This window comes from Lemur catta, chromosome 22 (assembly GCF_020740605.2).
Source record: "Lemur catta isolate mLemCat1 chromosome 22, mLemCat1.pri, whole genome shotgun sequence".
NCBI classification, from domain to species: Eukaryota; Metazoa; Chordata; class Mammalia; order Primates; family Lemuridae; genus Lemur; species Lemur catta.
In genome coordinates this window covers 23,780,472-23,836,847 of record NC_059149.1, presented here as the reverse complement: position 1 = coordinate 23,836,847, position 56,376 = coordinate 23,780,472, and the positions used below count along the sequence as shown (strand labels likewise).

The 56,376-nt window shown below is 39.2% G+C and overlaps 1 long non-coding RNA gene across 1 annotated transcript; it reads right to left on the bottom strand.

Annotated features, from left to right (window-relative positions):
* Positions 1–22,452: 22,452 nt before the first annotated feature.
* On the bottom strand, positions 22,453–34,159 carry LOC123626520. The gene is made up of 3 exons (XR_006730890.1): positions 34,133–34,159; positions 30,003–30,049; positions 22,453–22,500 (listed from the first exon to the last, which is right to left on the bottom strand). It is a non-coding gene; the product is annotated as an uncharacterized LOC123626520 (long non-coding RNA).
* Positions 34,160–56,376: the final 22,217 nt, after the last annotated feature.

The window sequence follows — 56,376 nt, the reverse complement described above, 5'->3', positions numbered from 1 at the left end:
TGGCAATTTCCATCACCTGCCGTTCTTTTTAATAAAGGCACTAAAGCTCCTGGAAGATGAAAATACTTTTGGAAGAGGCATTTAAAAGAGGAAGAGGTAACACAAGATGCCTTGGTCAGCTACCAGCGCTCCCCTCCAGCCCAGCTTAACACATTTTGGCTACTTCCCACCTTGGGAGGCAGCAGGGTAAACGCAAAGCACCTTGAGTTTGGAATGGTACAGCTCTGCCCCCACATCCCAGCTCCTCCCCCGCTTACATTGTGAGCCTGACTCAGTTACTCAACATCTCTGAACTTCAGTTCCTTACCCATCATATGATGGAAATAATGTTTACCTGGTAGGGTTGCTGTGAGAATTGAATAAGATAATTCTTTCTTTCTTTCTTTGAGACAGAATCTTGCTGCTCTGTCACCCAGGCTGGAGTTCAGTGGTGTCATTGTAGCTCACAGCAAACCCAAACTCCTGGGCTCAAGTGATCCTCCCACCTCAGCCTCCTGAGTAGCTGGGACTACAGGCGCTCACCACCATGCCTGGCTAATTTTTCTAGTTTTTGTAGAGACAGGGTCTCTCTCTTTCTCAGGCTGGTCTTGAACTCCTGAGCTCAAGCGATCCACCCGCCTCGGCCTCCCAGAGTGCTGGGATTACAGGCGTGAGCCACCGCACGGGGCCTGATTGAGATAATTGACAGGTTCTTCTTGCTGTTCCTTTTCTGCAGCAGGTGCTTGATATATGTCAGCTTTCTTGCCCCCTCCCTACCTTGGTAATGGGGTCTGGAAGAAATTTACCTGGGAAATGAAAGAAGTATGCCAGCAAAGGAGATGCTATTGATGATGGTACTAAGCACACCGTTTGGGTGGTTTTGTTCAGTAAAACATCATCAGACCTTCACATGTCAGAGCTGGGAGGCAATTTAGCTAGTCCATTTTGGCAGATGTTAGACCAGGCCCTGAAATTGACCTCCTATGGTGTGTCAGTGGTTTACTTCCATTGTTCCAATGACACAGAATGAATACAACAGGCTTTGCCATTAGCAAGGGACCCTCTTGTATTTTTTTCATAACATCTTAGCTGCTGGCATCTGCAATCAGATTTTCTCGGTGCTGAGAGTCAATGTGTGTTGTTGGAATGAGCACTGGGTTTGGGATCAGAAGATCTGGGTTAGTATCTTGCTCCTGTCACTTAGTTGCTGTGTGTATTTGGACGAGTCACCAAACCTCTCTGAATGGATTTTTATCATCTATAAAATAGTATCCTAATAATGGTCCCTAAACACTTATTTCAACAAAGTTTTGTGAGGACCAAAAGAAATGAGAAACTAGGGGAAGGTTTAGCTCTAAACTGTTCCAGAAACAGTGCTTTCTAGATGGGATCTGAATGAACAGCTTCTCCTTTGTGTAGGGCGGCTTTCTTAGATTCTATTTTATTCCTCATGCTTATTCTAAACTACTGTTTCTGGCTGTAGCATTTAGAGATTTTCCTGTTTAACATATCTTGCTCATTATCCCTTGAGTTGTTCCTGCATATTTTACCTCTTGTAAATTGTAAGACATTCCTGCCTTCTGGGTCCTCAGTTACCTGCAGGGAATGGGATTAGTGAGAAAGTCCTGGGCTTCTTTCAACTGGATTTTTAGTTTACCTAATCAACCTCTGAGCACAGGTTTCAGGAAGGGTAGGTAGGTAGCTTATTAGGAAGAGCACTAACTACGATCTTAAGTTAACTACTTAATATCCCAGAGCCCAGTTTACTTGTTAATAAAATACATAACAAAATAAAATAAAATACACAATAAAATAAAATACATAGCATGTGGAGGACTTGAGTGAGGATGAGAGGGAACATGAACCACACCTGCTACACAGCAGCACTCCATAAATAATAGCTAGTACCATTATGGACAAAAACCATATTTGGCCTTCCATAATATGACTAAATCCCATCCATCTGCAGAATGATGCATTTCTTGACAAAATACAGAAAATACAATACCTGAGTCATTTTTTCTCGCCCACTCTGCTGATGGCGTTTCTTTCTGTGATTGTCTCTCTCGGCTTCTAGGGGAAGGCCTATTATTACCGTGGGAGGTGGTGATTTGTTCCTGCCTCAAAAAACAGCACATTTTTTCTCCCCTCAAATTGTCAAGTACGTCAAACTTTAATAACTTTACCTCCGAGAAGATCCTAGTTGTGAGGAAGGAGACCCTCTGCGACTAATCTCTATGGTTTCTCCAGCTCCCAGGGCTGTGACAGGGGTAGCTTGAGACTCACAGTCTGGACTGACTCGCGAGACTCCACCGTAGAGTTAACCACCCCTGATTGGAAAAGGACGGCAGCAAAGATGTCAATAATATAACACAACGACTGAGCAACAACAGCTGCTGTTCTCTTAGTGCAGGTGGGGCAGGAATTCTTTGATAATCTCGGTTAATGCCCTTTTGTAGATAGAAAATCACTTGAAACATGCAAGGAGCAATTCTCCCATTTCACACATGCTCTTGTATTTCTTTACCAAAAAAGACTTTGTTTTTTTAAAGGGCAGTTTTAGGTTCATGGCAAAATTGAGAGGAAGGTAGAGAATTCCCATATATACCTTTAGTTCCCACACATGCACGGCCTCCCTCATGGTCACTAGAGTGGAGCATTTGGTGAACCTACATGGACACATCATTATCACCCAGAGTCCGTGGTTTACACTGGGGTTCACTCTGGGTGTTGGACGTTACATGGGTTTGGACAAATGTATAATGACATGTGTCCACCACCATAGTATCACACAGGGTAGTTTCACTGCCCTAAACATCCTCTGTGCTCCACCTGTTCGTCCCTCCCTAGCCCCAACCCTCAGCAAACCTTTGATCTTATTGTTGTCTCTATAGTTTTGCCATTTCCAGAATGTTATAAAGTTGGAATCATACGGTATGTAGTCTTTTCAGATTGACTTCTTTCACTTAGTAATATGCATTTAAGGTTTTTCCATGGCTTGACAGCTCATTTCTTTTTAGCGCTGAATAATATTCTATTGCTCCTCTGACCACACCACATTTTATTTATCCATTCACCCTACTAAAGGGCATTGCTTCGAAGTTTTGGCAATGAAGAAGAAAGCTATTGTAAATATTGTGTGCAGGTTTTTGTGTGGATATAAGTTTTCAATCCTTTGGGATAATACCAAGGAGCACAATATCTGGGTCCTAGGGTAAGAATATGTTTAGTTTTTTTGTAAGAAAACCTCCAAACTATCTTCTAAAGTGGCTATACCATTTTGCATTTTCACAAGCAATGAGTGAAAGTTTCTGTTGCTCTATATGTTTGTCAGCATTTGGTGTTGTCAGTATTCTGTATGTTGGCCACTCTAATAGATACACAGTGGTATTTGATGGTTGTTTTAATTTGCATTTCTCTGATGACACATAATGTGGAGCATCTTTTCATACGTGCTATGGTCTAAACGTCTGTGCCTCCCCCAAATTCAAATGTTGAAACCTAATTACCAGGGCGATGGGATTAGGAGGTTGGGCCTTTTGGAAGGTGATTAGGTCATGAAGGCAGAGTCTTCAAGGGATTAATGCTTTTATAAAATAGACCCCAGGGAGCTTATTCACCCCTTCCACTAAGTGAAGACATGGTGTGCCATTTGTATATCTTTTTTGGTGAGCTATCATCTTTTTTTTTTTTTTCCTATCTCACTCTTCCTTTTCCCTTGTTGAATTTGTAATCTTTGTTATATGCAAGGTATCCAGAATGCCAGGTACAAGTTCAAGACTCACCTTACTCCTCTTTGGGGACAGGCCCCTCTCTCCATTGGTGACCTTCTCCAAGAGGAACCTCACCTGCCACCCACAGAGTGTGGCCTTATCCCTAGTAAAGATACCATGTTAATAACATAGAACACCTCTGAAATAGGAAAAAAACCTCACTCACAGTTACAGGCATGTCACTTGTTCACAGAGCCACAACATGATGTTAATGTCCTGCCTCTTTGTTCAGGCTGTTGTTAACTCCAGTTTCTGTTCCCTCAGCACGTGGGAATAGGGAATCGTGCAGGGGTTAGGGTGGGGAACAGCTTGTAAGGAGGCTGCTTGGCAGTGAATTAACCTGCACCAAGACCAAGGAAACAGAAAATCCAGACAGGAGAAAACCCACAGGCAGGTAATTCGCACATCAACTCTATAGGAAATTCACAGAGGATTATTCCCAGGCAGAGTTCTTAAGGTTCATAAGTTCCTTAATAAACCCATCCTCCAGCTTCCTGAGAAGAGACTTTGGGTTTTATCCAGCTCTGAAACTTGCTGACCACGGGAAAACATAGGAATGCACACAAGTTGGTTGCCTTGCCTTTTTAATGTGCCAATTGTAGTCATTAAGTGCCGCCAGAAGAAGATGAACATGCAATTTAGAAAGAAACTTGCATTTAACTATCAGCTTAATTAATATGGAGGGATTACAGCAGTAAAAATTTATTTCTTCCTTAATTTGCTAATGTGCATTGTTGCTTTCTCTTCTCCAAGCTCAGGGGCCTGGGCGTCAAGGGTAAGCAAGTGATCCCGAGCGGGTGGGAGGGCGGTGGGTATTACTGTCACATGGGAGTTACAATGTTGTACCCTCAGCATTCGGAGGACCCAGGCTGTCCCGTCTCTCACTCCTGGATGTCTGTGTGTGTTTCTCTCCTTTTGTGGCATGTGGGCCTGACACCACTCATTTGTGTGTTTTCTGACCTGATTCTGTCTCCCAGCTTCCTGGATTCACTCCCTCGTTTCTCGATTCCTGTGTCTCTCTCCTGCCTATATGTCCACCTTGGTGCTGTGACCATCAGCTCCAGATTCTGGCCTGATGGGACCTTCAAAGAACCTGGAGGTTCCTTCTAGATCAGGAGAGGATGTCAGTGGATGTCATCACACGACTGCCATTGAAAACGTGCAGGTGATCTTGGCAGATGAATGCACGTTCTTGTAGGCGTGACCTTGAGCGCAGGTGTAAGCAGGGGACGGCCACCTCTGTGCTTTGTGGCGCTTCCTTTTGTTCTCTTACAACTTAGGCTTCCTCACTGTGCTTCCCCGTCGCACTTCTGGGCCTTTTCTAGTTCCTGTTTCTTTCTCTGTCGTGTTTGCCATTTGGTAAGGATTTTATTAAGTGATTGAAAGTCCACATTTTGCTCATTCATCAAAGTCAACCTTAGGTTTAATTCTTCGATGGAACATTTTCTGACCATCACAGACCTTGGTGATTTTATCTTTTTGTAGCTGAAATGAGATTAGCAGTTTAGCAGCTCTGAGATATTTTATTTTAGTATTTTATATTTCTGAGGGACTATCAAAACCCTTAGGATAAAAAGTCCGTTTTAGACAATTAGGCTCCTGGTTTGTTGTTTTTTTCCTGAAGATAATTTTGTTATTTAATGTAGTCCTGTACTACATTAGTCTTTTGTAAGAATTTTGTATCTCATAATGATGATAAAATCTAGGTATTAAGATACATTTCCAGGGTCATCTGCTATCACAAATGTATTCAGTGCTCCCTGAAGTTCTAGTCAGTTTAGTAACCCAAGTAACAGAAATGAGAACTATAAAATTTTCAGAGAAAGAGATAAAAGTATTACTTGCAGATGATATAATTATCCTTTTAGAGCTAATGTAATTCCATTAATGCACTGAAGAAAGTTGACAATGACTTAAAAAACCTAACATGTACTTCTCAAGGTCATCTAATAGACTGAACAGAGAAGAAAGTAGAATTAATGCATGTGTGTGTGGGGATGTGCCTTATCAGATATTAAAATGTATTATAAACCCATAATATGTTAAAATAATGTGATACTGGTATAAGGACAGGCAGATATACCTTAAACAAAACAAGGTCAAGACATAGATAGTGCATATCGTATTAAGTATATCATCAAAGTAGAATTACAAACCAGTGGAGAAAAGAAAGTTCCACTCATTCCAACCAACATTTTTGGGTAAATTCCTTGTATCTGGCACGGTGATAAGTTTAGAAGACATAACTCTGAAAATGACAAATCCTATGATTTCAAGAGGCTCAAGTCTTTTCGGGAGACAGACAAGGAAAGATAAACTTGGAAAATATGAATCACATAAGTGATGGAATGGCATAATTACAGGGAACACACGGAAATACTCTTAGTCTAGCCTCAAGGCTTAAGGAAGTTTTCTTTATAGAAGTGACATCTAAGTTGGATTTAGAAGGGCAAGGGAGACGTAAGCAGATGCAGAGGTTCTGAAGGGCATTTAAAAATGAGCACGCAGAAGGTTAGAGGCCAAGGGTCTGGGGAGGACACGGGACAGTTTCGAAGCCAGAAGTAGTTCAATCTGGTCCGCGTTGGTATTGGGCCGAGAGTGGGAAGAGTATGGAATGACAGGGTGGGAAACTGAGGAAAGGCCACAGTTAGTTTTCTTTTGCTTGCTAAAGAGATCGTAAAGAAGACCCGGAGACCTACTGAATGTAGCAAAAGCTCTGGAAAATGTGAGGGTGACTTCTAGGATTCTGACTTGGGTCGCTGGGAGAATGGTGATGAGTGAGGAGTATGTCCGCAGAGGTAGAGGGAGGTGACGAATGAACTTGGGTACGTGTTAAGCACTTAAGGAATATTTGTGTCTGTTACTATTCACTAAACGTTGCTGGTTCACTAGTTGAAAGAATGTATTGAAGCCTTAATTCGCAACAAATAAAAAAGTGGATTCCTGATGGAAAACAGAACTAAAAGAAACCAGAAAATATAGAACCTAGATTGATAATACTTCTTAGTCTTGGACAATAACCTATGAAGTGACCTTTGTATTTTCTTTTAGATGTTTGGCAAATTATAGAACACGTAGCACTCCTACCTTTAGAGAAAAGCTAAGTAATGAAAAACCTTGTTTGTAGTTTCCTATTAATAACAACACACTTTGGTATCTGTATATAGTGGCGCATCTTCCAAACTTCTCTTAAAGTGTTTGCAAATATAAAAAGGGATCAGCTTGATGTTGTGAGCCAGACGTCTGGATTCTCAGGAGACAGATTCACTTGTGCATGCTTTAAATGTGTATGTGTTGTGTGCTGGACACTCCCTAGATTCTGGTGACTCAGGGGCACAAAACCTCCAAAGTCCCTGCTCTTTTGGGCTCCATACCAGATCAGAGGCACATTTCAGCTGCAGAATGGAAAAATGGGTTGAATTGATGGGCCAAGATAATATGCAAGCTTAAATCTCAGATCTGGCAAGAGACTCAGAATCTATGTTACTTCACAGATGAGGAAACAAAGACTCAGTTCGAGGGGCTTCTTCCCCACGCAGTTGCCACAAGGGTGGGGACCAGAATTCAGAGTTCCTGTTTTTTTGATCTAACATTCTTTCAATGTATATATCTTGCCTCCTCCATTCATGTCTTTGCATTTGCTAAGAGAGCAAAAAATATTCATAGAATGGGGTTTGTGTGTCACAGAAAAATCCATATAGTTCTTGCTTTGCAGTAAAAAGTCATAAGGGAATGTGTCCTTGCTACTGGAAGATGCTGTTTATTTGCATTCATTCAATGAACAAATAGTTATCAAGCTTCTGCTATATACAAGGACCCTGTGTTGAGAATACAGCTGCAATTAAGGCAGATTGTTCCTGCTCTTTTGGAATTTACATTCCACAGGGGAGAGAGATAATAAAAACCCAATGGTGGTAGATTCTTGTTTTTCGATGTAGTAATGTTCTATAAAATCACCTGGAACACTGAATTAGCACATACTTAAACATTGCTCCTAGGGGAAACTCTTGTTTTCTGTGTGTTTCTGTTTAAAGACACGTTATTTAATACATGTTGTTGATGCATTAACATTCAATATGGCTAACAGCACTATCACTCAAGCCTGAACAAAGCTCATCTAACACAGATTTTCTCTATAAAGCGTATCACAGCCTTTCTGCACTTAGGAACAGTAGACGGCACTTCGATGCTTAGGGGCTATTTTAAACTGTGAAATCACCAGAAAAAAAAAAGCACAAAAATATGAACAAGGTGGCAGTAAATAGACCACAGAAAGAATACTTGTTTACAGAGCTGAAACAAGAAGGCAGAATGTCACTGTGTTTGACCTCAGCTGGGAACACGTGCATCCGGACAGTCATTTTTTTTTTTTTTTTTTTGGCCTCTCTTTGCATATCCATGAATGGTCACAAAAGCACCATGAGTATTGATTTTGGTGGGGGCGGGGGGAGGTCACAACTAAATTTTAGTGAGTCAGCAAATTTGCAAACATGAAATAATCCCCTAACAAAGAATATTGGCCACAATTAGCTGTTTCATTACCACGGCAATTGTGCTGATGGCTATGGCGATACAATATCGTTTCACAGGGAGTTTGGAAGTCAGAGAAGGTTCTCTGAGAAAATGACATTAGAGCTGAGGTCTGAAGATGAGCAGGTGTTAGCTGGCCTGAGTCGGGAGGAGCAAATGGCATGTAGGAGGGCCTGGGATGGGAAGGAACATTGCATATTTCTAGGGCCCAGATGAAGTTCCTCGTAGCTGGGTTACCTGGACAGGTGGGGAAGGAGGGGCCTGATTATGCAGGACCTTGTGACTCCATTAAGGGATTTTAGTTTTATTCTAAGAGCAATGGGAAGCCAAGCTAAGAGGTGTTAAAGATTTGCGTTTTAAAAAAAATCACTCCCACTGGCTGAGTATAAAGAAAGGGCTAGAAGGGGCTGAGGGCAATGAGGAGAGGCCAGTTAGAAGCTTATTACAGCAGTTGAGGAGAGACAGTACCAGTGCTAGGGTAAGGACAGAGGTTGAAGGGAAGGTGGTGGTAGGATCAGTGCTGGGTTTCTGGTGTGTGCAATTGCATAGATTTGGGCTCACTTTTACTGATAAGTTTAATTTGTCAGGAATAAATCATTTAATTTCTTTTTTATTTTGTTTCATTTATTTAACATTTTCCTCCAAGTTTGAGTTTGGGATCCATTATGATAAACTGTGTTTCCTTCATATCCCTAGCAATGGCAGGCTTACAATAATAACGGGAGCGATTGATTTTAAATAGTGAATGATAAGCCCCTTTTCTATGAAGCAATTCTTGTCTGTGCTTTGCCTGAGTTATGGCCACGGTAATGTGGTAACTGGCACAACTTCAACAGCTATAATATCTCTTCAATTACAGCTGCCTGAAAATTACTTAAAGTTTCAAATGCTTAATGCATCAAGATAAGGCTGTGGGGAAGAGAGATCAGTCATGTGAACGCTTGCCTTTGCAGCAAAGAAACATTCCCTTGTGCCACCGAAGCTTCAAGAATAGTTGAGATTACTCTCCAGGCAACAAAGAAAGATCAATAGAATGAGTTGAAACTGGTGACTTGGAACAAAGTAGACATTTCAGAAAGAGTTTTTTAAGTTATTAAATTGAAGTTGATGGTTTTAAAACACACTGAATCACTTTAATAGAATAATTAATTCATTCATTGAGTCAACACACATTTATTGAGCATATATTATGTGCCAACTACTGTGCTTGACATTGGAGATGAAAGGGAAATAAGGCATATTCCTATCAAGGCAAGGGTCTTCTAGTGGACAAGGTAGACCAATGCACAGCTAATTATAACATTAGCGGGAAGATGAGATGCAGTAGTTAATAAGAGTATCTGCTACACCATATCCCTCTGTGTGTATGTATTAAAAGAAAACACTTAAAATTTGTTTCTTCTGGGGTGTGATTGGGGGAAACCTTTACTTTTACTCTATTTCACAGAAATATTTACTTAATGATATATTTCAATCATACAAAAAAATATAATGAAGAGAATGAATACTGTATGACTCTACTTCTATGAGATAACCAGAGTAGTCAAACTCACAAAGAAAGTAGCATGGTGGCTTTCAAGTGGTTGGAAGGAGGAAGTGCAGGAGGACCAAAAGGGACTTCTGGAAGCTCCTGCCCAACATTTTTGCTTATATCTAATTGGGAAACTCTACCTCCCATAGAGGCTGGGAAGTGGAGTTTTTCAGCTGGGTATGTTGTCACTCTGGATAAAATCATAGTTTTCCTGCTAAGAAAAAAAACAAAAAATAAACATGGAGGTGCAACTAGCAGTTGCTGCTGTAGTATCTTCTAATTTTTGTTAATTTAAATATCTTCTAAAAATTAAAAATTCCAGTTGTTGATTGCTCTTCATAACAATACCAATCCTTTTTTGTTGTTATTTTTATTATTATTTTGAGACAGGGTCTCCCTCTGTTGCCAGGCTGGAGTGCAGTGGCACAGTCATAGCTCACTGCAACCTCAAACTCCTGGGCTCAAGCAATTCTCTTGCCTCAGCCTTCCACGTAGTTGGGACTACAGTTACATGCCACCACACCCAGCTAATTTAATTTTTTTTTTTTTAGAGATAGGGTCTTGCTATGTTGCCGAGGCTGGTCTCGAACTTTTGGGCTCAAGTGATCCTCCCTCTTCAGCCTCCTAGAGCACTGGTATTACAGGCATGAGCTACTGCACCCAGCCTCCTTTTTTTCATTTAAAAAATTAACGTATAATTTACATGCAGAAAAATTTACCCTCTCTGGTGTACATTTCTGTGAGTTTTGAAAAATGTATGCATTTGTTAATCTGAGAAACACATCACACAGAGTGATACAGAAAGAAAATTATGGGTGTGGGAAGAGAAGTAGGTAGGCTCCCACTCCTAAGGGGCATTTTAGGTGATGATTAGGACTCTGGATTTTAGTCTAAGTGCAGCAGAAAGCCACTGGAGAGTTGTAAGGAGAGTGATGTGATGTAATTTATGTTGGAAAATTTATTCTGAGGTTTCTCTGGAGAACAGATTGTAGGAAACGGAGGGAAGAAAGCAGTCTGAGTACAAGGCTATTGTGTAGTCCAGGCAAGTGTTCACAGTCATTGAACAAGGGTGGTTGCAGTGGAGACGGATTCAGACAGATGCAGTGTGTGCGCTGCAGTCAACAGGATTTGCTCTTAGATTTTCATCTTCAGCTATTTCTATTGCTTCAATGTGATTCCCTCTGGAATCAGATGTTCAGAATAATCACTGTAATTTGTGAATTTCTTTGCATACATACTCTGCTAATTTGGTAAAGCTGTTATTTTTTTCTCATTTCCCATCCATGTGTGATCCACAGGCTGCATGATGTAATTACTTTTCTGGATTACAGAAAAGAATGGAGAAAATATTCTATTTAATAAAAGAGTTTTAAATATGCTTATATGAACTGGATTTTACATGAGGATTTAAAAGCAGGTTAAGAAAACTACTGGATGGAAGACTTAACTCAGGAATTTTGGGAAGGTTTCAGTAGCCTCTTCAATCTTTTCCTTAAATTGTTTAACTTCCATTAATGATGTTCATCAACATTTTTTTTTAATGTTAGCCTTCCTGAGAGAAGTGGCATATTAAATCCCCTGTACTGTATTATACATTCCATTATTAATTTACTTTTCCTTTTAAATCATTTCTGATCACATATAGGAGAAGTGGGTATTTGTAACAATCAGTTTCATTTATTTAATCAAAGTCTTTCATAGATGAAGGACTGATTCTAATTTGGAATAAAATGATGAACGAACAAATAGATGAATAATCATAATTACTGCAAGAAGTCTTCTAGTCCCGGGGACCCCTGGTCACCTGCTCCACAAAAGTTTTGGCAGAACTGCAATAAAAACACATGCCATAAAGCAGTGAAAGACTATGCAAAGAAATAGGGAAATAATACCAAGAAAATATAAATAAAAAATGGAAAGTCATGATCACATCAAAAAAAAAAAAAAAAAAAAAGAACATAACTTTGAACGACAAAGGGCAGCATACATGCTACATTTGAGCTATAAATTTCAGTCTGGACTTCCTGGAACCAATATAAAAAGAGAGTCACAACCAAAGAGTCATCTCCCAATTCTTAGTGTAGCAGGAATCCCAGTTTGGGCTTAGAACTGAAGTTTTTCTGGGTCCACAGTGTTCCTGCTGTGTGTCTCCTAGGCACCTCCTGCAGAAAAAGACATTCCCCAAAGAAGAGAGAGCTGGAGTGTCATTTACGGTCAATGTACTCAGGGGCAGGGATTGGGCATATCCACATGTGTAGGCTCATCATAGTCTTCTGGGCAAGCACTTGTGCTGGTGTGCTAGTGTGTAAATAAAAGTGATTCCAACTGGAAACGTCATAGTTAAAAGTCAAGCCCCATAGCAGAATTTCCCAAAATGTTATATATTGGGACATTTTCCCTCAGGATGTTAATATGTATTTTGAAAAACAAATGTTCCGCGATTACTTGTGAACTATCATGTTAAATGTATCTAAATAGGAGCCTTTCCAGTGTCTGAGTCCTATTACTAAGGTCACATGAACAGGTTTAAGGCAGATTTTAGTGACTGTTACTCCCGACTGCTCATGCAGGTCAACCTTGCAAAGTCTCTATTCTCCCACATAATTCTAGGTATCCTCAAAGGGTTTCTGAACAGTTCTGGGGGGCTTTTCTGAGTACAGCTGCAAATTCTTTTGACTGTCACTGCTTCTGGGGTGTACCCCTGACAGATTCTGTTTCCACCTCCCCCATGGCATGACAATCTCTTGCCAGGTAATACAGTCTCATATCGGGCCACACATTTCTGTTACCTTTATCAGAACTTGCAGTACATTCAGGACCTCACTGGACACTGCTTCTGCTGCTCCTATTTCCTACTTGGGACAAGGTCTTCTGCTAGAGCAGCTACTGTTCCACTGTCTCCTCTGGGACCGGCTGTCCTCCTGGGCATTGCCACCAATGCAGTGGAAATTTTAATATGCTAAGCTGCTTGCTTACCAGTGATGCAGTGGAGACAGATGACAAGCAAAATAATGGTACTTCAGTGTTCTACAGAATTTGTGGTGCAACGATTCTTTATTATACTACCTGAAATGTGAAGCCACTGGGTCTTAAAAGTCTGGCATCTTGGCTAGACTTCCTGCACCAAAGAAAGCAGACCACAGGGCTTGATGGCTCAGGGCAGGTATAGGGTCTTTATCCATTGGTTGGTTGGGTAAATGGACTCAACCTGCAGTTTGGGAATTTTAGATGAAGGGAAGAAGCCTCGTTTAGGTCTCCAGCTAAGCCATATGCTTCAGAGAAGCTCACCAGAAAAGCTCTACATTTTGTGAGGTGGAATACAGATTGTTTTTTCAGCTATTTTTTTTTTTTTTTTTAGAGAGAGAGTGTTGCTTTGTTGCCCAGGCTGGAGTACAGTAGCACGATCATAGCTCACTGCAGCCTCGAATTCCTGGGCTCAAGCAATTCTCCTGCCTCAGCCTCCCAAGAGCACTGGGATTACAGGTATGAGCCACCACATCTGGCCTGCTTGCTCAGCTATTAATAAAGCGGTCCTTTGTTTTCCATTGGTTGATTGTCCTTTGCCTATTGTTCCTCCCCTTATAGGAAGCCCATGGAACCAGAACCCCACATCAAATCACTAATATTAATACTAATTACTAGTTACTAATAATACTAACATAAATATTAACAATCATTAATATCAATCATCCCTAATATTAATATTAAGCATCACTAATATTAATGTTAAGTATAATAAAATGCAAACCAATAAGGAAAGAATACATTTTTCAAGGTGTGTGACTGAGAAAACTGACTGCAAAAAACTCTACTGACTCAGATTAAATTTACATTAAACACATCAGTGTAGGTTACAGATCAATGTAAAAGATAAAACCATAAAAATGTTAAAAGGAAATGTCAGTGAATGTTTATTTTTTTATCAGGTTGGGGAAGAATGTTGTCTGCCTAAACACAGTAAAGAAAATCAAAAAATTTGACCACATAAAAAAAACACCTCTTTTTGTAAGTCAAAATGTACCAAACACAGACACAAAGTTTCAATGTTACTAAAAGGGAGGTTGAACAGTAATTCAGATCACAGACTCTGTGGACTCTTATAATCTGTTTCTGGAAATAAGAGCTTATGAGATCAATGTTAAGGGTATCAACTCTGTGGCCCATCGATCCCACTGTTACGAATGGATTGTACATTAATTGATTTGTAAAGTATAGCGATGATATTAATTGCTGTATTTATGACAACAGGAACTAGAAAAACCCTAATTTTTCATCAGTAGTGACCTTGTATATTTTATAACATCCATACAATAGAATAAGATGCAGCCACTAAAAAAAAAATGAAGTAGCTCTTTTTATGCACGTGGAAAGATTTCAAAAACTGCTAGATGGAAAAATGATCTACAGAAAAGTATGCTCACCTTTTTATTTATAAAACATATGTGTTGGTATTTGTATAGCCTTTCCTTTTTCCGGAATAGTGTAAGAAACTATTGACAGGGCTATTTTGGGGAATAGGACTGGAGTTTGGTAGGAGGAAGACTTTCATAACTTTCTGTATGTTTATTTTTTTTCACATCTGTTTCATTATCTTGAAAATAAATGACAAATTTTCTTTTGTTTTATAAATGAGCATACACTTATAAAAACACTGTGCATGACAAATACATACAGTTTTATCTGTCAATAAAAACAAAGCATATACTATAGTCTGACAGCTCTGGAATTAAACCCAAATAAGGCTGGGAAAATTACTTTATTTCTCAGAGTCTTATTTTAGTCATTTGTAAAATTTTAGTAACATTGAAAAATAATAATGTCTGCCTCATAGGACTTTTTGAAGATTAAATCAGACAATGGCATATAGAAAGCAGTAAATAAATGTTTGCTATTCTTATTATTGGTGATCTAAGTGTAACTTGAAATTGTTCACTGGCTTTTAAACTATTCCTATTTGCATAATATTATTATAAGTGGTTGCTCTAGGGATTAAAATGCAATTCTAGTTTTCCATAGTCTTCTTAGCATTAATATTGTACCAATTCATACAAAATATATAAACCTTGCAATTGTAAGGTCTAGTTATCTGTTTTTCCAAGTCCTTTATGCAATTTTTGTCGTATCTATTAAATCTACATACATTAGCAAACCAACAAGATGGTAGTATAATCTTGCTTTAAAGAGCCATATGTATTTTAAAGAAACTAACAGGAAAAAGTCTTTCCTGTTTCGTCAGAAATTTAAAACTTCTGACGCTCTTCGTTTTTTTTTTTTTTTTTTTTTTGGAAAGATGCATATTTCCATCTGTTTTCATTTGCTCTAAGACTGAAAACATTCCTTAGCATTTCTTTTTGTGCATTTCTGCTTTATAGATCTTTATACATCCCACTTATTGTGTATATTCTTATGTTTTCTTGCAGAAATATTAATGTGTTTAATTATGGGGCCCTATAGCAGATTCTGCTGGGGGTATTATATTGTGTTACTTGGATAAATTATACATAAACTCAAGAGCTGAATCAACAAGTCTTGGTGATCATGTATGGCAGTGGAATTAGTGAAAGAGAAAGAAAAGAGGCAATGATGATCCTCAGTTTTATTACTTGCTGATAAGGATGAGTATGGTGCCGTTTAATGAGAGTAGAAGCAAAATAGCCAGTCTGATGGGGAATGGGGGGTGGGGTGGGAGAAGTCGCTGAGTTTAGTTTCATACATGTAAGCAGTGGTGCATCCATGTCCAGGAGGCAGAAGGATGCACACGGGCCAGGAGCTCAGGAAGGAGGTCTGCATTAGCCAAGTGCAGACTTGTGTGCCGTCCAAGCAGGGGAGAATTGAAGCAAGGACATGGCTTGAGGTCATTCAAGGGGCATGTACAGGATGAAAGGAGAATCAGACCTAGGGCAATCAGCACCCCCAATTTCAGTTGGGTCGTTGGGGAGAAAGAGAATTTCTGTCAGATGAGGCGTGGATGAAAGGAGAAGATGAAACGGTGAGTGTAGCAAGCTCTTTCAAGAAGCTTGGCTGAGCAAAGAGAGGACCAAAGAGGTCTTTCTTTAATTTATTTACTTTTTCAACATGTACGAGACCTGAGTGTTTTTCTCACGTTCATAGGAAGAGGCCAACAGAGGAACAGATTTAAGGATATTTGATGAAGCACATTCTCCAAAGGCAGGTGAGGCCTGGAGGACAGGGGGAGGACTGAGAGTTAGGGAACAGAGCCGGTATTGTGACAAGAATAGGAAGAAGAGGGTCAGAATGGATGCCGGTGGCTGGCCACATGCAGGTGAGGGCATTCCTGCCTCCTGGCTCCTGTTTTCTCAGTGAAGTGGAGGAGCGGTCCTGCGAATGAAGGGATGCATGAGCTGGTTAGATGACTTCAAGAGAGCAGATAGTTTTTGAAATAGACACTGTGGAGACCCTAAAAGAGAGTCAGTTAGGGAAACAGAAGGGCTTGCTGGTGGACACGAGGATCCAGTAAATCTGTAGTCACTCCAGGCAGCAACTCCTTTTTCACACTGTGAAAACCAGGAGAGAAACCCGCCTGACACTGTAAACTCTCCCTGAATCCATATGTATTTGTCATAGTAGGTTGCTCTCTTTTTCGCCTTGTGAGTTCTCAGCTTCTGGTGACATTCTGCAGCCACCTGTAACCACTGAAGTATTGACATTTTTTGGCCATCTTGGCACTAAAATTTTCCCCTGGAGTCTTCCCTCATCAACGGTCACGTGAACACAGCATTACATAGATTATAGCATAAGCCTGTCCAAGAGAAGACAACTTAGATGTTAGCTTCAGCAGAGGATTTAAGCAAAGCCACTGCCTGCAAGAAAAATACTTTTCCACTTTGGGGACCGTTCCCATGAGATTTGCCAGCTAAAGCCCCGTGAGCTCTGCAAAGACTTCTCCTGAGACTGGAAGTGCCTCATTCAGGGTATTTCATGTGGGATATTTTTAGTAGCCATTGATTTCTTATAGAAACTATGCATCCTGTGCCCCTGTCCCTTTCATTCATGTGTTCTTGAAAGCACTTTTAGCTGAACCTTAAAAGGAAAAAAGGTACCACAGGAGGCTGTGAAAAGACATGAATATAGAGACCTATTTGAGTTTTCTGGGAATCCCAAAACATCGCCTGGAGAGGTCTGAATGCAGAGCCTGCTGCTAGCAGGCGGGGGCCATCAGCTGGCAGATGATCTTGGGGCAAATGGTTTTCACTTTGGGGGACAGGAAGGTAGAAGAGCAGAGGCCGACAGCTGATAGGCTGAGGCTCATAAGGGCATCACAGAACCAAATTAGCCTCCCAGGCTAGTGGAGGAACAGGGAATGTCACCTTCTCTTAAGAGGCAAAGGGCAATATCAAAGACAAAGCACTATTCATTGGTGAAAGTCTAAGTGAATGACAAGAGCAGAGCAGGAGAGATACCAGAGTTGCTTTTGTTCCTTCATGCATTTGTTCACTTATTCGTGGAGCAGGTGTCTGTGGAGCTAGCCCTAGAAAAGAGGTAGGCTTCAGACACTGGCTAGGAGAGGATGGGGATCTTAAATGGAGGGAGTGAGAGGAGCAATGGTGTAGAAGTGGAGAAGTGAAAGTGCAGCATAAAGAAAGGTGAATGGTTTCATTTGCTCAGAATAAGATGCATTTAGAAGAGAAGTTTGGATTTGATTGGGTGGAATCTTGAATGCTGGGATAAAGCCTTTCCACCCACATTCAACATGGGCTTTGCAAAGATCAGTAGGAATGGACAAGGTGTACTGAAGGCAGAAACACCAGCTGGGCAGGTTTTGGAGAGTCCACTTGATAGAGGTTATGGGCTTGAGTCAGGAGAAGAGACACATGTAAAGGACACCCAGGAACTATAAATATGCCGATAGGATTTGGAACGACAACAGATAGGATGTGATTGATAAGGGAGGAAGGGCTTGAGGTCCCAAACCTGGGGATCTAAAGATGCCGAGACACTGATCACCTATGTTGAAACAGTCCCTAGTCACTTGCCAACACATCACCCTTGGCAGAACAATTAGTATGATCTTATCTTTTCCTGGCTTATTTATTTACTTTGTTTAATCTTTATTTTCCCACTAGAAAGTACGCTTCATGTGAGTGGAGAAAGTATGTCTTTACTAACATAGCTCTGCCTCCTAAATCTTCACCTGTTAAATAATAGGTGCTCAACAAATATTTGTTGCATGAATGCTGAATGGTATCTTTTTCTAGAAATAGAAAAAAAAGACAGAAATGATAAGTAATCTGAGAGAGAAAATAATTTCAGAAGTTACAATAAATTATCCAGCTTAGCTCTGCTAATAACCGGCCATGTGAACTTCAGGACATCCCATAGTATGCCTTGTCTCATTTTTCTGATCTGTAAAATAGAGTAATATTAATTTTCCCCCTATTTTATGGTTTCAAACATAAAATTGTATAATGGGCATGAAAGCATTTTGGAAAATTAAAAGTGGTGATTCAAATATAAGATCTTATCAAGAGGCGGTATTCTTTGTAATGTCTTCTCTAAAAGATATAAAATTGTTTTGAATTTACTTATCTGTAGAAATTATTAAATTCTTGTTTGCTTTCCTTTTTCCTTCATTTAACATGATATTGTGACTAAGGGCATTTGTGGGATCCAGCTGTGATCTATGAGTCTGAAGAAGCATGCAGTAGCCTTTCACCAATTAAATTTCCTTTACTTGAGGTCTGGGTAATTTTAAAATGAGAAAATGATAATAATGAGAGGTATGGCTTCCTGGAAAATGCATCTTACTTTTGTCAGAAAAAAGGCTGGGCAGTAACATGCCTCAGGATTTTCATGGAGGGAGATGGGTTCACTATACAGTTCAAACTGAATACATGATTGGATTTCAGTAGTCACAAGGTGACTGCGTCTTTAGCATGTCATTAATCAACATTTATGAATTTTGACAAAGGGAAAACATCCTTTACCCTCCTGAGGCTTTTGCATTGCTTTTTTAACTGAAGGTTAATCTCCTTTGGAAAAGTTGCCCTCCTTCTTTCTGCAGCTTTTGAAAAGTTATCTTTCAGTCCGGGCTGTTGGCTTGTAAGTCAGAGTTGAGTGGTCACATGGAACAGTCGGGAAAGAAAGGGTTTGCAGTAAGAATGCCAAGTCCATAGGCCTTGACCAGCCTGGGTGTGGGGGAAAAGAGAAGGAGATATTTCAAGTCCTTAGTGCTGAGGTTCTCCCCCATAGAGGGGACCAGGGCCACAGCAGCTCAGTGACCCCAGTGGCTGAGGTCAGGGAGGAAGAACAAGGGATGACAGTACTGGGTGGAATGTATAATATGCAACAGAAAGACCACGTGACAGAAGACAAAAAAGCTCATACAAAAGAGTTATTTACCTTACATTCACTTAAATTTTTCATTCACACCCATCTTTGAGGCTGCTGGTTGTTTTTCTATGAAACTGTCCAAAATGACTGTTTCTTTTCTCTCGATGTAGTGGAAATCACTTGGGCTTTGGAGTCAGACAGACATGGGTCCAAATCCTGGCTCTGCATCCTCACAGGTGTGCAACCTTACACACATTATCTAGCCCCTGTGTGCAATGGCTTCTTCATCTGCAAGGATGGGTTTAAGGATTCAAATTATATAGCATAGCTTGTGGCTCAAGCTACTTGGTATACTCAGTGCAACCATCATCACTCTCCCCATCTCTCCTGCCCTTGTTGCTTCTGAGATCATTCAGTCTGTTCCACTGATCATGTCAATATTTGATGCTTGCTTCTATTGTATTTCCTCTGTATGATATATTGAAATGGAAGAAAGAAGTTGGAGAGCTTCATAGTGGGAACTATCTCAAATCCAGCATCTCTTCTCTCTGGGAGGTGAGAACTTATTTGTTGAAAACATTAATAAGAAATCAGCAACAACCTCTATGCTAGGAACAAATGAAATAATCTTTATTCTTGTTAGAATGCTGTCTTAGTTTGTTTGGGTTGCTATAACAAACTACCACTACTTTGGTCACCTATAAACAGCAGAAATTTATTTCCTACTGTTCTGGAGGCTGGGAAGTCCAGGATCAAGGTGCTGACAGATTCGTTGTCTGCTGAGTTTGTAGATGACATATTCTCCCTGTGTTCTCACATGGTAGAAGGAGTGAGCTCTCTGGGATCTCTTTGGTAAGGACACTAATCCCATTCATGAGGACTCCACCCTTATGACCTAATCACCTTCCAAAAGGCCCCACCCCCTAATAGCTTGAGGGTTAGGATTTTAACATATGAATTTTGAGGGAATGTAAATATTCAGACGATAGCAATTATGGATTTCCCAACCAAGAGAATATCAGGGGGGGGGTTTCTATGATTTACTTTAGCCTACCAGCTGCTAAAGAAACATTCCTTCATCACATAATATTCTAGCCAAATGACTCAATATTACCTACAACTTGATAGTGTCTTTTTACTCCAGAGAATATGTTACAAAATATCATTAGCCATCATAGGGTATTGACATTTTATGTACAGGTTCTCTACAAATTAGCTCATTTAATTCTCACAACAAACACATAAGGTTTTATTTTCTTTGTAACTGAGACAGTCAAGGAAGTGGATCAAGTGTGTGGCTCATGGACACATAGAGATGAGCTAGCATTCACATTTGTATCAGTTTGACTCTGAAATCTATGCTCCGTTTAACAAATTAAATAAGTCTAATTTAAATAGGGCTGCTTTTGCTTTTGAGAAGTTTTGCTTGTCTAGTTCAATTATAGCGCTTATACAGAATCATTTATTTTTTTTAATGCTACTGGATAAATTGAGCCTTTGCAGTGTTTTGCCTCTATCCCGTTCTCCTTTCATTAGGATGAACTTACCGGTAGCTTTTTACTTTTAATGCTGTTGACCTGGCATACAAACCTAGGGCATGATGTCCTAGTTTCAGAGGCAAGAAAAAAAGAATCTGCTTTCTTTAAAACCCTGCGATGTCTGGAGTTTTTCTAGTGAGCTTTCAGCGCTCATGAAAGGCCACTCACTCCATGGAATTTCAAGTGATGACTCAGACAAAGACATTTACCAAATAAACGCATAAAGATTCCATAGGCTTTAAAGCCATCTTTTTCCAGCAAGATACAGAACAGACATTCAAAAGGCATGGATGACTAAGTCAATATTAAAGCCTTATTCTCTTTGCCAGTTGTGTCAAGTCCTAACTTCAACTCAATCAGTCCACACCATCTCTGTTACTATCACCCTAGTTCAAACCACCACCTGGGCTGGCACCTTTTATACTGATAAGTCTCCAGTTTCCTCATAACCAATATGATGTAGGACACTGCAATTTTTTAGTTATTTGACCAGAGTAAGCTTATTTTTCTTGCTTTAAGATCTTTGAGCAAATGATATCCTCTGCCCAGAATGCTCTTCCCTTGAGCATTATATGCCTAGCTGGTTAAGTCTTAGTTTAATTGCTGTTTCTTCAGAGTGACTTTCCCCAACCTTCCCCTGTAGAGCAGCCATTGAATCACTCTCTGCTCATATGCCTCTTTTATTCTTCCACACTTTACTTATTACGATCTATTGTTATTGTTTACTTACTGATTTATTATTTCTTGATTTTTCTCTATGAGAAAGGCAACCTTTGCAGACTTGTTGCCCCAGCATCTTCAGCATGACGGACAGTGCCACACACCCAGTGGATAGTCATTAAATATTTGTTGAGTTAATAATAGAGCTCTTTTCATTTATATTAAATAGGGAATGTTACTCTAAAAGACAAGGAAACAAATAATCAATAGTGTCTTTTTATAAAATAGATATATACATGTCTGCCTAACATGTATACTATATATAAATATATTATAAATGCATAAAAATACAGATTATATAAAATATATATTAATAGAAATAGATATTTCTATAATTAACTGATCAATCAGACTGGATCTTTAACCACATAATCCAAATCATATCACTGTTATTCTCAAAACCTTTCAAGACGTAAAAGATCCTACACAATTTGTTTTCCCCACATTCCAGGTATATTATCTCCTATTATTTTCTCTCTTACACGTTCTCTTTGAGCCATTCTGGCCTCCATGTTATTTCTCAAACATGCCAGGTACATTGTATTTTAGGGTATTTGCAATAGTTCTTCATTCCACCAGGAATGTTCTTCCTTTAGATCTATCCCTTACCTTCTTCAAGACTTGGCTCAAATTCTACCTTTTCAATGAGGTAATCCTATTCTCCGTATTTGCAATTCCAATCCATTCCATTGCAGTTCTTTTGTACTCCCAATTTCCCTTATTCTACCTATTATTCCCTGAGAGCATTTATCAACTTCTAATACCCTCTATATTTACTCATTTTAATAGGTTAATACATTTTATATACTAACTCACTTAAAAATTACATGTATTGTGTATTATTTCTCTCCACTAAAATAAAAACCTGGGGATGGCAAGGGCAGAGATTTTTGACTTTTTATTTCACTCTTATATGGCCCAGCTTCCTCAAATAGTTGCTGGGATGTAACAGGTTTTAAATACTATTAATAGTTGTTGAAATAAACAAATAAGTGTTACCGTGTTAAAAGCTCCATGTTCTGAGAACCTTGAAGTCTGACGGAGTCTGTGGCTGGTAGTGCTTAGCTTTCTAAATCTGTTTGCCATAACCTTAAATTTGTAATTAAAACCCACATGTAGATACATTATAGTGACATACCTGAAAACCAAAAATAGTAAGAAAAATTGAAAAGCAACAAGAGGGAAAAAAAGACCTATTTCTTATAGGGGGACAGTGTTAAAGATACCACTGACTTCTCATCAGAAACAATGCAAGCCAAAAAGCCACGGAATGGCACTTTAAAGTGCTGAAAGGGGAAAAAAAGAAAGTCAACCTATGTTCTATATTAATAAAAGACTTTTTTAATTGAAGGTAAAATAAAGATATTTTTGGATAAACAAAAGCTGAGAGAGTTTGTCTCTAGAGGCGACACTGCCAGAAATGGCAAAAGAAGCTCTTCAAACGGAAGGAAAATGATACCAGAGGACATTTGAACCCACAGGAAGGGAGGAAGAGCCATCAGAATAGTAGAGATGTGGGTACATATAACGGAATGTTCTTATTTCTTCATTTAAAAGACACTTGACTGTTTACAGAAGAAAATGGTAACAATGCATTGTGGAGTCTCTAACTTAGGGAGAAGTAAAATGTATGGCAATAATACTGCAAAGTGGGTAATGAGAAGTCACCGTGCAAAGATTGTCACATTATACATGAGGTGGTATAGTATTAATCCATGACAGGATGTGCTTAATTTAAGGGTGAATATTACAATCCCCAGAGCAACCACTAAATAATTATAAAAAATATGGCTAAAAAAAATCCAGCAATAAAAGATTTAAAAAAAAGTCTTAAAAAATAGTTAAAAAAAGAAGAGAGACAGCAGATGAGGAAATCATTTGATTTTTGTTCACGATGACATAGGAGGTCTTGGAGTAATCTGAGCATTTTCATTACCATTTATTGCTTCTTACTTTTTAGCTTTCAGGCTTTAGGAAAATCACTTTAATTCTCTGGGCTTCAATTTCTTCAGTGGAAAAACATGTGGTTAGACTACATGATTTCTAAGAGCCTAGTGATTCTACATTTTTCTAGTTTATAGCCTTTTGCCATCTAATTCAGATTGTTATCTAAGCAGGATTTCAACCTGTCCTTTCTCCACTGGGCAGCAGGGAGTCTGGTCCTACCCATGTTGCCTGCATGCAATTCGATTACGTGGGTCCAAGAAAATACGGATGCTTGAGGTCTCACTGGCAGCCTCAGACTGATGGGAATCCACTTTCACCTGACTTAATGGTGTCCCTAATTGAGCCACAGATTGCAGAAATGATAGTTTCTCTTTTCTGAGAGCATCTGATGATCTCAGTGGCATTTGCGGCTTCCTGAATAATTAAGCTGGGACTAGGATAAAATTTCTTACTGTAGCCCATAAGTCCTCTGTGCTACAAGCCTGTGGCCACAAAATAGATTAGACTTTCTTTGTTATACCTTTTCTTTTCCATATAACTCCCCCTCCCAACTTGCTGGAAATTAGCCTCTCTAAATCTGGTGGTTTCTGCAACTCAGTGTGTGCCCTGAAACAAATTTCCCAAGTGTCTCTTTCTTGTTCCTTCAACATATCAACATGCTGCTTTGGAAGTTTATACTACGGCCAATCTTCTGACTCATTCTCTCTCTCTCTCTCTCTCACTTGCTCATTCTTTTTTAGCCATGCAGAGGGCATAATGCGATTCCTAATTTCCCTCAGCATAACTGAGACCACGCCTATGATTTTTAACAAGGCTTTACTGAAGTCTGAGTTGACAGAAATATGATTCAGAGGTGCCATAAATGGACACGAAGGGCACAGGTGACAGCAAAGCTCCTCAGCAGGTTAGTTTCCTACTTAGCCTCAGGCTTGGTTTTGCCTGGAAAGGGCACATTTACCTTCACGCTTGGGAAGGCCACTTTTATAATACACTAATGTTTCGTATACATATAGGCTTGTTTCTGGACTCTTTATTCTATTTCAAAGATTTGTCTAGTCTCATGCATTAATTGCCATAATATTATAATCCATCTTAATATTTGGTAGGGCAAATTGTCCCTCCTTGTTTTCCATTTTCATAATTGTCTTGGCTGTTCTTACACATTTACTTTTTAATATTAATTTTAGAATTAGCTTGTCAAGTTTTATTAAAAAAACCTTGAGACTTTTATTATAATTGAATTAACTTTATAGATTAATTTGGAAAGTTTGATATCTTTACAAGATTGAGTCTTCCTATCTAATAGCATCAAACATCTCTCCATTTATTCTGGTCTCCTTTATATGTCCTTTGATAAAATTTTATAGTATTTTCCAAAAAGGCCTTGCATATTTCTTATAAAGTTCATTCCTTTATAGTGTTTGCTTCTTTTATGAGAAATAGGATCTTTTTATAGGAAATATATTGATTGTGGTATGTTGCTCTTGTCTGCTTGCAGAAATCTTTCTTACAAGCTTAATAGTTAAAGTTTATAGGATATTTAGTGCAAAAAGGCTTCTACTAGGACAGTAAAGCAAAAATCATACATGAAAATGTTACTGGTTTTATCTGTAGAAAAATAAATAACTAAAGATTATTAAACGCTATAAACACAAGTGAAAAAATAGCACTCACACAATACTTGAAAATACTTAATACAGATCTTAATATTACTTAGAGGCAAAGGGCTTTATAATAAACAAAGGAAAAGATGATCATCATAATAGAAAAATAAATGAAGGTCATGAATAAACAGTTTGCACAAATAAAAAGAAATATATATCTTTAATAAATGTGGAACAAAGGTCAAGCCTATTAATAAATAGGAAATGCCCATCAAAAGGTTACAATTAGCCACCTGTGAAATTGGGAAAGGCAAACAAATGATCATCCTCATTGCTATCATTAGTATGGAGAAAGACAGTCTTTCACACTGCAGATCCTTTTTGAAGATTCTTTCTTAATAGATACCACGAGCTTTAAAGTGCTTCTACACTTTGATCCAGCAATTTCACTTTCAGGAATTCTAAGATACGTACTTCCGAGGCATTGTAATGAGTATACACGACTTTGAGGCATTTTCTGTGATTTAAACAATTTGGCAAAATGCTAACTTAAATGAAGCTTTTAAGCGGCAGAACTCAGGATTTTAAATGTGCAAATGTGTATTGTGAACTTCAAGAGAATATAAAGAAAAAGTTCTTGTACAAACTTATTTGATCGTAGAACCATTTTTTTTTTTGGGTGGGGGAATATTAGACCACCACACAATATGATTTGAGAGCTTTGGGGTTAATGACATTATTAAGAAAACATGTAAATGAGCTCTAAGTATGCTCCTAATAGCATTGTATATAACAGCAAATATAGTTAAGACTCTAAATGTTTAAGAATGGGTGGTATTTAAGTAAGACATGCTACATCAATTTAATTGAATACTGTAGTCATAAAAACACACTTTAGAAAAAACAATGCGGGAAAAATGTTCATGATGTTTTATAATGTGAAAAATCAGGCTATAAAACTTTAAGTATAGTATGTAAGATACTTTGGGGATACATCTATGCATAGAAATATGTATGGAAGAAGAATTATCAAAATGTTAATAGGTGTAATTGCTACCCCATGTGATTATTTGTGACTCTAATTTCCTACCTTTACTCATTTGTTTTTGCTTTGATAAATATAAATTACCGCCATTCTAAGAAATGTCATTTTTTCAAGTTATTGCAAATGAGTTGTCTTTTGTATTTCCATAAATTAATGTTGAATGTGTCTCCTCTCACCCTCCCATTTGTGTTTTGTTTTTTTGTATTTTGTCTCCATCGAGTTCTGTTCATCCTGCAAATTGTCTTTAATTTTGACTGCATTTAATAATCTACACAGCTGTTCTTACTATTTCAAGGTGACATTTAATACATGAATTGTTAAGTCAGACTTTATCTTTGGTGCAGAATATAATACCCTTTTAAAGCATCTGTTGCAGTTTAAAATGCATATTCAGATAACATCTCTCCCATTCACTATTAACCTTATAACTGAATAGGTTACATGAAATTTGAACCCTTCTTGTTCTGAGAACATTATGTCATATGAATGGCTGGCCAACCAGGCTTTGACTCTTGGGTACAGTATATATTTTGCAGTTCTTCCTGCTTTTCAATACCGTGCACAGAAACATGGGCACTTCTGTGCAGCTCTCTGAAGGAATCATGGCCCACTTCATTTCCTTTTTGAAGACTTTCTCTTGTAAAAAGCCTTCCTTCCTTCACTGTCTTTGCACTTCCGATTGTACATCCTTGACCTCCTTCTCACCCTACTTGCTTTTATTGCCTCCACCTCGTGTCCTTATCAGTAGCAACTTGTGTTACAGACTCTTCCCACTATACTTATTTCTCACAGGCTGAATGTTCAACATCAGAGAGAGCGTATCACACACCTGAAAATATAGATCCAGAATGACCGACAGCAAGACATAACCTAGCAAAATTACTGGACTTTAAAGAGAATCAAAAGTCCTTTGGGCATATAAGCAAAAAAAGCATGTGATATTTAGGAGGAAAGTTAGATTATTATCAGACTTTTCAACAGCAATCCTTTACAGGAGCAGAAAATGGTGTAACATATTTAAGATATTCGAGAAAGAAAATGTGAGCTAAGGATTTTATATCCAGTCAAACTGAATTTCAATTGTAAAGGACACAGACTGTAATTAATATGCAAGAAATAAAGAACTATTGTTTTCATAAATTTTTCCTGGGAATCTACTAGAGCATATTCCAGATAAAAATGACCAGAGAGACATCAACATTAGGACTGGTGATGTGCATAAAACATACATTAATAGTCACCTTTAGAAATAAGAATAAATGAGGGTTAAAAAAGAGACTATAGCATGTGATGTCTATATGTTCTGATGATGTTGATTAAATATAATGTTAAAAAATAAGAGGAGATTGAGGAAAGCATATGCAAAAATTTTTAATTGGTTTCAGTAATCAGAATTGGTTATATTAATATCATCTTTCTGAAACTGTATAATGTGGGATAGAGCATGGAGGAATTGTGGGGTATTCTGATTCTGTCACCTTCTGTGCCTTGTGAACCAGGATTCTCAGTGTGGAAGAAGGAAAACAAAGAAGGAATACAGGATGGGGTGGGAAAGTTCCTGTAATATTAATTTGAACAGGAAATATCCGTATGAACTCATAGGGCATCTTATCTTAAAAGATCTCTTTCTCTCTCTCTCTCTACCTATCTATATCCTAGCTCTGTCCTCTGAAAAGCCTACAAAACAATGACCAGCCCAGTCACAATGAGTATCCCTAGTACCAAGGTTGTTGTCTGGAAATACTGTTGCCTACTGAACTGTCTGTTTCTAATTTAAGACAGGAAATACATAAGATGAGCCTGCAACATCTTGTCATCATAAATAGCAGGCAAGCTGTTGGAGACTGCTAGATTCATGTCAAAAGGACTCAAGAGGAAAACTGAGGTTTCCATTGACCCAATTTGGGCCAATATGCCCGCAGTTTTTTCAACATTTTATTAGGAAAGGTTTCATACATAGAGCAAAGTATATACACTTCCTCCCTTTCCCTCGATTAATATGTTAACATTGTAATACTGTTAATATTTTATTACACTGTGATGTGTTTATCACACATCCATTCAGCTACTCATTAATCTATCTGATTTTTGAATGCAATTAAAAGTAAATTGCAGCCATGTGTAGTACCCTTTTTCCTAAATACTCCAGCATGCAGATGTCTACTTTTAAAACACAAAACTAGAAATGAAACCCAAAATGACCCTAGTGACAGGCTGAGAGCTCTGAGGAGTGGGGGAAGCAAAGGAAAAGAAATTCTAACGAAGGCAGAGATTCAGGGCGGCTGGAAGCAAAGTTCATGATCTTGACAGTTTTGCCTGGGGCTGGCTCCCCCATTCCCTAGTCTAAGCCATTTATCTTCATATGCACACGTTTTCCACTGTCATCTCTAACTTTATTGCTACTGGACCTTTGTATAATTGAGCAGGAAATTCTAGATATTGCATTTTTCACCTAGGATACAGTAGCTGCTTTTATGTGAGGCTTCCAGCTTATGACAATGGAAGGAAAGATAATCAAGTTATTCATCGAGATCCATCATGTTCACTGCACAATCCAGACACTCAGTAGCCCATAGAGCATCCTCCATTGAGGGGGCTTGCTGCTTTTTCACCTAAGGAACTTGAACCATGCTGCTACCTTGGCCTGGAAAGCCCACTCTCTCAGAATCCCCTAGCCTGGCTAACTCCTATTACAAACTGTGTGTGCTTATGCAGAACTATGTGCAAGTCACACACTTTATACAATCCACACACACAGTATTCTATTATCTGATATCTAATGTCTAAATACACACACACACATATTTACATATACACACACTCAACACACGAATAAACTGTCAGTCTGCCTAAGCCATTGTCCACAGCAGCCTGAGTTGAAGGGGGATAGCAGTAAACTCTTCCCTTCATTTCTCCTTTTAGGTTTCTCTGGTTTTGTTGATGCTTGTCAATAACTCAGTGTAAAGCCAGGGGCGAATGCAGACACACAGCCTACTTACCTTATAAATTAACCACCATTTAAGGAAACAATGTTTCAGTTTATAAGGGCCACATAAGATTCATAAAACCAAGTTACACACTGCCATTCGTGGACCTGCCCGTGTACCTTAGTCACAGCGTAACTCTTTCATTCATAAGTGAGCATAATATGTTTGTGATACTACAAAGTTTACATATCCTTTCTATTGAAGATAACATTATCTGCCTCATGATAGAACCTGCGGAGTTATTCTTAGACAAGTCTTAAACGTCTCACTGACATTCGCTCATGGGGTACAGAGTATTTTGACTAAGCTATTTTAATGCAAACATCTTAGTCACAATGGTGCCACAGATAATTTTTTAAGACATTAGTTTCCAGAACACATTGCATTAAATCAATTTAACCACTAATTTTTTTTAAAAGAGCAGCTAAACCATTTCCAATTTTTCCATTTTCATTTTTATTTCATAAAATTAATTTTGTCAGGATCAATCCTTTCAAATTTAAATTTTAAAACTAATACTTGATTCATCAATCAAATGTTCCTCACCCCTGGCTTTCTGTCACTGGGGACTTTCTTTAGTGGTCATTATTTCGTCTCAGTCCAATACTCTTCAACCAATTTTGGGGGCATATAAATTTATCAAGAAAATATGATTCATGGGTCGATTTTTACTCAGTTTTCAAAGTTCAAGTTTTAACAGTTAATACATTTATTTCTCTAGTAATGTTCAACATGAGTTAAATATGATATTGACTTATAGGTATATATATTAGCTGATATAAGACAAAATTTGAACCAATTTTGCAAGAAAAGGGAAAACATACACACCAAGAGAGATAGGGGTGACTAGGAGAGGCAGAAATGTGGGGAGAGAGAGGAGGAGGTGGTATCAGAGAAGAGAGGGAGAAAGAGAGGCATATTTTGGGATACTGAGTGCTAAGCAGTAGATATAAGGGTGAGTTATTCAACACATCCTCAGAGGTAATTGTTTTCCACGGTTAACTTAATGCAAACCATTTTTGCAAAGATCATCTTTGGACAAAGGTCCTTTACTCACAGTGGCTTGGAGTCAGGAAAGGAAGAACTGGGCTTGCCCATCTTGGTCTAGGAGACACATGAAAAAGAACAATAACCCACAGTGCTTATAACAAGTAATTCAGAGAAAAAAAATTAAACATTCATTCCTTGAAAACCATTGCAAATAAATCTTCATTTGAAGTTGCTTATAATTCTCCTTACTTTTTTTGGGGGGGATAGAAGAAATACATCCTTAAGATCCATGGCGTATTTTATAGGGGGTGCACTTTCCAGTGAACTCCACACTGGGCCCAGCTGCATGTTTGCATTTCATCTGAAATGGCATGGTGTGTGGGAAGATCATGCCATCTGGACTTGCCCCAAACCCACCGGGTAACCTAAGGTAAGTGGTCCCTCCTCACTAGACTGCAGCTTCCTCATGTGTGCAAAAGAGAGTTGAACTTTGAGATTTTCTTGTATTATAGGTTTGCTATCTTTGGGACATTCTGCAGATGACAGAGAGAGCACTGTGGACAGAGCTCTGCCTTTCTGCGTACAATCTGATGACTGTGATGCTTTCATTATGGGGCAGCTGCCATCCCTCCTACCATTATAGATCCCAGCCCGTCGTGGGCCAGGGGGCAGGGGCTCGGCCTGGACTGACCGCTGGTTAATGGGAACTGAGTGTAATCACATTAGCTCAGTTGGGAGTTTTGAAAATTACATTAGCTCATCCATCAAAAGCTAATCTGCCAATAATTTATGTGATGGCTTTGCAATTAGTATATAGAGATTTTTTTCCCCCTCTTTGTGTCTTTCTGGTAAAGAAACAAAAACAAAAAAAACACCCCAAAGATATTAAAATGTCAAACAGATCTTACATAGTTTATGTTTTAATAGAATTTCATCCTCTAGCTATTGGTTTGGTCCCCTAAATGAAAAATATTTTAGGGAATGATTTTTGTTCATAATTTTGTAATCTAGTAAGGGTTCTCAGTAAAGATTATAGATAAATAAGTTTGAATGCTTATTAAAGAAATTTGTCAGAGCTAAAAATTTTAGGAATATTGCTTTGACTGAAACTCTCAGAGGAATATTTCTTTGCTAGGTCTTTATAATAATCCAATTGTATGAAAAAACTACTATAATTAGTAGAGTATGAGGTACTCACTCCAAGGAGCACAATTAAAATGAATGGATAGAAGTTAGAAGGAGACATGGTTTAGTTAAGTATAAGAAAATATTTTCTGACAGCCAGACTAGTTATAAAATGCAAGTGGGCAGGCAGGGCTGGGCTATTATATCACAAATGAAAGAGTAAACTTGAACATTGTTTGTATTTTGAAATTAGGTGACCTTTAGCATCTCTTCCAGCATTTTAAGCAACCTCTGACAAGCTCTGGAAGGAGGATGGTTAGCTCCAGGTAGCACAAAAAGAGTTATCAAGCACGTGTTGCCTCTTATTTGTGTGACTTGTGGATATATACAGCAACTAAAAAAGTCATGTTGTCTGACATGAGTGATGGAGAATGGTATGATGAAGTACACCAATATTTGGCTGTTAATCACAGAGGGTAGATAAGCAATCTATAGAACCAAAATGGGGAGGGGATTGATTGATTAATCAGGAAAGCTGAGAGCAAGGAGCAGTAGGAGTCAGAGATGACCAGAAAGGGGTCAGGTGAATTCCTGGAAGAGAGTGCTTATGGTTGTGACAGCTTTTCCCCCCAATCCCAATATATTTTCATGGGTAAGCTGGGCTCCTTGAAGTTCAGTGGAGTTTAATTTTAATTAATTTTCATTTAAGTGTCATTTAGCATGTTTAAGTTATGCATTTTATTTTTTTAAATGATGATACAGTACTTAACGCTCAAAACTGTATTGAATTGTTGTATTTATGCATCTGCATAAGTAAAAACTGCTTTAGTAGAGGAGCCTCTTAATTAGAAGTTAGAAACACAGCTATGATAAAAATAACTATTTGACCTTAAACAAATCAGGAAAATTTGTAACTCAATTTTATCACTGGCAAAATGTCTAGACTAAATATGACTGTCAAGGTCAGTTTTTCAGGTTTAAAATTACATAATTTTATTATGAATTTATATCCCTTAAATTTGATTATGACCACTACTCCTGTTATTATTCTTGGTATTATCTCTCAAAATAGCGTAGGACCCAGAGTCTTGGTTTCACGAAACTGCCTTGGACCAGGATTATAAATATTGGGTAGAGACAAATTGAGCCAATTATGTTTGTGACAGCCAAACAAATAAAGCTGTAACCCACATGACCTCATAATTCCTTTGAACCCCTGCCTTTTTTATGTCTAGCTAATAGTTTGTTGATTTTGTTGATGCAAATTTTATCAACGTTTTTAAAGAACCAACTTTTGGATTCATTGATTTTTCCATTCTCCATTTTGTTTTTGTCCTTACTAATCTTTACTCTTTCCTTCCTTCTGCTAGCTTTGTGTTTGGTTTGCTCTTCTTTTTAAGTTTCTTAAAGTATAAAGTTAGGTTACTGATTTGTGTATTTTGAATCATTCTTGCAACCCAGGGATGAATCCCACTTGATCATGGTGTATGATTCTTTTAATGTGCTATTAGGTTCAGTTTGCTAGTATTTTGTTCAGGATTTTTGCAACTACGTTTACCAGGAACTACTGGCCTGTATTTTTCTTCTTGTAACATCCTTATCTGGCTTTGGAATCAGGGTAGTGCTGGTCCCATAAAAATGAGTTTCAAAGTATTCCCTCCCCTTGTAGTTTTTGAAAGAGTTTGAGGACAATTGGTGTTAATTCTTCTTTAAAGCCTTAGTAGAATTCACCAACGGAGCCATCTGGTTCTGGGATTTTCTTTGTTAGGAGGTTTCTGATTATAGTAGTCCCTTCTTATCCAACACCCTCAGTATTGGAATATGCTCCGATACCCACAGTGGATGCTCGAAACCATGGATAGTGCTGAACCTGACTGCCATCAACTGGAACGTGTTTCTGTTTGTCTTCCACCCACAAATTTAATGTCTTTTATTAATATTTTATATTTTGTTATAGTATTTTAAAAATTTTTATTTTTAAAATTTGATCATTTAATCATTTGAGTTTAATTTTGTATACAGTGTGTGGTAGGGAATCTAACTATTATTTTGATAGATGGATCATCAATTGTCCAAAAATTATTCCCACTGCTTGAAAAAGTCATCATATTTTAAATTTGTATATGTATGTATCTATGTAGGTATATAGTTATGTATGTGAATTTTCTTCTCTGTCCCACTTATTTACTTTTCTATATCTATATACTGTTTTAACTGACATGGTTTTGTATCATGTTTTGGTATTTTGTAGGGCAGGTCCCTCCCTCATTACTCTTCCTTTAAAACTTTTATTGACTATTCTTGGATATTCACTCCTCCAGATGAATTTTATAATCTGTTTATCAATTCCAGTGGGTCTTGTTTGCCTTGAATTTACAGATTAATTTGGGGAAACAGCTCAATTTTGCTTTCAGGGAGGAAGAGGAGAGCAGAGAGCAAGATACCCTAAGTAGGCTCAGGTGAGCTGGTCCTGTGGGTTTCAAGACATCATTATAGAACCGCTGTGTAGAAGAGTTCCAAAGGCAGAGGGGATACGAGGTGGATATTAAAATCAGCATCTCCCATCCATACATTTACCAAAGAGTAGGCTTGAAGGTTCTAAATGCAGCAATTCTGATAACACTACTTGCTGGAATATTAAGTTGTGTCATAGCCATTTCCCCCCAAGCTGATATTTACATCTATTGAAACAAACTAATATTCTCAAATTACTCAGTTATTTGGTGGGAGCAACTTCAAAAGAAAACAGAAACAGGGGAAAAGAGGCAAAAATGGTGATGTAGAGGAGGAGTTTACAATAGAGAAGGTAATAAAATGAGAATACCGACACACTTTTAAAATAATTTGTGTTATATGTGAATGTCTTGGGTGAAGGAAACTTTGCAAGGGAATTAGGGTTTAATCAGTAAAAGAAATCTGTACAAAAGCAACTCATGTAACTAAAACATTTGTACCCCCGTAATATTCTGAAATAAAAAAAGAGGCTAGATTATTATGTGATATTAATCCCTTCTTCATAGACCCATGAAAAACAGGCATTCGATGCCCACCCTGAAGAATATCACAACTGACCTCCTTCCTAGTTTAACCCTGAGAGCGACATTTCCATAGCTGCAGGGGTTCAAGGAACACTCCTGTGCTGTAGAAGCTCTGCAGTCTTGAGCTATGCATCTATCTTTCAACTTTCTCTTCCATTTTCTTTCCTGCAGTGTTCTTTTTTCTCTCCTGCTGTCCACAAGAAAGAAAGAGAGAAAGAAAAGATTAGAACTAAATTTCCTTCAGCAGCACACCAAACTGCAGTGTTGGTTGACACAGAACCTCATTTCTGATGGGGTTATTTATAGACTGGATCTGAAATTTCCTTAGTAACAAGGGTCGGAAAGAACTCTGTCCCCACTGCTGGAAATATCCCCAGGTAGCCAGTGGCCTTGCCCTTGATTCCTCTAACTGGAATTCTTCTCAAGTGTTCATAGATTCAGTACCATTTTCTTTTGCCTCAACACATATTTCATGTTTGGAGCCCTTTCATGAATATTTACCAAGCCAATTGTGTACTATATTTTGTTTCGATGATATTGTGTTCTGTTGAAGGTGGGATATTTCATTTTGATTGCTAAATTTTATACTGCAGCGACTAAGGTCTATGCTTAAGTTTCTCAGGCTTTGAGATTTATAAGCTTTATATGTTATTTCACATTTCTGGGCATTGGCCAGAATCCTAACCTTTGCCTTTAAGCATTTTTTTTTTCCTTCCCTTTATATTTGTTCTCTTTTTCCTTCCCTCCAGCTTGACCATCTGTCTCTCTCTTTTTTGCTTCCGTAGAACCATGCACTAAGTACCTAGGGGTGAAACAGCACATGCCATCAAAGGATTCAGTTTTTAGAAGTCATCTCTGATCTATGTTAAAGTACAGAGTGACTTGGGCAAAGTGTTCTACATCTTGTTACCATCTGGGCCTGTGACCTCACCTAGTTAGAGCACAGCTAACGAGGCCAAGGTCATGGATTCAGACCCCGTGTGATCCAGTTTACTTTGCACAGGGAAGAACTTTGTTTTGCGGCCAGTCTGCAACTGCTAACGCTGGTAGATCCATCTTGACAATGAACTTGTCCTGGAGGACCTGGTGAGAGTTGGGTTGGAGCCAGCCCTTCAACACTGTTACAGAAACTTCAAAGCATATGTTCTAGTCTGGACACTCAGCAGGGCTCTCTTTATGTTAAGCTTTAGAATAGATAAGTCATGAGCAATCATCTGTTTTCCACTTGTAAGGTCACATGGAAGAAAATAAGAAACCAAAGCTTAGTCCTGTGCTTTAAGCCATTCTGCCTTTTTCTATTCATTTTTTCTAACCTCACCCCTATAAAGTGGATCTCTGCGGAGTTACAAAATTTTTTAAAATTTCAAAATATTACAGGGGTATACACGTTTTGGTTACATGGATTGCTTTTATATAGTTTGAGTCAAAGTTATAAGTGTGCCCATCACCAAGATAGTGTGCATTGTACTCGTTAGGTATGGATTTACCCATCTCCTCCTCCTCCCCCCTACTTGCTTGATTTCTGCTGAGTTTTACCTCCATATGTGCACATAAGCATTGACCGATTAGTTCCAATTTAATAGTGAGTACATGTGGTGTTTGTTCTTCCATTCTTGTGATACTTCACTTAGAAGAATGGTCTCCAGTTCCATTCAGGTTGTTACAAAACAGTTCACCATTGTTTTTTTTAATAGCTGAGTAGTCGAAGTCACAAATTTTACAGATGGAGATTAAGGAATTGGCACAATGAAACCTGATGAGATGAGCTGCCTCAAGTAATTGATTGAGAAGAGAGTTGTTGTTAGATAAATACAATATCTGAGAACTTCAAAGAGCAGAAACTCTGAATATCTTTTCCATTTGGCTTTTGTCATACTAGTAAAATATTTGCAGGATGATTTAAAATTTACAAACCATTTCCCTATCTTCCATCTCATTTAGTTCATCCAACACGAAATTGGTTTGACAGGTATTATATATTTTATATCAGAAAAATTATGTATATGGTTGCATGACTTGCCGACAGTCACACAATTTATAAAATCTTTGGACCCCAATTCAGGAGGCTTTCTATGATATCACACTCCATTTTGTTTCTTGACTTGTACCGACAGAAATATATCAATAGAAATTTGATTATATTGCTGACACTATCTCTATTTTATTTTTTTTTTTTGATTAGAGATGCCAGATTTCATATAACTTCTATAGTCCCAATTACCCCATCCGATTTATGAAACTTGGATATGACCTCAGAAGGAGATTGAATAGCTGGTTCCAAAAATCAGCTAGAGCCCTTTTTAAGAAGACTCTCTGACATGACAGTTGACAAGTTTCTGAAATTAGAGGGACCTGCTTTCAAATCCTGGCTTGGCCTTTCCTTATTCCTCAAACAATTCTACCCTGCATGCATAGGAAGTAACCTTGGCAACAGTTTTTCTGAAAATAATTTGCCAAATTGTGTATTAGCTCTTCTCAGAGCTGAAATTCAAAAATAAGAGAATGATTAGAGGGATTTCAGTTCAGAATCCTGGGAGTTGGAAGAAGAAAGATGTTAGTCTTTTTTCCCCAAAGACCATTGCACTTCAATTGTGTGACATTTCTGTCCCAATTAAAGGTATGTCTTTGTACCCAAAGGGTCTCATTTACATTTTGCTGCTTTGCAAGCCCTAGCATCAGCTTATCTTATTTTTTTAAACAATATTACATAATGCATTATGTCTTGATGCAATTTAATGCCTCCTGCTGACTGTTCAAAATTACTAAGCAGAAGGTCAGACTAGATCAGTGAACAGCTATTAAAATGCATAGGCAGCAACACAAACAGTAGATAATTAGTACTTAAAGTAAGCCAACGCTGCGAGAAACAAGAAGAAAAAAAAATAAACAAGGTGTTTTCTTAATTCCGTGACTGCATCTTCCATTCGTTTTGCTGGCTGAGGATGTAGATCCGTTACCAATTTGCCCTTTTGGAATTTTTTTTTTTGTGAACATATGTACAGTTTAAAAAATATTTGCATAGCAAACATTGTGAACCGCTCAGACCAAGTAGAAACTTGCCATTGTCCCTCCTCACAGTCAAAACAGGATCTTCTCCCACCAGTTGCTACATCAATCTATGAAACGTAAGTCCCTGCTTGTCTCTATAGATTTACCTTTCCAATAGTTTGCCCCCTAAAGATTTTAGTTTAACTTTGCTTTTGAAATTTATACAAGTGAATCATACAGTTTTTTTCTTTTGGGACTGTCTCTTTTCACTCAATAGCATATTTTTAAGATTCATTCATGTTGATGGGTATATTTATAGTTTATGTATTTTTATGGATGAGTGGTAGAATACTGTATTCATACTTAACAATTTCTGTACTGATTCCATCTTGATGCCCCTTGGATTATTTTGAATTTTGGGGCTATTTTGAACATTGTGGCTGTGAATATAACTGTATCTATCTCCTGGCTACATAGTAGAGCTTCTCCGCAGTGTATACTTAGGGGTAAAATGCTACATTACAGGGCATGCATACTTTCTACTTCATTAGATAGTGCTAAAACTATTACCAAAGCTTTTTTTTTTTTTTTTTTTTACCAATTTTCACTCCCACAACAGAATTCTAATTGTTCTACTTTGTTGCCAACACTTAAAACTATCAGATACTGTAATATTTGCCAGTGTAAGGCAAATATTGTTTTTTTTTTATTGTGGTGTTAATTTGGATTTTATTACTTACTAATGAGTTGCTTATGTCTTCTTTTTTAGTAGTTGTTAGGATTTCTTTTTTCTGGGAAGAGCTTATTCAAATCTTGTGCCCATTTTCTTACCATTGGGTTATTTGTCTTTGTATGGGTTTATATATGTATTATTTAGAGCAATGACTCGAATGGGATGAGGGAATAAACCATGGGGCTATCTAAGGGAAGAGCATTCCAGGGAATGAAAGTTCCAGTGCAAAGGTCATGAGAAAGAAGCCTGCCTAGAGCAAAAAAGCAAGAGGGAAATCAGTGGCAGATTAAGTCACAGGGATAATTGGAAGACGTCTTGGAGGCCTTACAGAAGTCTTTGGCTGGGACTGAATCACATTGGGAGTGATTGTAACATTTTAAGCAGGGGAGTGACATGACCTGATTCCCCTCCCCCACTTTTAAATTGATAGACTTTATTTTGGGGGGCAGTTTTAAGTTTACAGAAACTGCACAGGATAGGTACAGAGGTGGGCAGCATCATTAGATGAATATGTCCAGCTGCACCTTCAGACAACACGGGGCTCACGCTGCAACCATGCTTCCGCTGGGCTGTTCCCAGCATGATGGGGTTACTAGAGTTGGGGAACTTCTGCCTCTCAGGGGCAGCCTTTCCTCAATGAGCCTCTGTTAGCCTGGCTGTGACATTCCCAGAACTGTGCTGTGGTCTGAGGCTCTTCTTAACTCTTTCGTTTTTCTCTGCTTTCACAGATAGCAGACCTACCTTGTGGTCGAAAAAGGTTCTTCCAGCTCCCTCCAGTTGTCTTCCTTTGCTCCTTCACAAGCATTTTCCCCAGTAAATCTTTTGCCCATCCTACTTCCAAGTTGGCATCTGTTTCTGGGAAAAGTTGATCAGAAATAAGGCATGTTTAATGTGATTATCAACATGGTTTAGCTTAAATCTACCATCTTCCTTTTCAATTTGTCTATTTCTCCCATCTGCTCTTTGGTCCTTCCCCTCCTTCTTTTGGATTGAATTTTTAAGAAATGCTGCCTTTATTTTACATACCTTGTTGTTCTATCTTTTGGCATTTAACTTTAGTATCATTTGAAAGTTAGGGTTTAACTTTCAAGAAACACCATTCTACTTCACATATGGTGTAAGAAATGTGCGATAGAATACATACAATTTTTTCCTCCTGTCTTTGAGCTTTTTTAAAATTATATTTTACTTCTGCACATGCTATACACTCTACAACACATTGTACTACAAACCCCATAACATAACAATGTGCTACAACATATTGCCATTATTTTTAAACAGTCAAATATCTTTTACAAAGAATAAAAATGATAAAATGTCTTTTCTATTTATCTATACATTTACTTTTTCCAGGGCTCTTCATTATTCTATGTACAGCCAGGATCCAACTGGTAACATTTTCCATCTGCCTTAAGAACTTTCTTTAATATTTCTTATAGTACTGGTGTGCTGCTGATGAATTTTTTAACATTTTGTTTGTCTGAAAAAGCGTTCACTTCTCCTTTGTTTATTTAATTGTGGTATAGATAACATAAAACTTACCATTTTAATAATTTTAAATGGTTTATATAACCATTAGCCCATTGAAGAGCATTTTGGTTGTTTCCAATTTTGGCTATTATAAATAAGCTACTATGAAATTTATGTGCAGGTTTTCGTGTAAATGTAGATTTCCATGGAGCACGTAGTAAGTGTATGTTTAGTTGTTTTAAATAACCTGCCAGAGGGAATGGGTGTATACCTACATGATGAGTGTGATGCGCACTGTCTGGGGAATGGACATGCTTGAAGCTCTTACTCGGGGGGTATGGGGGGGACATGGGCAATATATATAACCTGAACTTTTGTGCCCCCATAATAAGCAGAAATAAAAATAAATAAATAAATAACCTGCCAAATTATTTTCTAGCATGGCTGTGGCTGTATGGTTTAACGGATCCCAAGTGACCCACATGTGTATGAAATGTGTGAGAAACACTGAGTTAGAGGTGTAAGATTAGGATCAAATACAAAATCAGCACATTTAGATAAGTGGTCTTACAGTGGCAGCCCCGAGAAGTCAAAACACCTGCAGAATCAGACCAAAATGTGAGTACATACGGATGTTTGTACCTGGCAGGGGTTACATTGTTTGTTGCACTGGTTTGGAAAAACGTGAAGACCCTTTAGTCTTCTAAACACGCACAGCTTTGTTCTTGACAAAGCTTTCCTGGGTTTATTTAATGATGGAAAATCTTATACATCTTTGCAGGTTTCTTAGTAGCTCACCATAGACCAAGAAGACATGAGGACCTGGTTAACATTCTCTACATTATAGAAGGAATGTGCATGATTTCTTGTAGGAGAAACTAAATATTTTCTTGATGATGGTGGCTGGATCTGAACAAAGATTTTCAGAGGAGACTGACAAATTTCTATTTCCAGGGCAGCGGGAAGACAGTTTCAGTAGAACTTCTATGTTCAATTCTAATCAAATCTTCATTGTCTTTGCACAAACCTTCTGTCTCAGAGGAGATCCTGATCTCTGTCTCTCTGAAGAGGTGATGTTGTGGACAATTAAATTTAAATCTACTTATTAAATAATAATGCACATCAGTGGCATCATCTTTAAAAACAGCACCTTCTTCATAATGGTTAGGAAAACAAGAGTGTCTTTGTCAGCAGAATGGTCAAGTCAGATTTACTCACTGGGACATTGATTATGCAAATCGAATGGAGCATACGCTGCCAGGGTCCGGGGAAGGCTGGAAGTGGGAGCAGAAGCGCTCAGCACCTTCTCCTTCTCCTTCTCCTCCCGCCAGAACTGGTGGAAATGAACAAAGAAATATAGACAGAAGAAAGCCAGAATCAGTGAGGAAAACTAAGGTGTGCTGTGCATTGCCTCAGAAGGCAAAAGGGTCTCTGTTGGTTCTAAGGCAGATGGAACAGGTGTGAAAGCAATTATAAAAGCCTAACTCATAACTGTCTTCCATGGAAAATGCTGGAAAGTCACAAGAAGCTACAATAGACCCCAAGTATTGAATTGTGGGATTGTGAGTAGAGTGTGGGAGAAGGAGAATGGGGTTGAGGGGGCAGAGAGAGAGAGAGAAGGAAAGAGGAAGTTGCTCCACGTGAAATGGCTTTCACATGCAGAAATCACTATGCTTGGAGGTTCTAGGTGAAGCTGCCAAACTAAATAGAACTCCTAGGATTTCTCCTGACTCAGTTTCTTCCAGAATGTTCCAGAGCTCATCCTCTTGCTGTAGGAACCTCTCTTGGACACTACAGTGCTTTCTCCTAATGAAACAGGCAGTAACACCAGGCAAGTCACAGAGTGTACCTAAGGTGGAGGCTTAGTTGAAAAGAAACTATTAATAGATACAGAAAACATCCCTGGTGTAATACTTTCAGTAAACACAGGGAGGAGGCCATGCAGAGACAAAGTTTACCTGCTGGGACTGTCCTTAGCATCAGTTCCCTCTCTGTCCTCTTCATACTGCCAGGTCATGGATCAGAGAACTTCAAGTAGGCTGACGTCATCCAACCACCAGACAAAGACACTGGAGACTTCTAACACCAGCTGAAGGAAAAGGAGGGGGAAACAGAGGCAAATGACTTACATTCCTTTGAGGGTAGATGCTAGACCAGGCTAGACCTAGATGCTTATATGAAAAAAATAATAATACATACTCCAACCATTCTCGGAGTTAATTTTTACAAGGTGTCTGTGAGTGTGTGGGGGGAAGGGGCAGAGTTTGGAAAATAGGTAAGAAGTGAAGGAATCGAGTAAGGAGATAGGAGTTGTGATTGGTATAAGAGGAAAGAAATTGGGAGAGCTACTGATCACAAAAATGTTGACAGAGCTTTTCTTCTGCAAATCGGTAAATGGAAATAGGCATAAAGTGAAAAAGATAACAGCATCAACAATAGAATGAAAATAGAAGTTCTTAGTGGAGTCTGACCCCCCCCCACCCCCAACGCCAGGCCTTGCCTTTCTAGAAATGGTGGATTCCTCCCAGGTGGAGAAATGATTGAGAACAATGTGATCGATCTTCAACATGTTCTGGGAGATGATTGGTTCTGGGAGATGATTGCCTCTGACAACCTCTTAGCAGCTTTATTGTGAAGCTTGCCTATTGAGCCAGGGTGTGTATGTCCTTAAGGCAAATACACAGCCAGAGTTGGAGAATGGAAGCTGGCCAATGACAGTATGGGGGAAGGACTGCGTGGAAAGGTGATTCCCAGGTGAAAATACCAACCTGGAGACCCATCAATCTAAAATCAAAGTAGAAACAAACGAACAAAAAAGCTAACAAACAAATCAAAACTCTGGACTTGAAAAACAGCTTGTGATTAAATTATAGAAGACTAAAACAAAACAATGAAACAGAAACAACTGTAACGTTTGGAATATCAACCCGGTTTAAGAAACAGCAGGATTAAGAAATTATTTGACCTGGTGGCACTAAACTATGAATAAACACCTTTTGTTAGAACAACCCATTGTACTTAAGAAAGAAATAAAGAAGTGCCTTGGGGATCACAGGCAACACAAACAAAAATAAACAAGTAGAAATACATCAAGCTAAAAAGTTTCTTCAATGTAAACAATCAACAAAATGAAAAGGCAACCAACAGAAAGGGAGAAAATATTTGCAAACCATATGTCTGATAAGGGGTTTATAATGTCCAAATTAAAAAAAAACCCTCAAACAACTATATAGCATAAAAACAACCCAGTTGAAAAATGGGCAAAGTGTCTGAATAGCCATTTCTCTAAAGAAAACACACAAATGGCCAATAGGAACATGAAAATGTGGTCAACATCACTAGTCATCAAGAAAATGCAAATCAAAATCGCAATGAGATATCACCTTACATCTGTTAGCATGGCTGTTATAAAAAAATAAGTGTACAAAGATGTGGAGGAAAGGGAACCCTTGTACTCTGTTGATGGGAATGTCTTTCCCAAGTGCTTTTTATAGGCTGTATAAAGTCAACCCTAATTCCTCCTGTCTGAAAATATGCCACTGCAACCAATGCCTGAGTAAAGTAACTGATGACTCCAATTGGGTCCTATTATAAAAGAAAATAGATTCTTACTGAGCCTACGCAAATAACTAAATTGCCGTAAATTAAGAATACTCACAAATAGTTTCCAAATTCTGGAGAAATCAGGTAGAAAGAGAAAGACAAATGCTTCAGAGTTTGCTTACAAAAGCAGACTTTACCAATTTGTTGTAAGCTATAAATAGCTCAAAAGAAAGAAAAAACATCTTTCTTGACTGTGGAAAACAAAACAAACGAATTGGCCATGCTTCAACCAAAAAAAGTCATAAAAATTATTTTAGTCCTTTCTTAGTTTAGTTCCATGTAATTAACTCAAATTGTTCTGTTTGATGTTTGGTTAGCAATCTTCATGAATGTATCAGCTTTTTTTAAAAACTAGAATTTTAGAAGTTTTTTTTTAATCCAATGGTATAATCTCCAAAGTTATCAGAAATCTGTATTTAAGAGTGCCTCTCAGAGTCCTTTCTATAAATTTTCTTGAAGAAGCAAATTGTGGACTGTGGCCAGTTAAAGACTGCTTTTTGAGAAGAATCAAAGTAAAATAGTAATAGTCTCTAGATGACAAATAGTCTTAAGATGGCCATGGTTAAGATACCATTGACAAGGAAATTTGATTATTTCTGTGGCATATGACAATTTAACATAATAATCATAATTATTGCTATTAACATATATCAAGACATATCAGAATTTTAGGAACCTCATATAATTTTGGAATACATATTAATAATACATTTATAAAACTATGACCCAAAGAAAATTAAATGACATTTAAAATAATTGTTCAAAATAGGATCATAGGTCACTGTAAAATAATAGTCATTCATTTAAAGTGATAACTCCAAGATTTCAAAAAGTTAAAATCCTTACTCTTTGACAGAGAGGAGACTCAGTTTTCCAAACAATGAGACCTAATGAAGACTGAACGACAAGCTAATAAAGAGGCAAACTGTCTGTCTCTCTCCTCTTTTCCTGTTGAGTTTATTCAAAAGATAAACAAAAATCTTTCATTATCTCTTATTAGTATCACATGAATGCTTATTTAAAAGAGAAAACCAAATTTTATCTTTGCATTTGTGTATTATTAATGATAAAGCCAAGTTTAATAAAACGTTGTAAACAAATCCATCCACTGTCATTTAGTTTGACTACAAGGTAAGATTTCTGTAAGCCTTTTATAACTAAAGCTGTGCCCTTCCTTGTATTAATAGTTCGAAGGAGTCATTGAAGGATTTTAAGCAAGGCAACACCAGATCCATTTTGTGTTTCATGAAAATAACTCTGGCTTTACCATGGTGAGTGAATCACAGGGATGTGAAACAAGAGGGCCACTTACGAAACCTTTGGGTTGCTCCAGGTTGGATAATGAGAATTGGGTCAGCCTGACATTTGTTTTGCTTTATTCATCTTTCATCACAGATACGCTACTGCAAAGAGCAGCCTGGAAATCTAATGACTCGGGAGATATTTACAAGGGAGGCAAACACATGGCCGCTGTGCTGATGTGTGGATACCCCAGTTTTTTTTTTTTTTCAGTCATTACATTCTCTAAGGAGCCCCCTCTGACTAATGCAAACCATCAGCACTATTTCTGGAAGCATGGTAAACATTTTAGTCTTTTGTGGCCTGATCCTGATGGAAGGCCGATAAACCAAATCTCCCTTCTGCCTGCAAAACAATCAATACCAAAGAAGAAAATGAAAAGCACTTAAGCCACGCTTCCTGAAGGGATGCTCCCAAGAAACACGGGAATGATTTTTTTTTTTTTCCCTCAGAAATGTTATCTGGGGAATTTGAATCTTTTATAGAGCAAATGATGAATGGTTCAGAAAGGAGATTAGATATAGAGTCCCTAGGAAGGCTAAAGACGATGAAGTCACTCCCTCCAAGTGCTTTTTTCTTTTTCTTTTCTTCTTCTTCTTTTTTTTTTTTTTTTGCAGGCACCTCTCCTCACCTCTCTCTTAGCTACCTCTGTTTCCCAGGCTTTCAGCCCAGCCTGTGTCTCTTCTTACCCTGCACACATTCCCTATTCCATCTCATGCCCTCCCTCCTTCTTATCTCTTGCTATTATTTCTTGCCCACCTCTACCCATCAGTCTTATTAAACTAGTTTTAATTTTTAAATAATTCATAATCTGTCTCTCTCTCTCTTTCTTGCAATAGTTTCCTCTGGATCCCTTTCTTTCCATGCCTCTCATTTGATGGGCTTTTCTTTATCCTGCGGGTTTTAGCTCAGATATTACCACCTTCTGATAAACATCTCCTGATCCTGTCCTCCAAGGCTGGGTTGTGGGTTATGGTTATTACCATAGAACTCTCTACTTTTCCTGGTGGAAGCACTTATAACAAGATATTATAATTGTCTATATTTTAAAATTTCTTCCAAGTCTATGAACTCATTGAAGACAGATGCTATTGGCACTGTATCTACACCATTTAGAACAATTTCGGGCTCATAGTAGGTACTCAAATAAATAGTTCTGGAAGAAAGGGTGAACGAAAAAGAGTGAGTTTGTGATATTAAAAGGTTATTAAGTTCTGAGTAATTGAATTTCTAGAGAAGATGGCATTAAGTACATTCCATATGAGTTTCCAACTGTGTTTAATTTCTTTCATGCTATGTTTAGCATGGAAGTAAACACATTAATTATATAAATAAAATTGTTTTAAAATGTAAAAATGGATTTGCATCCATTTTGCCATCTAAAAGGAGAAAGCTTTGTAAACTTCAATATATTTTAAACCAAACTCGTAATTTTCCTCCCCAAATCTTCTTACCTCAATGTCATTGCCTACCATGATCATAAATATGCTAAGACATTTTTCATCAGCAAATCAAACTATTGTGGATTCAGTGCTGAGTACTACAATATGGGATTAAAATTCCTCATGGTTTCTGACCATCTCAAAGACCTACGGTTCTTTGAACAAAGACTTGATCTTTCCCAAGGCATAAATGATGCCAAACACTCCTATACTGTTCCCAAATGTGGGTTCATACTTTCATTTCCAAGGAAGTGACAGAGCACTTCTGATTCTCTTGCTGCAGCTCTGAGAGTCTCTTTGCTGTCTATCAGACATCTGTGGCCACATAGACCCTTTGTGCATAATCTGGAATAATCGAAAAGTATGATGCACTTATCTGATTTCTTCTCTTTTAGGATGCCAAGCCAAAGGGAAGGTGGGGTCTCAAACAAAGAATCAATGTTTATTAGTATTAGACCAATTTCAAGAGACCTTTCACTTTAGGTTTGGAGAACTCAGTTTTTCACACCTTCCACTCTGTGCCAAGGGAGCTATTTTATTCTGTGTCCTGCTGTTATCACCTCTTGCAATTCCTAATTGCCACTGACTGTTTGTCCCAGTCCTGGCATAGCTGATAGATACTTTAAGTAGGACTCTATAATTTGGGCTGAATGTCAACAGTGTATGCTGGCTAAGTGCTCCAAATGTACCGCATTGTTGAGCTAATATTGGAAAGAGATTGGGGCATTCCTCAGGCCCAAAGGGAAAACTAAACCCTAACAATAGCAGGTGTATATTGATTTTGCGCTGAACGCCAGCAGCTAAACATTTTACATGCATCATATTGATTAGCCTTCAGAGTCATCCCTGTGAGGTAGATTCTATTATTATCTCCATTTTATAGATGGGAAAATTGAGATGAAGAGAGACTCTTGTACAAAGTCACACACTGAATAGATGTCAGAGCCAGGACAAGATTTAGGTCTGTCTGATGCTGCAGTTGATGCTGTTAACCACTGTATGATATTTCTTCCCAGAATGCTGATACAGTTGTCTCTGGCTTGGCCTCTTTTCTGGGGCCATGTTTTTTTTTTTTTAAATCTATCGGTCCCTTTAACAGGTTGGAGTGTAAAATAATTCTTGCAGAACTTAATCACACTAGGAGGTTATCTGTTCAGGACATTGACTAAGCATCTGGCTAAGGAAAGATATTTAGCTCTCTGGGGCCTCCATAGAAACATCTGGCTGTGAATCGATGCTCTTGGGAGACTCAGCCTTCCCCAACTCGTTCAAGCATTTTCAACACAATCCCACCATCTAGAATGAGGAGAGGGGGTCTCTATTGGGAGGGGCCTCCTTCTATCAACTTTTTAGTTGATTATCTTATTTTATTTTGATTACCAAGAAAATGCAGTCTTGAATTTTGTAAACACTGGGAGGATTTCAGCTTAATCAACCTGGAATTTCTGTGACCGTGGGGGACACTGAGACCAGGAAAAAGCTTTATTTCACGTGGAGTCAGAATCTCTATTTCCTGTTGTATCTTTTGTGTCTCAAAGCTCTCTGCAATTAGCAAGGTGACCTTTTCTTACCTTTCTTACAGCAGTAGGGTTCCAGGATTTGTTTTCATATGTGAGTCTGGCTACTGCCTGAGTTACTTGGTATATTTGTTTTATTTCTTACAGTAATTTATGTTATTTTTCCTATGTCAGATAGAAGTGGGACTATCACAAATCAGACCCATACAAAACTGAAACTCTCTGTTCTTTTATCTTCAATTTCCTTTATGGGCTCCCATTCCCACTGAGAAGAAGAAAATTTTATCTTGTCATTACTTATGTTCAATTTAAAAGTGTCTTTTGGATAATAGTCCCACTTAAGTGTTATCATCTCAGTACTACCCACAACTCTTTTTATGAGTGTTCTTTTTTCCTTATAGATATTTCTCATCTTTCATTTAATTTAATGGCAGCATAAAGGACATCTCCCTTTGATATTTTGTATTATTTTGTTATGGCCTTTCATTGTATATTCCAAAAATGCTTATATTTTTACTGCCTCAAGAGAAGTAAGTATGACATGAGTAGACAGTTTTCTAATATAAATTTCATAACAGGTCTTCTGGTTTATTATTCCATGACATCAGCAAAGCTTTGTCTCATCCAGCACATAATATATGACCTGTGAGCAATTACCTCTGCCAAAGCTTCCTCTATTTTTCTTCCCCTCTTTGTGCTCCTCACCCCACCCCCCCTACATAGGCATTCTCCACGTATTAGCTTAAAAATGAAAACCTGGAGAATTTTCCGGTAAGAAATCTGTAAATAGGGGTAAGTTTTTCATCCTGGTCCCTTTGGTTGTGGCTCACATAAGCCTGCAATGCTCAACAAACTATCCAACAGCTTGTTTTTTTTGCGGGGCAAATGTTTAGAGTGTTTCAATTTCAGACAGAACACTGAAGCCCAGGATCACAGCTCTTAGGAAGATTCTGCCACTGTTTGTATAGTCTTAGAGGCCACAGGTAGTGGGGTCTGCAACTGTCAGGATAAACTAGGTTATGCTGTGAAAATCAAAAGCAAACACACGCGCGCGCACACACACACACACACACACACAAAGTTCAATGGCATAAAACAACAAAGACTGACTTCTCGTTAATGCTACATGCATCAGTGTAGGGTCAGCTGGCCTCTGTTCACTGTAGCCTTTCAGGGATCCCGGATGATAGAAGAGCCACCTTTTTGAATAATGCTATTTATGTCCCAGAGAAAAGAGCATGGCATCTCGTGCACAGGCTTCTAAAGCTTCTAATGGAACTGACCCTCACATTTCAAGTTTATGTGAAGGAATGCTATTCTACTGTGTGCCTGGGAAAAGTACCAGGGATGCTTGGAATACAGTGTGGCTACGTCCATGATAGGATGTATCTTTGGTTCCAATGCTGTAGATTCAGCTTCTACTATTGTACCAGTTTCACAAGAAGGATAGAGAGAGAAAATGGGCGTTGCTAAATTTTGTATCCAGACTCCCTTATGTCTCCCTTATGGACGAAATCACTCATGTTCTGGCCTAAGACCCTTACCAGAGAGAGGCTGAGGAGTCTTCTCCTAGGTACACAGCCTGTTTTGTCTCACTTTTTAGGAACAACTGGGAAAGAAATCCAAGCCCAAGTAAAATGATACCAAAGAACCTCTTCTTCATACGATCTAGGCTAGAGGCAACAGATATGCCCTGCTGCTAATAGGAAACTCCAACCAAGAAGAGGCAGCCCTCGGTTGACCTGAACATTCCAGCCAGATGGGTACATTGAGAAAGAAACCATCCAAAGAGTTAAGTATCCAAAGCAATTAGGGCACAAATCATGATTTTAAACCCCTTTGCTCAACTCTAAAAGTCTCCAAATATGGCCTAAAGGAAAAGGTCTTTGCATCTCTCTCCTCAAAATGTCAGTGAAAGGAAAGTGTGGTGTTTGAATTCCTCCTAAAGGACAGGAGTGACCTTAGGTGAGGATTCCTACCTATGTCCTCTATGTGGGGGGCTCTCCAATAAGGGAAAGGAGTTACTGGGAAATATTGGCCATCTGCCTTTATTTCCCTAACCATGGATTTTCCAAAAACTGCAGATGCTCCACTTTCTTTGGACTCTTGATCTCTCTCCTCTCCCATACTATCGAACTACCTAGTGTGGTTTGGGTCTTGTGAGTATCCAGTCCCAAGCTGCCACCCCCTCCCAACCGCTAGTGCTGCGGTAGAGACACCAACACCCACTCTCCATACGTAGCCTCGAGATCCTCCTCGGTCTCCAAGATCTCATGTCTGTCAAGACCTGATCTGCCAAGATCCTGTAGACAGATTTTATCTATCAGACAAGACCAATTAACCTTAATAACCTGATCAATTACTTATTACCGCTTGACTGCTGATTTTCATATTTCTTAATAAAACAGCATGATACTTTTTCAGTTTTCACAGCAGAAACCTCGGGCCACTAGATCTCAAACTTGAACCCTAGAACCAAAGTTTTTTTTTTTCCTAGTCATTCAGTTACTAGCACACTTTTTCACACTGGACTTAAGGGGTTGTAGCTCCCCTTTTAACACTGTTTGAGCCCCTTTTGGTGAACAATTTAAACTTCACTCTTTGACTTATTTGGACTCTGGGTTCACACTTTGTTTCTGATTCTGCTCAATCTCATGATTTTGACATCCCCTGTACCCAACTGCCTTGGGTAATGAAAAATGGGGCTGGAGGGAAGCATGAGAACAGTCTATGAAACCCAAGCATTTTTAACTCATTAGCATTACCTGGTCAGGTGTCTGTGACAAATAAACCCTACAGTGGCTCCCGTGATCTCTGCCCCCTGGTGTTCATGCCTTTGTGTAACCTCCTCTTTCTGTGTGTGGGTGGGACCTTGTTTCTAATGAATAGAATATGGCAAAGGCCACGGGGCATCCCTCCATGACTGCATTTCCTTTATGTAAGTCTCTGGTTCCTGCTAGTCTCTCTCATCACTAGCTTTGAAGAAGCAAGAGGGCCACGAGTCCCACAGCTGCAAGGAACCAAATGCTGCCAACACCCACACGAGCAGGGAAGCAGGTGATTCTCCAGTTGATACTCCCAGGGAAAAGTCTCATCTGGAGAACTCACGTACCTCTGAGTTTTATGAGAACCCAGGCAGAGGCTGCAGCTAAGTCATATCTTGACACCTGACCCACAGAAACTGTTAGGTAATAAATGTGTGTTACTTTAATGCTGCCGAGTTTGTGGCAATTTGGTATGCAGCAATTGAAAATAATATAGTCGTTTAGGATGCGGGAAAATTTTTAAGTTTTAAGACACAAACATGTCTGGTCTGGAACATTGGTCCTCAGCAGGGGGACAGAGACTGTTCTTAAGGGAAGTAAACATTTGAGGCGTCCTTCGGAGCCCTGAGATCTAGAGTAGATCCACAAACAACTTGCAGACGCACATCAACTCTTTTTATTCCAACCCAGGTGAGGAATATAAAAGTTGGAGGCCAAATATGGTTCATTTCCAGGGAGCTCTTTAAGTGCGTCATTCTGAGCAAGTTCTAGGCCAGCCCTTTGCATTGTCTGTGGCGAGTATCAAACGTTTTGAGTAGGATGTAAATCTTTATGCCTGGAAGGCTTTCTCGCCCTGGCACCGTCTTCCTCATTCCTGGGTGTTTCCCCCCTGGGTCAGGGAAGCTGAGGCTGCTCGTGGCACCTGCTGACGCGGCAAAGCTCTCTCTTCCTACAACCTTGCTGGACCTTGGGTTCATCTCGCCCATGGTGTGTCGTGTTTATTCTAAATGACATTCTAATTTTCTTTCAGTGAAGTCTTGTTTCTTACATTTTTTTCACATAATATGCCACATATTCAATTTTGCCTTGTCCTCTAAGGGTTTTTTTTTTAGACATTTTATGGCTTTTTTTTCTCTCTCCTCTTTCGCAAGTTCCTATTTTGCCCCTGACAACAAGCCAGTAGAGAGTGAGAACACAGTAGGCACATGGACTGGTTGGCACAGTCCCTCCTTCCTTGGCTTTACTGCTGCTGGCCAACTGGCCAGGGCAGGAGAGGGCAGGAAAGGGACATGGAGGGGACCGGAGGAAGGGAAGTGGGGTTGCTGGGTTCAAAGATCACTTTAGCTGCATGTTACAGAATACCCAACTAAGAGCAGCTTAGTCGTAAAGGGTTAATTATTTTACCCTTCCAGGGTGAATTCTGTGGTGCAACCATGTGCTTAAACACACAGGTTCTTTCCACTGTCCTGCTCTGCCATCCTTAGTGTGTGGATGGCACTTACCCTCATGGTCACAGTGTGGCTGCCACTGCTCCAAACATGAATTGCATCCTCATAGAGAAGATCCAAATGCAGGGAGGGGGCAAGTCCTCATCTGTGTCCCTTCTAAATAGTGAGGAAAATATCCTCAGGGATCTGCTATAGTCTTAGATCCCATCTGCCAGATTACTTAACATATCCATCCTTCTGCTAATAGCAGAGAGGGTATTGGGAGAACCATAATCCATATTCATCCCCTGTTGGGATGGAGTCATCATCCTTGACCTCAGGGGTGGCTGACTAGCCAAACAAAATTTGAATTCTGCCAGCAAGAAACATGTGGAGGGACAGATACAGCTCTTGGCAACCAATATCTGCCTCTGGATTAAGATGCAGAGAAGTGATGTGGTTCCTTTCCATTATGTGGGAAGTTAGCGGCAGAGATAGATCTAGAACACTGGCCTGTTTTCTCAGCACTGGGATTTTTTTTTTCCCTGTGTCTTTGTCTTTTCTTCTCTAAAAAGGATTGGGTTAGTGCTTGCCTGAGTTCTACGGTGATAAGCATTATACTAATAATTAAAAAAAAAAAAAGAAAACCTGCATAAGGGATTACTTTCACTTGGGACAGTGAAACAATGACTTAAATAGCCACAGCTCAGTTTCGCAGATGCTGCCGCCGGGACACAGGCAGGACTGCTGACTTCGTACATAGCTCTGGGGCTGGGCCCTCACCCCACCTCTGACCAGCTGGTGCACCTTGTCTCGCCCTCTTCCTCGGGCCTGCTGCCTCTGATGTATGTCCCTGCGGGAAGGTGGGGAAAAAAAATCCCTCCTGGGGGTTCATACTGCAGACCAGCCATTCAGCCCTTTTGTTCCAATATTTCTACAGAGCTGCCACACGCGGTTCTTTTCCTTCCACGGAGATGCTGGAACCACGCTCCTCCTCATGGCTGCCCTGGGCTCACGGATCCAGCCAGCAAAGCAGCTTGATTCTCTCTCTCTCTGCCTTTTGCCTTCTAGAAGCTCGTGTGCATCGTTTTAACTGCTTTGGAACCGCAGAAAGAGAGAAGGTGGGCTAGGCACCCACGCTTTGGTTGGTACGGGGTGACCTGTCATCATCCGACCCAGCGAATGGGCAGGGAGGATTCGCAGGAGCAGGGAGGGAGGATGCGGTTCGGGCAACCGCAGCCCGGTTCTGAGTCAGCATTATCTCCTGGTGCCCCGGCCAAGGACACTGCGGGAAGAGCAAAGGCATGTGGTTGGGAACAGAAAATGGATGCTTTGGAAGCAGACTGACATTTGCTTTTTAATTATCTCTTCTTGGCTTCTGAAGATAAAAAAAAAAAAAAATTTTTTTTTTTCATAGCAAAGAAGCCAGGAAGAAAAACAAAATGTCCTTTCTCATTTCTATGGGGCTAACTGCGTCTGTACATTAACCTTTCGCACTGATTAAGATAAATGCCATTTCTACCCCTGATGCTTTTAGATTAGATTTGAATTCAGCAGCCCGGCTCCTGACAAGCTCACATTTGGTTTCTCTGAGTTATGCCCCCTTGGTCGCCTGAGATAGTCAGAGAGGGGGTAAACGGATCCCATCTCCTAGCATTAGTCTGACCGAGATGAATGGGGGCTCAGGGGCTGGGGTGCTTATTCCTGTCTCCTGGGGGGTTTCTCAGGGACCACCAGCTCATGAATTGCTCTAAGACAATCCATGCAACACGCCACGTAGCGGGAATAATCATAAATGGGATAGTAATTCAGAGTAGAGCTTTCCTCCCACTGAGGTTATCGCAAAGAGCTTTGTGGAGGAAAATTGATTATTGGGTTGGGGAAGTAATCACGTTCAAAATATAATCAGATTCATACTCTTTGGTGGGGGGCAAAAAAATGAATAATTCATACAGCTTATTTAATTTTTAAAAATACACAGGAAGCTCATCTTTGGCTCGCTAAGACAGCACCAGCCTCTGAGCCACCCCCTGAGTTATTGGGGTGATACTGGTGATGGTCCTGGAGTCTATGCAAGGTGGGTGTGCTCAGTGGCGTTTCTGGTGCTGAAAGAAAACATTTTCTCCTTCAGAAGTTTCAAATCTAAAATTGGGAGAATTCCTGCTATTGGGAATCAGGGGGCCTGAGTGGATTTTTTTTCTGAGGGTCCAGTTGTCTGCCTCCTTACCAGTCTGCTAGAAACTCCTGTGGAATTTGCAAATTCAAAGCAAATTCTAAGATGAGTTTGTACAAGCTTTTAGATTTCTAGAAGTAAAATTTTTTTTCTCCCTTTTTTCTTCTTCCTGAAAGTGGAGACTGGCTGTAGCAATTGAGCAGCCTGCTCACAGAGATAAAGGGTTTGGAAAAGCTGCCTTGCCCTCCCTGCAGAGTTTTTCTGCCCTCAGAGAGAACGGTCACCTGCTCCCCTGTGTCCCCCAGATAGGTGGCCCAGGAGAACTGCCCTTCACAGGGGCAGGCAAACAGATGGGCCCCTCGCACTGGGGAAGATACATTCACGTGGACTCTGAGTTTATTTGCAATTCATGGAAGGAGTTCTCTGCAGCTGCTCTTAACTTGATTTTTTCATGAGGAAATAAGGAAGGTGACTAAACACCACCTTGCTCCTGTGTCTTCTTCCTTTAAAAAATTCTAAGGAGCTTTGGGGGATGGTATGCATTGGTTATTGATGGGTTAGCTCACACCCCATACAACGTACACTCCTGCGTAACAGGAGCAAAGGTAAAAAAGGTCAGCAGAGAATAAGGGGGAGCAGCAAAGGTCAGTAGAGCTGGTCGCTGGGAGCCAGAATCCCAGGTGAGCTCCCCTCCCCCTCCAGCCTCCGAATGCAATTTGTACTCAGCATCCTTTGCTTCTGGGCTCAGCTCCTCTGCAGTCTCCAGGGGAAGTTTATGGTTGCAGACAGCTTCCTTAAAGGGCAACAGCCCGTAGCAATTTGCTCAGAGGGAGGAAATGAACAGGACACCTTGTCACAGGAGCCTCATTCTGGGAGGGACCTGGGGAGGTTTTGGGTCTCTAATACCCCTTCATGCGGATCATGGATAAATTGGGCCAGGCAGCTGATCTCTCTTGGATCCTTAGAGGACATTTACTAGGGACTGAGGAGTATCTTTAATGACACCTGCAGAAAGAATATGTCACATTCTAAGAACGGATGTATTACAGATGGATCTGATTGTTCTTTCAAGTTCTGGGGCTTGGTGAATGCAGTTTCCACACACTGCAGCCATGGCTGGCCAGCATTCTCCTCTCCAGAGGCTCCAAGGTCATTACGAATAAATGAGAGAACAGATCTCCAAACAGAGAGCCTTGGATAAAAGCTAAGACTCCTCCTGAAAGCCTGGGCTAAAGGTGTCCCTGTGCCCTCACTCAGCCTCACCATAGTGTTTTCTCTGTCACAGCTTCCTGGTCTGTCCCCTCACTTCCTTCCTTCTTGGCTTGCAGAGATTCCTGTCACCCCCATAAAGACCAAGTTTACCTTCCTGTCTGGGGAAGGTGCCTTATTTTTCACTGGAAATATAAGGACATCCATCTTCACTTCCTGCATTGGAATTGCTGTACTTCTAAAATTATTTTTGACTCTGAGAGAGGCTTTTCCAACCCTTTGCAAATTGAACCTTAGAGAACTCTAGAAAAAACCCCACAAGAAATACCACATCAAAATATTCTCGTTAAGACAGTCATGCCCCAAACACCATCCAAGGTAACTTCCGAGGAAAATCCATCTGTACGTCAAAGTTAATATTGCTCTGAATTATTTATACGAATTCAGTTACATAAACACAAATGTAGCAGTGACGATGGATTAGTGATCCCTAATGAAAGAAGAATCATCACAGGCTGGAGATGTCTTTATTGGAAATCTCTTCCTGTGGTAATACACAGGCATGAATCTTTCTCCTGATTTCTGTCACTGTTACATCTTGGATCCATATTGTCTCCAATACTCAGAGCAAGATGACCTGCATGTGCTCAAAAGCACCCTTGTCATGTTTCTCATTCACTCTTGTATTGGTACAATATTGCATATTGTATAAATTTAATATCGCATATTGTATCAGGTTCTAAGTTTGAAGGTATGTGTGTAGAGTATCAGTCTATAAAGTAAAGATCCTGCCATCTTAGAAGACTAATTATAAAAGACTAAATTTCAGAGAGCTTGGCATTTTAGATGCTGCTATTTGTTTGCCTCTGCAAAACAAAACAAAACTAATGCAAGGAACAGAAAACTCCCAGGAGCCTAATCCTCAGCACTCAAGTTCCTGCAGCTTCCCTGCAGTTCTCAGCCCTGGTTGCAGGAGCCCAGTGCATCTGAGCTACATGCAGCTGCCTGGAGCCCTGGACTGGGGTATCTTCTCCACGGTTGAACACCCCAAGATTTCCCTCTTGTTTACCCCATCAAGATGTTTTGGTATGTGTTCTAATCCTTCTTAGCCAAGCATTCAGTTAAGTAATCTTATAGACAGAATATGAGAACTTTGCTATGAATTCCCTATGCCACAATCAGATCTATGTCCTTGACAGACCTGGGAGGGGGAACAAAGTGTGGGCTCTGATAGATAAGAAAGAAAAAGGAACAGCAGGATATGGAAAGTGAACGTGCTTTTGCTCACCGGATTCCTTCTCTGCCTCCTGAGTCTTAGAGCTTTGCACAGAAGTAGAAATGGATTTTGAGTTAGATGGTGTCAAATTGCAAGAAGATGGGAGAGTAATGGTGATTTGGAGGAACACTATATCCGGATGATATATTAGATTTGTGGTTGTGCATAAGATCTTGTGATATGTAACCAGTCAGGTGTTAGAAATGGAAGTATAAATAGATTTGATGATCAATTATAATGGGAAAATAGGACGATGGCAGAATTTCAATGCCTAATAAAGGCATTACTGCATAAGTAAAGGTAATAATAAACTCTGAATCAATAATAAAGGAAAAAAAAACTCTTATGAAAGTCTCAAAAGGATTGAGCAGGTTGT